This window comes from Mixophyes fleayi, chromosome 4 (assembly GCF_038048845.1).
Source record: "Mixophyes fleayi isolate aMixFle1 chromosome 4, aMixFle1.hap1, whole genome shotgun sequence".
Taxonomy (NCBI): Eukaryota; Metazoa; Chordata; class Amphibia; order Anura; family Limnodynastidae; genus Mixophyes; species Mixophyes fleayi.
In genome coordinates, this window is record NC_134405.1 from 63,984,501 (window position 1) to 64,056,589 (window position 72,089).

The following is a 72,089-nucleotide window of genomic DNA, read 5'->3' on the forward strand; positions in this document are numbered from 1 at the left end:
CTATTAATACTGTCCTACGATAGGAGGTGAATAAGAGGATACAATTTAGACATCTTTATAGGAGGTTATAGAAATGTATGCATCTCCGTTCTGCTTAGCCTACAGTTTACTCTAGCTCCAATTAGACAGCTAATAACCTATTCCCACATTCTTATGTAGATACTTATTTAATATCAATGGCTACAAGGAGTAGAGATTTATATTATGATTGCCTGTTGGTGAAAGATACTTAACCTGATTCTGGTGGGATAACCAGCTGATCATTGGGGCTTTCCTTATATAATATCAGGGCTATATCTCTGAATATAATTTCTAACAGATTATATAGGTACAGTCAGCAGTTTTAAAACACTTATATTTGCACATTTATCACTTTGTTCTATATTTCGCTAATTTTATATTGGTATTAATAAAAGTTAAGTTTTAATTTTGGATGTATTTCCTGCCAAAACGATTGTAAAAGGAGTATTGAAATGTGCACCTACGACAACCAGCTTCTTTTTTTTCTCTTTATTGTTCAAATTGATAAGTTTAAGGTGACACCCCCAAATATATAAATTATATTATATTATAACGGTATTTAATTATATGGGTATATTTTGATAGGGGTCATCAACTCCAAGCTATTTGGTGTGACGGTTTTCTCTCTCTTTTTTCAGCTAGGTGGAAAGTAACATCTGTATGTTGGGTGCACTACATAAATAGTAGGCGGCTTATTTGGAAGTACAGAGTAAACTACACTGGGGTTGTTGGAAGGAACAGGCTATGTACCTATCCTGGGCAGTACAGTAATGCTGATCTTGGAAGGACTAGTGTAGCGGTGTTAGATGTACAGAGTAAACAGCACTGGGGCTAGAAGTACTACACCAATGCTGTGTGTGCACTGGAAATAGGGAATTGGTGAAGTAGTGTAGCTATGCTGGAGGTAAAGAGCATTGGTGTTCAAGGGAGCAATGCAAAACAGGTACAAGGCAAAACAAGAGTCATCCACAATAAAAATACACAAGATTGAACCAATTAAACTCTTTAATATGGAGTCTTATAAATAAATTCTGTAAAATTATCAGCAATAGAATAACAGCTATAGCCATATTTCTGTGCATACAAAAATGCTGATGAACTGGCGAGAGTCTCCGACGTCTACATAGGTACCAATAACACCATATATCTGATCAGAAACCTAATCAAAGCCAATTATAGGTGCAGTAGATTGCATTGTAGGTGACAGTACTACTTTGGTTGCAATTTGGTGTCTACAAACTCTGCAGTCGGAGTATGGATTTAATATTGCACATCTGCCCTCTGGTGTTTGGTAACAGCATTGCAGGCATGTTTTGTTTCAGCAAATTGAAACAAATTCACAGTGGTTAAAAATTAGCATTACACCTCCATAATTCTCAAAGACATAAATTGGTCACAGTCATATAATTTGATCACATTGCTGCAATAGTCTTTAGTTTCTTAATTCGATAAGGAGGTTAAAAAAAGACCAAAAAAAACCCAAAACAATCTCTAGAGCAGTGTCTCCCATGTTCTTCCAATTCCCCTTGAAAATTGCATGCTTGAATCTTAATTTCCATCATCAACAAATGGGCAATCACATTTGTTTATTATAGTAATTTTCATGGGCTTAAACAAGATTAACTATGTTTTTGTGAGATTCTGAAGACGTACCATTAGTATTGTATTGTAATAGGTTTGCCCTGTTGATTAAATTTCATTTGTGTGTGCTAAAGTTCCTATATGGTTTTCAATAAATGTTATATATGGTGTATAGTATATTTCCAGTCTGTACATGGCTTTGTACAAATATGGTGTATATGAAGAGTCTTTAACTGGTACCTAAACCCTTCCATAAACCAGAGGTAGGCCACTTACTGTACGCTAGCTATTGTGGAACTACAAGTACCAGGCAGCCTGCCACAACAACTGGCAAGCCACATGTTGCCTACAAATAATCACACACCACTTACTGGCAGCTAAAATAAAATTGGATGTAATCAAAAATAGTTATTTCAAAATATATATTTAGATAAAGATATCACTGCATGACCCCTATTTATTGGAGTTGTAGAAAATTCTCCCCAAGGACATATACAAGGAATCCGGACCCTTTTCCTTAAAACCATTCTATAAACAGTGCTTCAAAACTTTTACTGCACCAGCAGGGGAGCTTCCAGAGAGGATATTATGGAGTCATTTCATTTATTGGTCATTAGAATACAGGTTTCTAAATTACATCTTCATTTAAGTGATAAAATTATTTCATCTATACTCCCTTCTTCCTCAACCCCATTATAGCAATAGTTATCTGCCCACCATAATCTGCAGCACTACATAGAATAATATGTATTCTCTATGAAGTGGATTACAAGTATCAGGAACGACTTCTCAAGAATCACCTGTACATTCATTTATTTCATGTCCTGTGTTTTAACGGTCTGAATTAAGAAAGATGGGCATGAAAATTGCGATTTCCCCCCCCGTAGGCAATAGAACATTGCCCCATCTTAATTCGTATAGATAATGGCACACTGTTTTACTAAACAGCAATGACGTACCTTATAATAGTACCCGTCACAGTGGAGGCAGCTATTTTGTAAGCTGGCACAATATTCACGGAGATGCAGCCTATCAATTCACAAGGACCCAGTGACATCACTCATGAGACACTTAATGGGTCAACGCTCAGTGATGTCACTAGTCCCCAGAGCATGAACAGGAAGAATATAGGCTCAGGCTGCAAGATGGCAGCCACCACTGTGTGTAAGCATCAGTCACGCTGACAGCAAAGCAGGTCCGCAGTTAAGGTTACAAACGGTATTTGTCCTTCAAAATTCTAAAATATCCATTGTATACTATTGTTCTCTAAATATATATTAATGCAAAAATGAGCAGACTTACTTTTTTTGGTCATACATTAGAGAAACGGTCACATCTTAGTTTAGACCTGTACACAGAATGGGTGTATATTATAAAACAGTGCGAGTACCTATTTACACATATAGTATTTAACATTTCTCCAGATTTGTCCGTCATCACAGTCTCATGAGCACATTTCTGAGCCAGCTATTTGGGTCATGGCGAGTGGGGGGGGGGGGGGGGGGGGAGTGATCGGGAAGGGGAGGGTAAATGGATAATCTATGTGGGGATGACGCCGGTGGCGAGGAGGATGATCAGCAGGATGATGAGTCCGACCACAACGGAGATTATAGCGATCATCTTTGCGTTCTTCCACCAATACTTTCGGGCAACTTTCTGCGATGTGGTCTTAAAGTGTTCAGACTGCGGGAGACAGAAATACAGGATACGTGTGAGGAAAGCACATACCAGCCAGGATAGAGAAACAAACAGATCACTGGTAGCTGCCACCAAGTTTTAGCTCACAGAATATAAAAAATATAAGATAAAGATTTGCAGACTTACACTGGCCTCTAGGTCCTCCGTTTTGTTTCTCAATTGGTCCAGATTCTCTCCTCGAGCCAAGATTCGCTCCACGTTTTGAGACATTATATTCTTCACGCCCTCCACCTCGCTCTGCAGGTCTCGTACACGGTCCGTGGCCACCGGGGCCGACGCCCCTCCCATCTCCTGAGGATGCCGAGACAAGACAGCATTAAGATCAACACAGATAATATAATTTCCATACATTCAAGTCCACTCAATCATGGCTCATAAGACACGCCAGTCAAGATACAGTTATAAAGTAATTAAACATAGAAAAATGTTCTTTTGTTCCACGTTATCAACTGTCCCGCAACCTTTTGAACCGCCTGGCCCTCCCCCTTGAATAAGTATTCAAGTGCCGACATCATGCGTGTACAAGAACACTATTGTGGCATGTACACTGCATTCAGAGAAAAGCTTCATCCTTAAGCAGAATATGTGTGCTCCTGGTCACGGAATTACAAGGCTAATGTAAAAGTGATACGTGCATGTAAAACGCGTGGAAACCGTGCTAAAAGACACATCAATGAAGCACAGCTAGGAATAACACATAATTACACAATACAAAGTTATACAACGAGCAGTCAACCACAGAGTTTACACAGAGAACATAGTACTGCAGATCCAGATATTGACACAACAGTGAGCATAAGTGATTATTAACACCTGCGTGAAGTAGACTTGTGCCCAGGAGCATGGGCTGCAGAAACAGGGCTGGGCAGACCAGCCTAGAAGTGCAACGGTAGGAAGGAAAACACAAGCATATATGTGAACGAGCCCGGAGGATTGATAGGCGGCTTCTATATTGGTGGAGCCCACAAAATGTATAGCTGCCAATTGTCTCCAGGACAGTGGCAGATTTTAACAGTGTGTCTCTGGAAAGGTTTCTATTTTTGATAGTGACCAACTATACAGAAACATTATTCTTATTGTATATATTTGATGCAACCATCAATTTGTATTATGCAGGCTTTAAATTTTATTTTTAATGTGATTGTTTTGCCTTTTTAATGATCAATAACCACAAGATGATGGGGATTGCATGCTGATACTGACCTTGCCCCCATCACTGACCTCTGGAGCTACTGCCACATGCAGTAGAACAACAAGGCTCTATAACCCTTGTACAGTACAGCAGGGGCACTGCCCGATGCCCACGTCACCCACCCTCTCGGTCAGTGATGGGTCTCTATCATGCAGCCCACCAGTACTGCACAGGAAGTTGGAGGTTAACTCAATAAAAGGGTATAGATTGCAGGGCTTGTAGTGTGGGAGGGGAAATAAAAAAAATGAGGAAGGAATAAACCGGTCGTTAAGAATGTGGAAACAAGTTCTGTGAAAAAAAAAAAAAAAGAAGCTAATTTGCATTGTCTTCTACAAGTATGTGAGTGATGACAAGTGATAAGCAGAGTGTGGAAAGTGTTATCGTTGTGTATTTCACAGCAGCTTACAGACAAACTAACAAACTCTTATTATTGCCTCACACAACATGGTGATAGCGCGAAGCACAGAATTATAAAGTCTTGCTGTCTATAAGAGTAGGGTAGGCTAACCTATGGCTTGCTAATCAAGCTAGCGAGACGTCACTACCCAATCACAGACTATACATACATATATCACATGTGAATGGTGTGCACACCAGAATCACTGCAAGGAGAACAGAGGAGGAAAGATCCCAGGTGACTCTGCAAATCTTCTGCGCACATACATTAGAATATCGCCTAAAAGGACACATTCCGTGGCCACGCAAAATATTGCGACGCACAATGGGTCAGAAGTCTCATGATGTTTATTACTGCAAACCAAACATGTGACAGTAATTTGGCACCTAGCTGGTGCTGTTTGATCATATATTATTATTATAATATTATATATCCATTAACCCACCCAAAAAAAACAACAATATGACAGTTTCCAGTCAATAAGTATCCATAAGAATACACACCCATGTATCTCAATCTAGGCTAATCACACATGTTGTAATACCACAGCCAATATCAGGCAATAGGCCCCATATCACAGTGTGCAGCCCTAAAACAACCCAAATGTCTAATAATGGCCAAAATCAATCATTGATAAATGCAGTAAGGAGAGGACGGCAATTGGCCTGTGTGCATCAGTCATCTGTCATCCCTACTAATAGTCTGCTATGAGGCCCGAATACTACATGGTGGATCCTCATCACTATTGGCCACGTAGGACATGGATCCTGTCACTTGTGGCCGATGTGACATCAACATGAACACAAACTGAACTGTAATAGGTCATTGTATAACAAGTGCATGCAGTAGGTCAGCAGAGGCTGGCGTGGCATGCTGGGACTTGTAGTTGTAGAACCATGTGCCTACCTCTTTACAATACAGTGCCTCTAGCAGTTCCTGCATACATGGACAGTATCAGCTATGCAGACAGACAGAGGCAGACAGACAGTCAGCTATGCAGACAAAATGGCTCTTTTCACAGAGTAACATTAGTACTCTACTTTACCCCCCTAATTTTTGGAATGCAATAACCTGGTCTGAATGAACAGGTGCTAGACTCGGGATATACAAACAATTCAAGTAATGCAATTAAATCACATATGAACATCTATTATATGTGATCCGTCACATGAGATTTTTTTTTAGTGGCGGTGTAGTTTTTCATAATTTTTTTTGCCATGTAATTAACATTCTATGCAACTTATGGAATTTTCATTTGTGTCAATGAATGCGATTCGTTACACACAACTGGAGGCGTTTAGATTACATTGCAGTATGCCAAGACTGCGTCAGACCATTGGATTAGAGTGCAACTAAATACTGCACTTGTAACAGGCCCCGTTGACAACAGTGTTACAGACATAAACCTATTAGTGTCATACAATTATTCACACAACAAATGTGCGTGTGTGACCAGATTACAGAAATTGGAAATAACCTGGTCAGAGCAGAAGCAAGATATCAGAAGTGAGATAGCATCACATTGGGGCAGAAATGCACTAATAATAAAAGTGACTCATTCTCTCCCCAGACACTGTCACATTAGGAAATCAGATGTGCAGCTAGTTCCATATGGATATCTGTGGATGGTCCCTTCGCTATATCAGCCAGGACACACCGTGAAATAACTTCTCTGACTATACATCCAGTCTACGTTCATTTATACTCACATGTATACAAGTGTATTCAGTGTACCCCCTAATCTGCATGTATGCTTTAAAACTCCCAGTATGAAGTTTTTTTTATCGGTTTATTATTTAGCAATAAATGTAAATGTTATTTTGTTAAATATAAGAGACTGCAGTACTTGAATCTATCTAATGCACCGTTTAGGGCAGGCTTACCGTGGGTATACAAAATGCAGTACACCATCAGTGATCCTTATGCCTCAATGCAGCTGCAGTTTACACAGCAGCAACTAAAAGGTCATTAGCCGGGAGTGTTTTATTAGTGTTTTGCAAAACGTGTAAACGCACTGTAAAAGAGCTAGGCTGAGACATAAAACGGAGACTATGCAGTGTAAAACCATAGACTACCTGAAGATGGGTAACACTGTGCTTTTAAATCACTATTTGCAAGCTGTTAGCATAGGTAAATCTCCTGTACACTGTGCTGGGCCACTGCAGACCTGTGTAGAGCACGTGGTCAGATAAGTGGTTTCATGCGGTCTGGCTGAATGATTTCAGCGTGGGTGTAGATTTAACCCAGGACACATCATCGACACGTGTGAGCCTGGGTAGGTTACATGAAGGATCAGGTTTGTGTGCACATATTGGATATAAGAATATAAATATTCCTCATACTTGCCAACTTTTCCTCGTTGGCTTCAGGGAGATCCCGGGGGAGTTGGGGTGTGTGGGGGAGGGGCTTGATGAATCGCATCATTTTGGCCCCACCCCTAAACAATTGTCACAATTTTGACCAATTACAGCTAAGATGATGCGATATATGCGCCATTAAGCCCCGCCCCTGCAACTTCTCTATTGCGGTGGCGAGAACCGGGAGGTTGCCCTACTCTCCCGGGAGGTCTCCCAGAAATGCAAGAGTCTCCCGGATATTCCAGGAGAGTAGGCAATTATGTGTTAAAGAAAAGCAGCTAATGAACCTCTAGAGACTGAAGTGTCTTTTACATTTCTGTCTCCATTACTGAAGTCATGTTGTCTTACCTTGTCAGTCTTTGATTAAATTTTGGTCTCCATGAAAATGGCCACCTCCATTGGCATAAATAAATGGACATAGGACACAATTTCTGAACTGTGTCATCATGCCACAGATGACGAAGCCAACCACGTCTTGTACTGGCTCAGCATCAGGGAGAATGCCAGACTCTTCAGGGAGTGAGGGAGATCACCCCTATTTCAGGGAGTCTCCCTGACATTCAGGGAGAGTTGGCAAGTATGATATTCCTTAACACTGATTCTGTTGCATCCAGCATCCTCTACATGAGGAAGTGTCTGAAATTTCTCTGTTACTGCTGTGGAATTCCCTGTAACAATACATTACCCGACTACAACTGGTTATGTCTGCACTGCCGATACTACAGATCTCTAACATGATTTTCCAGATTCCTGTAAGTCACAGCTGATGCGTGACATTTTAAACATTGCTATAGCGATCACTTTAAGAACTAATATTATACCAAGAGCTACAATTCACCTACTTCAGTTTAAACTGTTCCACTAGTCTGGATTGATTCGGACATCTGATCATATGTACTCTACCGTCACTTATAATTCAATTGAAACGACTGGATTTTAAGATCAGATTTTAAGGTCTATGGACGGCTAGGTTCAACTGTATCAGGGTTTAGTTTCGTTTTCTATACTCTTACAATAACATTTTTGAGCATGTTGCTTGGCCTGTGGAAATATTGAAAATACATTCCAAATAGTCTAATGGTACAGCGCCCCCCAGTGGCCGGTTTATCGTGAAAACAAATATAAAAAGGATTGCTCAGCACTTCCAAGCAGTCACCAAGGAACGCCCCATCTCTCAGACAGGGGGGTACAGAAAAATTATACAGCATTTATATAAAGGCAGTTGCTTTTAAAAATAACTTGCTTTTCTAAACCAACCTCTCTTCCTCTTTATGAAAGCACGGCTCACGACGTGTGTCATACCGAAGCTTTCTACTCAAAGTCGTCCGACAACAGCTATAAAGGTCAATGGATACATAACCTAAAATACATTTTTACTTTTCTGTAATATCTTGGTGTTTTGCTTGTGAACTCAATAACGTTTTGCTTCCTTTAAGAAAATATATATTGTACGTGTACAGAGAATTTGTAAACCTGGTTATTACTTTGCTCCGTAGTGAGAAACTCTCAGATAAATATCACATTATTAAATAAATATTAACTAGATAAAGGCAAGAGGAAGACATAAGTTAGATATAGCAGGATGTAGGATAATAGGGAAGGCAGGTATATGAGACCCGCAGGATATTTGTCCCAGCAAAGGCCTTTAAAAATATTAGTTTGAAGAGGGCATGACTATATATAGTCAGGGCATTTTCCTCAGTGGCTCCCACAGCTGAAATGAAAGCTCCTGTACACTATATTGTTTAGGTAAAAGCTGTCTAACTAGTACACCGGCTGATAGAGCACTGCAGTATTTGTGCACTGATGAAATTACAGACACTGGAATAATGGGCAGAACTCCATAGTAGATGTGGAAAAAGATTTATAGAAAAAAAATATTAAGCTTTAGTCAGTGGTATAGGGCTAAGCTCCTGGGCCCTGGTGCTGAGCCGGGGCCCCTATAACTCTCTCTAGCCTGCCCCAGTGTCTTTAGTCTTCTGTAGAAGCGAATGACAGGAGCAGTCTCCTTCCTTCAGTACAGCCTCTTGGGGAGAGAGAAGGATTTTACAATGTGAATTATCAGGAGAACATTGGTCAGTCAGTGATCAGGGCCTGATTAAGGCTTCAGGTTGCCCTAGGCCAGGGCTGACCAAACCTGTGGCTCTCCAGGGGGTAAATGTATCACGGTCCGGTTTTTTTCAAGTCGCCAGAACTCGGCGAGTTTACAGCTAAAATTTAAAGCGGCGCCTTTACAAGCCAGCGCCGCTTTAAATTTTAGCTGTAAACTCGCCGATTTCCAGCGACTTGAAAAAACCGGACCATGATACATTTACCCCCAACTGTTGTGAAATGACAAATCCCAGCATGCCCTGCCAGCTGTCTTCTGGCAAAGCATGCTGGGGCTTGCAGTTCCACAACACCTGCAGAGCCACAGGTAGCTCAGGCATGGGATAAGCCAATACGCTCGTAGGGCACCCTCACCTTCCACACCAGATCAATACGCAGTATGCACAAAAACTCATCCTTCATTTATAACCCAGCTTCATTCACACATAAACCCCCCTTCCCTATTCAACAAGAAATTAATTAAAAACTTTTTTGAAGAAAATGCCTTCAAAGCCGCGTAGTAAAATCATCATCGTTTATTTATATAGCGCCAACATATTCCGTAGCGCTTTACAATTGGGGACAAACACAGTAAACTAATAAACAAACTGGGTAACACAGACAAAGAGGTGAGAAGGCCCTGCTCGCAAGCTTACAATCTAAATATACCCCATAGTGACAGATTTCAGTTAAAAAAGTTTTTTATATCTCCTGCCAAGCATGTCTACTTTAAGTGCATAACATACACTCAGTTAACCAATCCCCATCGCCTCTTTGCAATCTTCAACTCACTACTCTGCCTGCCCCTCACCCCCCATCTCTCTCCTCCTTCCTCCCCCAATGCTCACAACTTCTTCAAAGTCAAATATTGACACTATCCATCAAGATATCTCCTCAGGAGACCTATCTCTACATTAGCCCCAATGCTTTATTTGCTGTTACCAAGGACCAAGACTTCACCCCCCTCCTGCCACCACCATGTCCTCCACTCCCTCATCCCCAAATCCTTGCCTGCACCCAGCTGATTACATCACCTTCCCCACTTCACTGGCTCTCTCCCTTCCATCTTCGGACATGTGCTGTTTTTATGTAGGATTTGTCTCTCTAATTATCCGGCACTATAGTTTTCTTGGGCCTTACATATAAACGATAATGATATGATATGGTGTTTTTTTACTAGTAATTTGATGTAGAACATTTTAATTGCGGCGATAAATTATTCCACAGCCACCATTCAAGAAAATCTGCAATTACAGAAGTGATGGAAGTCAGTACATATTTACGTATGATATGTGCTTCCTATATTAAGCTTTAATACATGTATTTTCATTTATTATATTTAGTTTCATTTTAAGCAAAAAATGTTTTATTAGAAGTATTCACCCTATCACCTGTGTGACAAGGATATATTTTGTGGACAATATCTCACCGATGTTGGTGTAGGCATGTGCTCTACATCATCAAGGTGATAAGGGCCAGGGACTGATGCGAGTGAGTTCTCTGTACAGCGCTGCGGAATTAGTGGCGCTATATAAATGGTGATGATGATGATCAGCAAGAAAATGCTTCCAATCAAGATACCACCTTCTTCTTCTTCAAGACAGTTCAACAAACATTTAGTAAATTTATTTGGCAGGATAAGAAACCTTAATTGGCTTCCCGGGGATTCCTGACCGTAGCGGATATTATCGGACTGTACAGGATTATAGATTGTTAGTGGGGGTTCCACCTATGTACCCTAAGTGTGTCCCCTTTCCGGGCTTCAAGCTGTTTCCTCCTGGTAAGAATAGATCGGTATTTAGAAAGTGAGGGCCCTCCTTAGTTGTCCTCTTGCGCTGCACAGATGCCCTGGTTGGTCAATATATAAGGAGTGTGACTACATGATAAGTGCCTAAAAAAAATGTTATCTTACTTGGACAAGATAGACTTATTATAATGTGAGTACTAAATATAGAATAAATAAGGCAGAGAACAGTTAAAGAACAATTGAAGACACTTTGAAATGAACATATAATCAGAGGCAGTGTATTACTTTGGCAAACGATATACATAAAAGGAATACTTATACTTAAAATAGTATATAAGCCCACCATACTCTCTATCACCCCCCTGCAACATGTTGTTTTGTTAGGAGGGAGGTGCTTCTCTAACTGGGCAGGCAGAGCATGACTGACAGCTTCAGAGTCTTGTTGTGCAGAAGTGCACAGTGCGGATTGATACACAGGGGCGGGGCCAGTGTTTTCACATGAATCAGGGTCAACTTTTTGGCCTGTATTTGGTCCTATCCTAAGATGTGGAATGTGTTTCAGCTGTCTGTAATGGTGTTTGGCAGTGATATTTTATTTTTTTAAACAGAGCTGCAGTGGATTGTAAGATAACTCTGAACACTGTGTTTTTCTTTATGGTTCATATCTGAAAATGAATATTTTGGGGTTTAATAGAGAAGAGAGGTTAAACATACAACAATTAGATGGCCCCTATGTTATAGACGTAAGAAATGGATGTTTGGTCTTCATGCTCAACAGGAGTAATAGTACATTTATGTCAAGACCTGGGATTCCCCCTCCTTATAATATGATAACATAAGATTATCATGATCAGGCAGACTTGGTTTGCCCTTTGTACCAGCAACCTGTCAGCTGTGTACTTGCTGTGTATACACAGTAAGAAGACACTCCTTGTCTCATGCCCAAGTGATGTCACTAGTCAGTAAAGTGATAGGATGCAGCTAGTGATTATTGCTTCAGCCTACAATATAACTGCCTCCAATGTGACTAAAGAGACATCGCTATGAACAGTTGACCACAACAAGTCAGTTATTCCAGCGTTGACTATTGTGACACCTTCAGCTTAATATCCAAAAAAGCGAGAAGGATCATGAGGCCCCGCTGTCTGTATTCATTATGAAAATCAATATAAAGGAAGCATTTACTTGGGAATCTTCTGTCCACCCTGAGCTCACCCCACTCTCCCTCTGCCACAGTCACTCCCGAGCCAGAATGAAGAGCACCTTTGGGGTTCACCATCGACCTCACCGTGAAATACAACAGTAATGGTATTTAAACTGCGCCAAACTAAAGGCGCTTTCACACTGATAGTCCAAAAATAATGCAAGCAAAAATGGACCTGTACACACACACTATGACAGATGGTCTCTTTGTATCAATTTCAGCGATGCTTTTAGAGTTCAGAAAGTTAACGCTCTGTAAAAAAAACAATAAGAGTTCCAGTAGATCGCTCGTTAAGTACACAGTACCCTCTACTGCAGTATATCTCACACAGGTTAGTTAACACCCTATTAAAGCAGCAATCACACATAGAAGATATTTTATTTATTTTCTTTAGCTAGCATCCTCTCCGCTCACTATCCCACGTGTCATGTGACTATGGTTGCCATGGTAGTCCATGATACTATGCAGAACTCTAAAGCATTAAGAGCAGCCTGAAGAAACAAACCAAGGAGAAATTATAAATACCACCATTCTTCTTCTAGCCCGCCACTGTGATTTATGTTAAAACACACGTCATTTTTTTTCCACGAGATTGACGATTTACAATGAAAGTAAAAGGTTTCGTCTACTAACTAGAAGGGCTTTTTTATGCCTCTGTGTAGGAACACTCAACTTTGATTAATTTAAAGTTAAAAAGATCCACTAAACCCAACATGCTTTTTTCCTTTAAAATAAATAAAAGTGCTTTAAGAAATGGTTATGTTTCAGATACTTGACAGAACAAAGACCTGTTCCAGATAAAAGTTGTGGAGATTAGCCGACAACTCTCCTGCTTGTAAATATGCTGAAAATATAACATGAAGTCACTCAGCCAAATACAGAAGCCTCGAGGGTGTAAGAAGATATAACAACACTACATACAAGTTCATATAATGTGAAAATAAAAGACAGATCTCTTTCTGTCTCGGACTTCAGGAATGATTTATCCAAAGACAATGACGCAGGTAACTTGGTCACACCCCCGGTATCCATTCATAACAAAGACTGCTCAGTAATAACAGCTTTGTTCACATGAAAATTCTGAATGAACAGCTGGGCAGGCAGCGCAGGGAGCAGGGAGCGGAGATAGATAGATAGATAGGAGACTGCTACATAGCAGCTATGGGATTAAATAATAGGGAAAGAGATGCAGTCAGGTCACCCCTATGGGCTGGTAAGTAGTGGTGGCAATAATGTCATCAGGAACAGTTAACAACATGGGGACAGTAAATAGTCTTCTGTCATCAAGTATAGTTCATTATTTCTTTTTATATATGCTCATAGTGCCTAAAAATCATTATACCGATGTCATTGTACCCAGACCGCAACATTTTTGATTCTGAATTTCTGCTATTTTAAGAAGCACTCATCTACCACTGCAGCATAACGGCACATTTGGTGGAATTGACCAGTAGTATCTATGTACCCAGACCGTATTCCTTCACTTTATTTAGGGAAATTTCCTTTATTAGCCCCTCCAATATGCTATAGCTAAGCAAAATGCTTCCATTTTTAATGACTATCACCCCTTAAGCACCTGATAATGTTCTCTTAAATAATGCACCCCCCAAAAAATGTTGGTGGATCATTTAGGAGAACATTATCAGGCGCATAGGGATTAGCATTGTTTATGCTATGATGGGAGGGTTGAGATCCACCTCCTTTTCCATTTTCCCTTACTTTGGCAGACACATATCATCATCACCATTTATTTATATAACGCCACTGATTCCGCAGAACTGTACAGAGAACTCACTCACATCAGTCCCTGCCCCATTGGAGCTTACAGTCTAAATTCCCTAACACACACACACACACAGACAGAAAGACTAGGGTCAAATTTTGATAGCAGCCAATTAACCTACCAGTATGTTTTTGGAGTGTGGGAGGAAACCCACGCAAACACAGGGAGAACATACAAACTCCACACAGTGCTGTGAGGCAGAAGTGCTAACCACTTAGCCACCTTGCTGCCCATATCCAAAATCAAGCACAGATTCCCAGCCCATTATTTGTATATGTCCCCCCCTTTAAGGGTTGGTGAACATTGAGCAGTATCGTCACCACCTGCCAACCTAAAGAGTAATCACAGTATAGGAGTGAAAGTGCCAGGGCACCAATTTGTAAATGTATTTTATTACCTGTCCAGATTGTCAGGCTGTTCAGTAACCTTATAATAGCACAATGTCATAGGTAACTTCTAATGCTATTAAACTGACCCTAGTCTCTCTCAGTCTGTGTGTATTCTGGAATTTAAGATCCAATGGAGCAGGGACTGATGGGAGCTCTCTGTACAGGGCTGCGGAATTGGTGGCGCTATATAAATAGCTGCTGCTGCTATACACAATAATTTACAGTACAGGCACAATATACCTCATAATACACACATCAGAAATCATGCATTATAAGCAATTCATTTCAACATATATTAGCATCACTTGTATATTACAAAGCTATAATGAATGACTATTTTAAACATTCTGTTTTTAATTCTAGTGGTAGAGGGTTGGCATTTCCACTATGTAGGGGGTACCTGTGACCCTAACTATCTACAAGGCCTCATATGGGTCCCGATTGTAACCTATACTGATAATATTTCTTGCAGACTGTACAATATGAATTGAAAGCAACAAGGATATAGGCAGCTTATCTTTAACTGCAAAACTGTTCATTATCAAACTGATTCAGCAGCGTGATGTAAAACACTGGCAGAAGAGCACAGACTGGAGTGGTGCATACAATGAGATAATTGGAGGATAGGAATGGTGTGCATGTACTATACACAGATTTGCAGCTACAAAATCTGTTTACCATCACAGAGTTGTAGTATCATATCTGACAATAAGGCAATTTCTGGCAGTGAAGGGGTAGCAAGACACCGCTTATCCTGTGTATAATTGCCAAACAACAATCCTGACGTCATTACAGGCACACACCTAATCTATGTCCTGGAACTTCTACAGCGCTTTAACTATTCCAGAGTGTTTAACTGCTGCACTTCCAGGTACATATGGCCTTTAATTTGGGGGGTGGGGGACAACTCTAGTCCATGACCAGCACCACAAACAGCAGTGACCAGATACTTCCTCTATAGATTCTCTCACTCCTCATATTGATGTACACTGAAGAAACTTGTAGAGAAAACTAAAGTTTGCTTCTAATGGTTTTGTGTTCCTTGAAAATGGAAATTTTTCTTATTCAATAAAAATATATATAGTTTTCATTAAACCAAGACACATCACCGAATTCACAGTGGGAACGCTTATATAATACCCTCTTGTATTTAGATTGGCCCAGTAAAGCTTTGGGCGTCAAGCTAGCAAAGTTGGGCACACAAGACACTGTTACAAACTTGAAGAAGTACAGTAGTTTCCCAAGGATTAAACCTTATTTTTTCCTTTTTATAAGTTTCCTGTATAAGAAGCTGGAGAAGTGGCCCAACAAGAAGCTAAAAACAACCTCCTTTTCTGCACACTCATTGTTACATCACTTAAAACTGGTTGTTCACAAATAGTGAGAATTTTAATATCATTGGAATATGTGCTCTGCCTTGTTTACCTGGATGCTCCTATCTGTAAAGGGAATAAAAAGTCCCACCCTTTGTTTTAAAATAAAGAGTGTGACACTTCCTTTAACAGTGTGCTTGTTCACAAACCCTCACAAGGAAGAAACTCAGTGTACACAAAACTAGCAACTACACTGGAATGTGTATGTAAAATGCATGAAATGATACACAAAGTATAGAGTAGACAAATATAGACAGCAACTAGAGAATGCATACAAAGCAACACACAGTGCATTGTGTACACCCTCACAGCACAGAACAATACTGCTGGGTGCACAATGCCCCTCTGTCTCTGTAATCTGCAGTAAACAGCTCCATCCAAAGTCCAATAAGCAGTCAGTTCCTGCTGACTCCTCCATGACACTGTCCTCACCCCCTGCTGTGGGACTACAAGTCCCAGCATGCGCTGGCAGCTCATGCCTATTTCCTAATTAGGCTGTGCCGGTCACCACAATGTATCAGCGCTGGTTCCGTCCGCATTTTCCATAATTGGTTTCATATTTCCCTCCCCTCATTTCCTCCCCCGCCCAATCTACTCTCCCACCCTAATACTGCCGGGGGCTCCCCCCCCCCCCCAAGTCATCAGACACAGACCCTCTGTGCGGACATAAACTTTTATAAGTAGTTACAGAGTCTTCAGATCAGACCCCTCCCAAATCTCCCTCACTCCCCCCTGGTACACAGCCTCCCTATGTCTCCAGCACCCCCCACCTGTCACACACAGGGGGGTGCTGGAGACTTGTACAGCTCCCACTCACCGGCCTCTTGTCCATGGCTGTCTCTGTCTCACACCAACACCCGCGGGGTCTCTCTGAGTTTCCAGCAGTCTCTTCTTGCCCTGGGTGAGTTATGAAACGAGCCCTTCCTGTTGTATCTCTCCTCCTCCCCTGTGGCTGTGGGGGAGTGGTGTGTGCACCTTCCCACAGGTACACCTAGGGACATTCCGGCTCACCAAAAATAAACATATGCCTTCATTATAGGAATGTAGTCACACAACATATGTTTTGCTTTTTGCATTGTGACCAACATTTTTTGTATTATATTAAAGAAAAAGGCATGTGGTGACGTCATTTCATATTATATGTACTGTAGGAAATGTCCCTGAGTAATACATATATTAGTATTATTATTATTATTAACCTTTATTTATAGGGCATCACATGAGATCACATCATATATGATGACTCTTGGAAGATGCTCCATTGGAATATTAGGAAAGCTTTGTGTTATTTGTAATACTTTTTTTTTTTTCAAATTTTCTTTTCTGACATTTTTTTTTTTTTTTTTTTAAAGAAAATGGAGCATGCACAATTTTGCAGCATTGGGAGGTGGTCTGAAGGTTCTTCCACTGCTTGTCTGCGCAAAAGATATGTACAGATTATAGGATCAATGACCACAATTCTCACGCAAATTCGGACTCCATGTGAAACACTGTGGCTCTGATGTAGAATTGGACTTATTTTGCGTAAAAAGACGTATGTTAACACAGAGCATCTTTCCCGCGCTCTCACCAATCAGCGAGTCTGCTCTGTATTAATTAGTGTGACAGTCATTCTTGTTGCAGCTCTGCAAGGATTTCTCCACCGTTCATGCATTTTGTTTTTTCATCCCAAAGGATTTAGGGGCACATTTATCAATATTCACATAAAGTGAAAAGTAGTTTTCAATCCTTATCGCAATGATAAGGATTGAACTATTTCTCACATTTATGTACAGCCCTGCACAGAAACAGCAGTTCCGAAAAACTGCTGTTTCTGTGATGTAAAAAATCATACTTACCCCCCTCTTCGGAAGCGCTGTCTCCGGGTCTTCTCCTCCTCCTTTTCATTCTTCAATTGCGCATGTCCAGTTCCAAGAACTGGACATGCGCACAAAGATCCCCTCTCTGTCTCTGCAACTATCGTTGCAGAGAGAGAGCGCTGAGTGACAGGGAGGGATCATGTGATCCCTCCACACATGCGCTGTCCAGCTCTGCTCTTCGGAGCAGAGCTGACCGCATTGGATTTCTTCAATTCTGATAATGTACGCCAGCTTCAGCAAGTTCCCGAAAAAAATATTTTTCCGGGACTTGTTAGATTGCGGCCTGGAGCAGTCACCATACTGTTGTATGGTGACTGTTCGCAAAAACGATAAGGAGTGCCTTTAACATATTTGAGTAGGAGACATCGTGGACTAATTTACACGGTAAGTGCACGATAGTGCACTACCGTTATTTCTTAAATATACCCGTTAAAGTGAAAAGACATGAGGACTCCCTCAAGAAATAGATGAGATATAAATGGGTATAAAAGCATCTGTGTCAGGGGATTTTTTTTTTGATTTTTTTTTTAATAAAGGACTTTTTAGCTATGTGTGTTTATTTATTTCACTGTGCTTTTTAAGGTTCCTTACAGGTTCCAACCTTGGGTATGCTGGCACTTATAGTTCTTGTAGGCCTCACAACCACGGCACCAGGGCTGTGGGAGGAGCCCTAGAGCTTTCGGCACTGGTCTGTTTTCACTAAAGGGTGGGCGCATTTTTTTTGTCAGCACAATTCCTTTAGCAAATTCAACCCATGCTAAACGAGCTAGGATAAATAAGAATGCTAAATAAGCCTTTACTATACTTGCCCTATGTTGAAATGTCTCCACCTTCCCCTGTCCTGGCTTGTAAGCATATAGAGTAGTGAGTGTAAGATAAGGGACTTACACTTACAGCATTTTTTGTGCGGATGTGACGTACACAACCCGACTTGCATCCAACTTTACAAGACCACGTGTGAGCAGATTCTGACTGAGCACACATCGGGACAATCTGTAAGGGTAACATAATAAATAACACAGATAACATGTATTTGTTCCCAAATGATCTACAATGAATAAAAACTGGGCTCTACACCAGAGGTAAGCAATATGTGGTTTTCCACCTGGTGTACAACTACTTCACCTGCTGTGGAATTACAAGTCCCAGCATGCCAGTGAGGTTTCTTTAACCTTGTGGACTGTGGTCTCTTTTTAAAAATTTGTTTTTGTTTTTTTTCACATCTCGTCTGACAGCATGGGACATCATCATCACCACCATTTATTTATATAGCGCCACTAATTCCGCAGCGCTGTACATAGAACTTGCTCACATCAGTCCCTGCCCCATTGGAGCTTACAGTCTAAATTCCCTAACACACACAGACAGATTAGGGTCAATTTTGTTAGCAGCCAATTAACCTACTAGTATGTTTTTGGAGTGTGGAAGGAAACTCACACAAACACGGGGAGAACATACAAACTCCACACAGATAAGGCCATGGTCAGGAATTGAACTCATGACCCCAGTGCTGTAAGACAGAAGTTCTAACCACTACGACACCGTGCTGATGGGACATTTGACTTGTTTTTATACATGCCCCATGCCTACTCCCTTTGTATCTCAGCTGAACATTGATGGCGTGCCTGCTAGATTTATGAAAGGATAGTTCAGTGCATTCCTGTGCCTGAGGATGAGGTATTTTTCCATACTGTGAGCTATTGTCTCTCTAGCCCATTGACTACTGACCTGGCCAGGGCTGGTGAGAGGCAGTTGGGCTCCAAAGCAGCAACTTCCTGACCTCCCTCCCCCCAAGCTAAAGCTGCTGCTGAGCTCACATTCTAGCTGGGGAAGGAGTAAGATGAAGCTGCTGATATTGATCCTCACAGCCTCCTGACTAATGGGCCAGTTAGTTTGTGGGGGCACCACGGTATATAATTAGGCACTACAGGACCCTTAAGCAGACCAGTGCCCTGGTACTTTGAACCCCTTAGTGCCCCTGGATCTGGCCTATTCCAGAATAATCCTGTGTCTGATTACTGTCCTGACCACCTTCTACCAGCCCGGCCTGTTTCTGGCCATCCTTGTAATACTTATAACCCAGACTTTCATCCCATTTTCTGACTACAAATCTCTGCTGCAGGTCTCGACCCTCGGCCTGTCTGCGATATAGTTGTGCCATGTCCCTGCCTTTGTCAGCTGCAGCCTAGAGGGGCAAACCTGAGGTCCGCGACCTGTGGGTGTATTGCCGCAGTCCATCACCTCCTTGTGGGGGCTCCTGGTGAAGACCATACACCCATTTAGACTCTGCACCTTGGGTTATTCAGTGCCGACTGCTAGTCGCACAGCGTTTCCACACCTGCTGTCTAGCTCATCACACAATGGGACAAGACATTTTATGAAGTGACTTTTACCTGCTCTTGTAGAAAAACAATGGACATGCACACTCCCTAATGTATATTTATAAAAGTGTTCTTTGTTATAAAATGGTTTTCAATGGTCTGAAAATGAGGCATGTTACTAGATGAACGGTCTGCAGGTGCAGGTAAACGACAATATTACTAACTCCTAGAATCTGGTAACAATAACCTTAAGGCATGAGTAGCAGTGCTTTTTGGCAGCCTCCTACCGCCGTGTACAGAAGGAACACTTTCATTTTAGCATGGGACTACATTTCTGTGTAAGTAGTGTATATGTTGTAGCTATGTTCTGGCACACCTAATATGTCACATACTAAACGCCTGTTACATGGGGTGTAATAGAAATTGTCACATGATGGTTGCTAAACTAGGCGGAAAAGACAAAAAGCTAAATAGAACACTGCCATGCCAGAGACACCTTTATAAGAGTTCCTTAGTTGTTTTAAATCAACAACACAGAGAAAAAATATTTCTTTGAAATTTTATTGTCATAACTTTAATAACAGACATTGCTTTATAGTCTATAAAAAGCATATGACACGTTTTCTATTACAGTGCACCTTTAATCCAGTGCTTTATACAGTATATGTGGTACAGAATTAAGTAATTATGATGGATTCTTCCATCTCTATAGTTCTAATATAGACCTGATTACTTATAATTTCTAGCTTGAGTTTAACCAATATATTTTAATATATGTGACATGCTTGTCATCATGGCTTGGATGGTCGTTAGTAAACAAGGGGGTAAATGTATCATACCCCGGTTTTTTCAACTCGCCGGGAATCGGCGAGTTGACAGCTAAGATTTAAAGCGGCGCTGGCTTGTAAAGGCAAGCGCTGCCTTTACAAGCCAGCCCCGCTTTAAATTTTAGCTGTCAACTCGCCGATTCCCGGCGAGTTGAAAAAACCAGGGTATGATACATTTACCCCAAGATCTTTTAAGGGTTTGCTAACTTTATTAAACATAAACTAATGCAGTCCTTTCTAAATTAATTGTGGGCAGCACGGTGGCTTAGTGGTTAGCACCTGTGGCTCACAGCACTGGGGTCCTGAGTTCAATTCCCAACCATGGCCTTTTCTGTGTGGAGTTTGTATGTTCTCCCTGTGTTTGTGTGGGTTTTCTATGCTCTGGTTTCTTTCCACACTCCAAAAACATACTAGTAGGTTAATTGACTGCTATCAAATTGCCCTTAGTCTCTCTCTGTGTGTGTATGTTAGGGGATTGTGATTGTAAGCACCAATGGAGCAGGGATTGATATGAAAGAGTTCTCTGTGCAGCACTGCAGAATTAGTGGTGCTATATAAATAGATGATGATAATGATAATTCATACTTGCCAACTTCTCCTCGTTGACTTCAGGGAGATCCCGTGGGGGCGAAGCTTGACGTATCGCATCATTTTGGCCCCACCCCTAAATGATTGTCACAATTTTAGCCAATTACAGCAAGGTGACACAATATTTGCATCATTAAGCCCCGCGCCCCCAACATCTATTACGGGGGCGAGAACCGGGAGTTTGCTCTGCTCTCCCGGGAGCCCTCCCAGAAATGCGGGAGTCTCCCGGACATTCTGGAAGAGTAGGCAACTATGCATTAAAAAAAAACAGCTAATGAATCTCTAGAGACTGAAGTGTCTTTTACATTTCTGTCTCCATTACTGAAGTCATGTTGTCTTACCTGTCACTCTTTTATTAAATCTTGGTCTCCATGAAAATGGCCACCTCCATAGGCATCAATACATGGACATAGGACACAATTTCTGAACTGTGCCATCATGCCACAGATGGAGAAGCCAACCACGTCTTGTACTGGCTCAGCATCAGGGAGAATGCCAGACTCTTCAGGGAGTGAGGGAGATCACCCCTATTTCAGGGAGTCTCCCTGACAATCAGGGACAGTTGGCAAGTATGAGGTAATTATTTACATCCTATGTGTGGTGATAGACCAACAGGATCTGCTGAGCTCTGGAGTTCAGGGTTCCAAAAAAAACTACAGATATTCTAAATAGAATTTTCACTATAGTGGACAATACAGAATGGTATATTAATAAATGATGATAATGAATACAGAATGGTAGATCAGAGACTATCAAAATCAGTTGAACATGTATATTATAAATTTACATTGTAATTGTTCTATCTGTTTACATAAATTATTTATTTTTAAAGATAGCTGGTATCTACAGTTATCTTAGTTAACCTGCTTGTTATCCTTATAAAATAAATTTATGATCTGCTCAGGATCTATAATATAGAAAGATTTGGGAAAGAAAATCATTGCTACCTACAGAAGATGCAAGAAAGGACAGTACCTATGTGGAAAGTATTTTTTATTAAGAGATGTAGTGGAGGGACCCTAAGTAAGTAATAACAATAGACTAGTGGCAGACTGCTAACATGATTTGAATCCAGTGTTAACTTTATTTGCAACTCATGTTATCTTCCAAATATCATGTTACGATTATAAACTCAGGGGTAACACTGTGAGATAAAGCCTAATAATAGTATACATTTAATCCAGTGTTTTCACATTAAGCATTTATTTCTCAATTAGAACTATACTATAATCAGAATTGTATTGAACAAGCACTTACTTCCTGAATAAACTACCACTGCCCTCTAGTGTTGGAGTTCTCATAAGAGGTGCAGCTGTCTTAGTTAACTGGCTACTGTATGCCCTATTTTGTAGGGGTTATCATTTTGTCCTGCCCTCCATGGGTTCACTGATGTCTGTGGTAAATTTTTGTGTACATATATGTTTTTGTTTTTTGTTTTTATTTTATTTTCAAAACCGTTACACAAACATCGAATAATGATAGATAAAGAAAACAGTTCATTGTTGTAATACAAGACCGTAGATAAGGCATCTAAACATATTAGAGAATTTTTACATTAGGTACACCAAAAAGTCAAAGGGGTATATTTACTAAACTGCAGGTTTGAAAAAAAATAGGAGATGTTGCTTATAGCAACCAATCAGATTCTAATTATCATTTACTTAGTACATTCTACAAAATGACAGCCAGAATCTAATTGGTTGCCATTGGCAACATCTTCACTTTTTCAAACCCGCAGTTTAGTAAATACCCCATAGAGTGGACAGGCAAGTGCAGGTAGTCAAGTTAAACTGTTTTTTTTGCTCTTATGTGGAAGGGTATTTAGGTGGTGGGTTAAAGGGAGGAAGAGGGGGTCGGAATAGTGTCTGAATCATGTCACATCTGGGACTGGGGAGTGATGACTATGGAACCACGGTGTCCACGCTGCGTGGTATTTGGGTACAGCATTATTTAGAAGGGCAGTAATGTATTACATGGAGAAGATATACCATATACAGTTAAGTAGTTCTGTTCGTGTGGGGAGGGTAGGTAGGGTAGGCTGTTTCCAAGCTTGAGCAATAAGCAATTTAGAAGCTTGTCTTATGTGAGCAAGTAAGCACTCAGTGGGTTTACTGAGAACGGGAAATGGTTGGTTAAGCAGCAGTACTAACGGTTCTTTAGGAATCCGCACTCAGTGATCTGGTGAACGACTTCCAGGGTGAGGTCTCAGAAGGCACGAATTATAGGGCAGCCCCACCAGACATGAAGAAAAGTACCTATGATTTTTTTGTTTTATTCCTCCACCACCAGAAATGTGTCAAAATTATGGTGTGTGTGTGTGTGTGTTGTGTGTGTGTGTGTGTTGTGACATATGGGTGCTACCGGCATTCAAGTGTCAAATTAGAAATCAGTGATGCCCTCATGCTGCAAACTAATCACTATATTGATTAAGACCTCAGAGGGCCCAATGCCAAGATACTGGTTTGCCCCCCCTTCAGGGACGGACTGCCAAGTTTCAGCCCGGGGGGCGCACAGGCGGCTGCATCACATGACACTCGATGTGGCCGCATCGAGTGTCGTGATGCGGCCACCTGTGCGGCGCTGGTAATATTAAGTGTATGTGGACGGCACCACGGGGCGGCCGGCCCAAACAGCTGTTAGACTGAGCGGCCCGGGGGGCGTATGCCCCTCTGCCCCCGGCCCAGCCCGCACCTTTTCCCCTTTCTTCCCCACTACAATTAAAAAAAAACAAAAAAGAATTTGTGAAAATTGGTTAGAGTAAATAGGGCCCCTCAGTAAAAAAACAAAAACAAGAAACCAAGAACATTAAAACAGGTTTAGGGTACACAGGGCTTCAGGCAGGAGCCTAGGTGGGTTACATAATGGATGCCTCAGCTCTGATTGAGGGACCAGCTTTACACTAATTATCAGATTGTGGGTGGAGGGCTGCTCTACACTAGCTACCATAATGAGGGTCTACTGTACACTAGATACGGAAATCTGCTTTACACTAGGCAACAATGCTATCATAACGATGTATGAAAAAAGACTATTTTGCATAAGTTTACAATATACATAAAGATACATATAGCTAAATAGGAGATGTGCTACACAGTGATTATGATAGAGCTTTTTTACCATTTGTTATTGAGTCTGCAGAATATCATTAAAATTTGAGATATTCCTGCTTCCAGCTTCACCATATAACTCAAAACACTGCAAAGTGCTTAGCATCCTCCTTAACTGGGAACTCGCAGCTCTTTGTACTTGTAATAATAATAATAATAATACTATACAGCTCCATCATCTCCCAGCTGGACCCCATCCTGGCTGTGCCCACGCACACCATACCTGTGCCAATGCTGAGTGCTTTTTATCAGATTGGAGATGCTGTGATCAGTGCTAGACCTCCATGTGGCCTGATTACACATGCCAGGCCTCAGCATTTTCTACGTAATAGCCTCAGACCCTCTTTCCTGGGGCTGTGTATGGCCCAATTATGTTGTGTACACATACGGGAATATTGTCACGGGCACTAGGAGTCTTGCCCAGGATTTCACCAGATGACTGGGCTTACCAGAGTCGTGAAGTTCACACAACGGTCCTCTGGTAGCGGGGTGACTAGCGGAACAGATATCACAGCAGATGGAGAGAGAATGCCAATAAATAATAGGAAAGTCAGTGACTTGCAGCAATCTTTGGTCAATGCATCAGCGACTAGCTGATATAGTGGAAAGGCAGATTTGAACACGGAGATCAGGATGGACGTGAGTAGATGCAGGGAGGTGCAGGGAAGTCAGTGGTCTGCGTACAGCAAGTTGTACCACTGCTTATGGTGAGAAGACTTGTCCAGGTGCAGGTAGGTAGCGGGGAAGTCAGTGGTCTGCGTACAGCAAGTTGTACCACTGCTTATGGTGAGAAGACTTGTCCAGGTGCAGGTAGGTAGCGGGGAAGTCAGTGGTCTGCGTATAGCAAGTTGTACCACTGCTTATGGTGAGAAGACTTGTCCAGGTGCAGGTAGGTAGCGGGGAAGTCAGTGGTCTGCGTATAGCAAGTTGTACCACTGCTTATGGTGAGAAGACTTGTCCAGGTGCAGGTAGGTAGCGGGGAAGTCAGTGGTCTGCGTATAGCAAGTTGTACCACTGCTTAATAGGTGAGGAGGTGTACAAGTGTAGATGAGTGGAAGCATACAAAGATAATAGGATGCAGACGCTGAGAGCACGGAGGAACTTGATCCCAATAGGTATGCAGCGTATCCAACAAAGTCTATATAACGGTATGTGTGGCGCTGCTTGGTAGAGACTTGCTCAGCACAGATATGCAGGCCAATAATGGATAGTCAATCACAGTTATGCATATAACGACTGAGTAGTACGGTTAATTCCAAACAGGTATGCAGCGTAACAATAACAGTCTATAGCAGGTATGGATACCGCTGCTGAGCGTGGAAACTTGTCCTAGCGGATATGCAGAGTAAACGGCGAAAGTCAATAACAGATAGGCATACCGCTATTCAGTAGAACAGTCTGTCCACAGGGAGATGCAGGAACTGCAGAGACGCTGGACGGCAGAGACGAGTGTAGGAACCACAGGTGAGTAGATCCGGTAATCAGAGTCCAGCTGAGGACACAGGCAGGAAACAGGAGACTGTAGCAGGTAAGGAAACCAGCAATGAGTAGCACAGGGAATCCACAGGAACTGAAGACACTAGTAGTACACAGGAGATAGTAGCGGGTATGGAAACCAGCGATGAGTAGATCAGGTATCAGCAGGAAACTGAAGACACTAGTAGAACACAGGGAACACCTTCAGAGACTCACAGGGAATGAGACTCCAAGATCAGGCAATGAGGTAATGCACACGGGTGCCTTAAATAGGGAGTTGCCTGATCAACCAATTTGGATTAAAAGCAACAGTCACAAGAGTTCTTGGGAGCTGCGCATGCGTAGTCCATTAGGATGGCGGACGGCCGCGGTTTAGAATAGGTGCCGGCAGGAAGGCTAGGGAGCCACGCACCAGCGCAGAGGCACTCACGATCCGGTGAGTTACAGTACCCCCCCTTTTAAAGGTGGGCACAGAACACAAGGAGCCGGGTTTGCCCGGATTCTGGGAATATAATTTTTTCAGGAGAGCTGGGGCGTTGAGATCATCAGCCCGGATCCAGGAACGCTCCTCTGGGCCAAAGCCCTTCCAGTGCACAAGGAAATGAAGAACTCCTCGCAAAATTTTTGAGTCTAATATATGAGTGATCTCAAACTCCTCCTCTTGATGAACTTGAACTGGCCGAGGTGCTGAAGGAGGAACAGAGAAACGGTTGATGATAAGAGGCTTGAGTAATGACACATGGAAGGCGTTGGAGATACGAAGGTTCTTGGGTAGTAGAAGTTTTAAGCAGACTGGATTTATCACTTGAATGATCCTATATGGACCAATGAAACGAGGAGCAAACTTCATAGATGGAACCTTCAAGCGAATATTTTTGGTAGAAAGCCATACACGATCTCCAATCTATAGTGGTGGAATAGCCTGCCTCTTTTTATCCGCAAAGGACTTGTATCTGGCAGATGTCTTTTTTAAACAGGTTTTGACCTGAGACCAGATATCTTTGAAGGTCTGACAAACAGTCTCCACAGCAGGAACTTGGGTGGGAGGGAGGGTAGGAAATTCCGGGAAAGACGGATGGTGACCGTAAACCACAAAGAATGGACTTTTTGAAGATGACTCGTGATACATGTTGTTATGGGCGAATTCAGCCCATGGGAGTAAATCTACCCAGTTGTCTTGGTTGGCTGAGGAGAACATCCTAATGAAAGTTTCAAGATCTTGATTGACTCTCTCGGTCTGTCCGTTTGATTGAGGATGGTAGGAAGATGAGAGTGATACCCGAATACCCAAGATCTTACAAAGGGCCCGCCAGAATCTGGAAACGAATTGCACTCCCCTATCTGAAACAATCTCAGAAGGACATCCATGAATTCGGAAAATCTCTTTGATGAAATGATCAGCCAGAGTAGATGAAGAAGGTAAACCGGTCAAAGGAACGAAATGTGCCATTTTCGAAAATCGATCCACCACTATCCAGATGGTATTACACTTTTTACTTGGAGGAAGATCGGTGACAAAGTCCATACTAATTTGGGTCCAAGGTTTGGAAGGAATGGGTAGTGGTTGTAGTAATCCCGCTGGTGTTCTGCGGGGAGTTTTAAACTGGGAACACAGCTCACAAGTGGCCACAAAGTCTTTGACATCTTTCCTCATAGAGGGCCACCAGTAGCTTCGAGAAAGGATTTCTAAAGTCTTGCGTTCACCCGAATGTCCAGAAAAACGTGAGGAATGGAACTAAGAAAATATTTTCCTCCTAAGAGATGGAGGCACGAGGGTTCTCCCAAATGGTAGCACCTTGGTAGACGAAGTGGTCAGAGACACACACTTGGGATCTAAAATAGAATGGTTAGGACAATCTTCAACGTCTGAGGACGTCACGAATGCCCGAGACAGGGCGTCTGCTTTTTTATTTTTGGCAGCAGGTTTGAAGGTCAAATAAGTTCAAAACGGGAAAAGAAAAGAGACCATCTTGCTTGATGGGGATTTAGACATTGAGCTGACTGTAGATATGACAGGTTTTTGTGATCCGTAAAAATAGTTACGGGATGACGAGCTCCCTCCAGTAGATATCTCCATTCCTCTAATGCTGCTTTTATGGCCAACAACTCCTTGTCCCCGATGGTATAATTCCTCTCCGTGGGTAGAAGACCTCGGGAATAAAAGGCACAAGGATGGAATTTTTGTTGCTCCGATCTTTGGGATAATATGGCCCTTAAGCCAACATTAGAGGCGTCTACCTCTAGGAAGAAGGGAAGCGTCACATCAGGCTGTCGAAGAACAGGAGCAGAAAAGAAGGACTCTTTGAGAGACTGAAAAGCTTGAAGGGCCTCGGAGGACCACAGTTTAGTGTTAGCCCCCTTGCGGGTCAGGGCCACTATAGGAGAGGCAATGGACGAAAACCCTTGAATGAAGCGTCTGTAATAATTCGCAAATCCTAAAAAGCGTTGGATTGCTCGGAGAGTAGTTGGCTGGGGCCAACGTAATACAGCGTTCACCTTTTCTGGATCCATCTTAAGACCGACTCCGGACACAATGTATCCCAGGAATGAAATCTGGGATAACTCGAATGCACATTTCTCTAGTTTGCAAAATAAAGAATTTCTTAGGAGTCTGGAAAGGACCTCTGCCACCTGTTGATGATGAGTGGGCAGATCCTGGGAAAAAATTAATATGTCGTCCAGATAGACGACAACACAGACATACGGCAAGTCCCGGAAGATCTCATTCACGAAACCCTGGAAGACAGCGGGGGCGTTACACAACCCGAAGGGCATAACAAGATATTCATAATGGCCATCCCTGGTGTTAAAAGATGTCTTCCATTCGTCTTCGGACTTGATCTGGATTAAATTATAGGCACCTCGAAGATCCAACTTGGTAAAGATCCGGGCTCCCTTAATGCGATCGAAAAGTTCAGTGATTAACGGAATAGGGTACCGATTTTTGATGGTAATGGCATTGAGTCCACGGAAATCTATACAGGGATGTAATGATCCATCTTTCTTCTTTACGAAAAAGAACCCCGCTCCAGCGGGAGAGGTAGAAGGTCGGATAAATCCTCGCTGGAGGTTCTCCTTAATGTACTCAGATGTTGCTTGAGTCTCAGGTAATGAAAGTGGATACACACGGCCCCTAGGAGGACTCTTGCCAGGTTGTAAGTCAATCGGACAATCCCATGCCCGATGGCTGCCTTAACCACTCCTCATTTCAAACTCGCTAGGACCAATAGTAGAGCGCGAGGGGGTGGATGCAATGTTAACAATTGAATTGAGGGAGTTTTTTTAAAAAAACGAGCGCTCGAACAGGAAAAAACGATCGCGGGATTTTCACCCGTCTCGCTAACATTTGAATATGCCTCTTTGATAGTAAACTATTCATAGTTTATAATAATTTTGTTTGTGTTGTACACTTTAATAATAAATTATTCTTAGTTTATATTATTTGTGTTTGTTGTGAACACTTGATTAATAATAAATAATTCATAGTTTATAATTATTTTGTTTATAATATTTTTTTTAATGTAGATTAATCTCTGTAGTACATACAATCTCTGTAGTACATACACATACATATAAAAGGTCAACTTGGCTCTTTGCAGTACCTATATGTATATTTTGGCTGTGACTGGTTGGTCACCACTGAACTAGAGGGATAGCCATCCAAAATGATAGATTTCCCCCCCCCCCCTATGTACTTTGTACACTTCTCCTGCATTTATTGGCCGTGCTGAGGATGGAATTCATGCTATGATGATAACTGTAGCGGGTAAACATGTATTATTACACAATCACATACTTTTTAAGTACCAGCCAGTACCCAGGTCAGATACACCCTCTTCTAAACCTCACCAATCAGGAAACTGTAACATTCTAGATTCCAGCGAGGCTTGGAACGCTGCCGGAAGCGCTGTGACAGACTGCGCATGCGCGGAGAGTAAGACACGGTGGTGCCTTAGTGGCACTTTTGGGAAAGAAGTTGAATCCTGGCAGCAATGGAGCGGCAAAGAGCTTCAGGTAACGGGAAAGGAGCAGCACATAGGGCGATGCACACAGAAGAGTCTCTGCACTACTCGCATGATTGCACATTATAACATGATATAAGATGGAAAGAAGTGAGGGGTAGATTTAATACATTTGTCTAACAACTTATACACAGGGGCAGGTACATTGGTGTTATACCCGGATCGATTCTGTCAGAGGTGAATAAATTAGGACTGTAAACTTCTATTACTGCAGTTTTTCTCTACACTTAATGATTCCCTGGAGAGGTGTAATCAATGGAGAGCTGAATCAGGAATGTGAGACCACTCGTAAGATCTGAATGAGGAGTAATACCTGGTGATGTGCATGGTGACGTGTACTGTATGGAGAGGGGAGTTTTATATAGGTGCATTGCATGAATAAGTACAGTGCATGCAAGTTGGCAGCGTGGAAATTAGTTCAAGTAGAGGGCTAGGAGCTGTGCTTGGCAGGGCTAGGAGCTGTGCTTGGCAGGGCTAGGACCTGTGCGTGCATGGAGCTTGGCAGGGCTGGGAGCTGTGCGTGCCTGGAGCTTGGCAGGGCTAGGAGCTGTGCGTGCCTGGAGCTTGGCAGGGCTAGGAGCTGTGCGTGCCTGGAGCTTGGCAGGGCTAGGAGCTGTGCGTGCCTGGAGCTTGGCAGGGCTAGGAGCTGTGCGTGCCTGGAGCTTGGCAGGGCTAGGAGCTGTGCGTGCCTGGAGCTGTGCAGGGCTAGGAGCTGTGCAGTGCTAGGAGCTGTGCGTGCCTGGAGCTGTGCATGGCTGGAGCTTGGCAGGGCTAGGAGCTGTGCGTGCCTGGAGCTGTGCATGGCTGGAGCTTGGCAGGGCTAGGAGCTGTGCGTGCCTGGAGCTGTGCATGGCTGGAGCTTGGCAGGGCTAGGAGCTGTGCATGGCTGGAGCTTGGCAGGGCTAGGAGCTGTGCATGGCTGGAGCTTGGCAGGGCTAGGAGCTGTGCATGACTGGAGCTGTGCATGGCTGGAGCTTGGCAGGCTAGGAGCTGTGCATGGCTGGAGCTTGGCAGGCTAGGAGCTGTGCTTGCCTGGAGCTTGGCAGGGCTAGGAGCTGTGCATGGCTGGAGCTTGGCAGGGCTAGGAGCTGTGCATGGCTGCGGCTTTTCAGGGCTAAGAGCTGTGCATGGCTGGAGCTTGGCAGGGCTAGGAGCTGTGCCTTGACCTTGGCAGGGCTAGAAGTTGTGCATGGCTGGAGCTTGGCAGGGCTAGAAGCTGTGCATGGCTGGAGCTTGGCAGGGCTAGAAGCTGTGCATGGCTGGAGCTTGGCAGGGCTAGAAGCTGTGCATGGCTGGAGCTTGGCAGGGCTAGAAGCTGTGCATGGCTGGAGCTTGGCAGGGCTAGGAGCTGTGCCTTGACCTTGGCAGGGCTAGAAGCTGTGCCTTGACCTTGGCAGGGCTAGAAGCTGTGCATGGCTGGAGCTGTGCAGGGCTAGGAGCTGTGCAGGGCTAGGAGCTGTGCAGGGCTAGGAGCTGTGCAGGGCTAGGAGCTGTGCAGGGCTAGGAGCTGTGCATGGCTAGGAGCTGTGCATGGCTGAGGCTTGGCAGGGCTAGGAGCTGTGCATGGCTGAAGCTTGGCAGGGCTAGGAGCTGCGCATGGCAGGGCTATGAGCTGAGCATGGAGCTTGGCAGTGACCCCACACTGTTCGTTCCTCCAGTATTGCTGCTAGGAGCTTGGCAGGCTAAGAACTCTGCATGGCTGGAGCTTGGCAGTGCTAGGAGCTGCGCATGGCTGGAGCTTGGCAGGGCTAGGAGCTGCGCATGGCTGGAGCTTGGCAGGGCTAGGAGCTGCGCATGGCTGGAGCTTGGCAGGGCTAGGAGCTGCGCATGGCTGGAGCTTGGCAGGGCTAGGAGCTGCGCATGGCTGGAGCTTGGCAGGGCTAGGAGCTGTGCATGGCTGAAGCTTGGCAGAGCTAGGAGCTGTGCATGGCTGGAGCTGTGCATGGCTGGAGCTGTGCATGGCTGGAGCTGTGCATGGCTGGAGCTTGGCAGGGCTAGAAGCTGTGCATGGCTGGAGCTTGGCAGGGCTAGAAGCTGTGCATGGCTGGAGCTTGGCAGGGCTAGGAGCTGTGCCTTGACCTTGGCAGGGCTAGGAGCTGTGCATGGCTGGAGCTTGGCAGGGCTAGGAGCTGTGCATGGCTAGGAGCTGTGCATGGCTAGGAGCTGTGCATGGCTAGGAGCTGTGCATGGCTAGGAGCTGTGCATGGCTAGGAGCTGTGCATGGCTGGAGCTGTGCATGGCTGAGGCTTGGCAGGGCTAGGAGCTGCGCATGGCTGAAGCTTGGCAGGGCTAGGAGCTGCGCATAGCTGCGCATGGCAGGGCTAGGAGCTGCGCATAGCTGCGCATGGCAGGGCTAGGAGCTGAGCATGGAGCTTGGCAGTGACCCCACACTGTTCGTTCCTCCAGTATTGCTGCTAGGAGCTTGGCAGGCTAGGAACTCTGCATGGCTGGAGCTTGGCAGGGCTAGGAGCTGCGCATGGCTGGAGCTTGGCAGGGCTAGGAGCTGCGCATGGCTGGAGCTTGGCAGGGCTAGGAGCTGCGCATGGCTGGAGCTTGGCAGGGCTAGGAGCTGCGCATGGCTGGAGCTTGGCAGGGCTAGGAGCTGCGCATGGCTGGAGCTTGGCAGGGCTAGGAGCTGTGCATGGCTGGAGCTTGGCAGGGCTAGGAGCTGTGCATGGCTGGAGCTTGGCAGGGCTAGGAGCTGTGCATGGCTGGAGCTTGGCAGGGCTAGGAGCTGTGCATGGCTGAAGCTTGGCAGGGCTAGGAGCTGTGCATGGCTGGAGCTTGGCAGGCTAGGAGCTGTGCATGGCTGAAGCTTGGCAGAGCTAGGAGCTGTGCATGGCTGGAGCTGTGCATGGCTGGAGCTGTGCATGGCTGGAGCTTGGCAGGGCTAGGAGCTGCGCATGGCTGGAGCTTGGCAGGGCTAGGAGCTGCGCATGGCTGGAGCTTGGCAGGGCTAGGAGCTGCGCATGGCTGGAGCTTGGCAGGGCTAGGAGCTTGGCAGGGCTAGGAGCTGCGCATGGCTGGAGCTTGGCATGACTGGAGCTTGGCAGGGCTAGGAGCTGCGCATGGCAGGGCTATGAGTTGAGCATGGAGCTTGGCAGTGACCCCACACTGTTCGTTCCTCCAGTATTGCTGCACTATAAGCGCTAGTGGGTCCATGCTTTAAAGGGATCTATACATTGTTCATGCGCAGTACGGGAAAGCGTGTTTTACATAAAAGATACACTTGCCGCTAACTTTACATAAGGCCCAATGTGTACACAAATGTCCTTGCAGGAAGGGGTATATTTTGCCTATCAGGCAATAAGCAAAGAGCAGAAATTATGCACAAGTAGGAATAACTACATCAATGAGGCCTGCAGGTTTTCCCTACATTGCTTGTTGGTAAATGTCCTTTCCTTAGAGACTCTCAGAACATGCTGATTTGAATCCTAATACTCCTGTTTGTGAAATAGTGTCATTTTCTCTTTGTTTAAATAAAGAGCAAGATGTTTGCACCCAACAAAAAGTTGTATGAAATTGTGGGAGGGGTTTGTTCATTTCTGTACATAAATTAATGTATTCATAATTAATGAGTATATTCCTGCCATACTCATTATCCTACCATTTGCCCTTTATTATTTATTATTATCTTTGACTTATAAGGCGCCACAAAGGGTCCGCAGCGCCGTACATTACATATACAGAAAAGAACCAAGACACAACATGATACAAAAATATATACAAACACAGGTGACAGGGTAAAGCAAATCAGATTATTTCCGGGACAGATAGTGAAAGGGATGGAAGAAATCAGCGACAAGAAGGCCGAAGCTTAAGAAAACAGGGACAACAGGGCTAGTGAAGCAGGCCAAGAGGTACAGAGGGTGAAGGAACAGTAGAAGGAGCACACAAGGAAAGAGGGCCCTGCTCATGAGAGCTAACATCCTAAAGCCTTTAGCTTTAGCTCAGAAACGCATGAGGTAGCAGGAACATAATGCAGTCTGTCTGTCTGACGCTTTATGTCACTTCCCTACACTGCCGTGGCTGCTGATATAAATTTGACATGAAACAAGCTTAGATTGTTGATAAGTTTGATCAGGGTGAAGCATAATTACTTGCAATGTGTCTAAAGATAAAGGATGCTCCCAATATGACTTGAACAACATGTGGCAGGACTACTGTTTAAAACTACAAGTCTCATGCCCTGCCAACCAAAAGCAGCTCCAGAGCCCTATTGCCCTGCGGATACTTTGTTCATAAAGTGAATAACTTTTAGATTTGGTAAAAAGCCTATTTCCCTTTTTTCCAGCCACCTTGCAATCAGAGGCCTCCCAAGTGAGACGGCGTAAAAATCACAATGCTGGTGCGGCAGAGCGACCAGCGGCACCGCGGCGGCAGACGCCAGGCAGTTTCATGAGCCGGGTGTTTGGTTTCCAGTGGTCGGACCTGTCTAGCTGGCACCGTTTTGTGAGCCTGATGAACAGACCCACTGACCCCGCTGGCCTCGGAGTGTTTCGCTTCCTATTTGGTGAGTTTAATTGTCATAGCTCTGTGCTTCAGAATGCTGGAACAGGTAGACCTAGGAGCTTGCACTCTTGTAATAATAAATCACTAGTACACTGTCTCTGTTCTTTCTCTCACTGCTTTCAACCCTGTTTAAATTAATTTCAGTTTCCTATCTGCTTTGAAAACAGGAATTTTCAGTTTGAGTTGAACATTTCCACGAGAATACATTCTAAGGATATCCTCTATCAGTGACTGGGTCACGCTCCTCAGTGCCCCATAGTATGTTGCCTGTTTTCCAACATTGTATAATAAAGTTTTTAGTTACATGCCTGGAACCACTAGAGCGTGGCTCATCTCTGTGGTACTATAAAACAGTTGCCCAGAGTCTGATTATCCTGTCAGCTACGGTTTCCCAGCAATTGCAGAGTAGCTGGTTGCCCACACAGTAGATCAAGGGTCATTCTCCTGTGTCCTATGGGGGAGTTAGTATCCTGTTTGATGGGAAGGGAATGTTGTGCAATGTTAACCTGACCTTTCATTTGTTTGCACACCCTGAGAGGACTTCACACATGCAAACATGAAAGTTGTGGGGGTTACCTGACCAAACAGATGTGATAGACTGGTCTAAAGTCATTCTGTTAGGACCCTCATGTCAATCTCTAAGGATACTGAGAGCTGTGTCATCCAGTTCCTGCGTAGGTCACCCACTATTGGGTGGAGAAAACCAGCTTCCCATTGTGTAAGCACATTGGTGTATTTTCTATAGAGCAATGTAAATGTGCAGGGGGTGCTTTTATTTGAAAGTTTGAACGGCTGCAGAGGGCTGAAATCTTAGAGGCAGGGGGTATTATGCATCATCACCACCATTTATTTATATAGCGCCACTAATTCCGTAGCGCTGTACAGAGAACTATGCAGCCACCGAAGCCCCAGTTTAACATGACTGTATGACACATTTTTCTGGGGGGCAAACTGTTAATTTACTGTATAGTTGGAGCGCAGATTTTGAATAATCTGTGTCTGTCATGGATACAGATGTACAAATCCTGACTATAATATTAGGTTGTAGGATGCACATTATTAGAGATCAGTTTGAAGGTATATTAGGACAGAACACTGGTGATGAATGTAGAAGAGGTTTTTATTTGATACACATGAACAACAAAACAAGTCTGAACAATATATTTTTATTGATGCACGTAATGTGCATTGTGTTTGTCCTTGTAAGGTGACGATATATATGGGCCATTTTATGCACTCTGTAGGTGTGCCAAAATATTTAGTGTACAATCTGCACCTTTAAATATAACCTCTCACAGCTCAACCAAGGAGGCTTACATGTGGATTTTTTAAATATTTTTCTTTTATTTATTGCACCCAAATAATAGCTGTAAAGGCTACCTTGCACACAATGCTTTTTGTCACATTTCAGCCTCCTTAGTTGTTTGGGATGAGAGAACATAGTTTTACCTGTGTTGATGACACTTTGTGCATAATTGTGAGTAAAAGTCTAAATGTTGTTTCATGATCTCAGATGTTTTGCTCAAAATATAATCCTAATGCCTCATATTTTTATTGCACTACATACTTTATGTGAGGAAATAACACAAGTATGCGCTCCTTAGACCATTGGTGCACAGCCTGGGGGTCAAGACCCCACTTTGTGTCCCAGAATCTGCTTTTGTGGCCCTCTGATGGTCAGAAATATACAATACAATACCAGGACTATGGCTCGCTGACAGGACTATGGCTCGCTGACAGGACTATGGCACGCTGACAGGACTATGGCTCGCTGACAGGACTATGGCTCGCTGACAGGACTATGGCTCGCTGACAGGACTATGGCACGCTGACAGGACTATGGCATGCTGACACCTGGCTATGAAATTTTGAACACCACTGGCTTATAGATGATATTGCACCTAAGTATTTGGGGCTGTGCATTTTTGTGCTGCGTATGTGTATCGTAAATAACTGCACTGACTTTAATTCAATATAAGGTAGAGATTGTAGATTTTTGGCGGGGAATAAAACCTATTACAGTTATTATGTAATGTCTATTATAAAAATAAGTAGAAATGAATGAAGTGTTCTCTGTGTACTACTATGCACTATGTCTGGGCTCTCTCCTCTAGGTCTGCTGATGGTTTTGGACATCCCCCAGGAGCGCGGACTCAGTTACCTGGACCACAAGTATCTGGATGAACTGGACGTTTGCCGATTCCCCCTTTTCAACTCCCTAAATCCGCTGCCTCTAGACTGGATGTACCTGACCTATGTGATCATGCTGCTGGGTGAGGGGCTTATAGTGACACTTTGTCATTACTCAAGTCATGTTCTTGTCTGACATCCCTTGTATTTCCATTCACTTCCTTTCATATGAATTGTTATTACAGTGTAAAATCAGTGCGCAACTTGTTTAAAGATAAAATATACCCCTTCTATGAGATTGTCTGTTCCTGTAAGTACTTTGTACGGGTTGTCTTCAGTAAGTCCAAGCTGACCACATGCCCAGCGCAGAAATAAGGCAGGCATCTTGTTCATGGACCGCCATGTCCGCTCACCCCCCTGTCTACTTAGTACCACATGCTAATTAATATCCATGCGTGCAGTATGTGAACGGAGAGGTAAACTGGCATTGGGATCAATGATCCCACATCCTGCACCGACAGTCAGCGCAGTCTGTCTGCATGCATTGTGCACTTCAAGCATTACATGTGGACAGACCCTTAACGCGGCGATTACCTAACAAGCTGTTGCTCCTGCGATTACCTAACAAGCTGTTGCTCCTGCGATTACCTAACAAGCTATTGCTCCTGCGCCTTCTAGAATTCTTTCTTTCCACTTGATATCTCGTTACTCGGCTCTGTTCTGCTCTTCTCTCCTTTGTTTTCTCCTTCCACCGTTTGTCTCCACAACTGAACAAAAGAGGGCAAAACGTGCATTTTTCCACGACCTATGATACATGACTCCATTCTGGCCAGGGTGTGGGTATAAGCTGCTGCACTCAGTCACAGCATCTCATATGCAGTAGTCCTTACTGTCACAATGTGCGTGTACATTTCATGTGTGTGGGTTCTAAAACTATATGCATACGTGCAGCATAACGCATTACCTGGCTGGAGTCTGCAATATAACTTCATTTACTGACCTGACACAGGCATATTTATATACTGTGAGGTAGCAATATGTTGCACAACCTTAATTATTGCTTAAAAACAAGCGGCATACTAAATTTACAGGTGCGGCAGCTCACTAAATGTAATATCTTACAGTATATGGTGCCTTTATTATCTTCCATTTGAATGGTTTGTTATGCTTCACACTGACCCTTATCATGGGTGTACAGAAGAGGAAACTAATATACAAAGGGACATGTATGAAAGCTGGGGCCCATGTGGCTATATAGAAAGAGGTGATGGAATTCATAGCACCAATAAGATGTGGTTATTCTAATGCAGCTTAGAAGATGAAAGCAAACATCTGATTGGTTGATATGGGTCACAGCACATGTAACCTGTGCAATGGTGTTTAACTATGTATTCACAGTTTAATATGGTTTCGGTCTGTCTCCTTTTACTGTCTGTATCTTCCTGTTTTACCTGTACTTTCTGGTATGGCCGTGCTCTCGCTCTGCAGTCACCTTGCTTGTCTTCCCTTCTAACAGGGAGTGTTGGTTATTTTACTTATATGAAACTGATCCTGATGGTATAGAAATACCGTATATGAAATAAATGGTGATGATGAAATGTTAGGTTGCTGTAACTTCTAGCAGTTCTGTTTCCCAATAAGATTCCCTTTCACAGTGTGATGGTAGCTAGCACCTGATGTTATCATTTGTTTTACATTTGCAGTAACATGAACTGATATTAAAAGCATGTCCTGTTTCTAATCATTCAGCACAGATCACTTTTTAATTGTGATGGGGGGGGGGGGGGGGGGGAGCAGAAAATGACCATTTTCACCCTATAAAAAGGAGCCACAGCACCAAGTATTTGGTTTTCTATCATGATACACATTTTAGCAGTGGTAAAACCTCTACACGTTTCTGTTGTGAAACTACAAGTTCCAGCATGCCTTGTCAGTTCTCCTACTTCCACAGATTACCTATACTCTACATAGATGTTGTTAGTACCCCCTATAGGCTGAAACCAACATAGCAGTTATTTCTGCAATACACAAGTACTATTTGATTCCAATCTAAGTGATTTTGCTGCAGTGTTGAGTAATATGTAGTCCTACACAGCATATTCCCTATCGCATCATTCCCACACCTCTTATTTTTGTGTCGTCCCTCCTTCAGGTGCTCTGGGTATAACCGTTGGATGCTTTTATCGCCTCAGCTGTCTGCTCTTCCTCCTGCCATATTGGTATGTCTTCTTCTTGGACAAGACCAGCTGGAATAACCATTCTTATCTCTATGGTCTGATTGGCTTCCAACTCACCTTGCTCAACGCCAATCGCTACTGGTAAGATGCGAGGGTCGCCCTCTGCTGTCCGGAGGACTTTTATCCTTATATCATGCTCTTTTTCAGAGCAACATTACATCACATAACTGGGTTCTCAGCCAGGAGGTTATAAATCACAGCCTAGAATCTCCCTTCCTCTTCCTAAGTGGAGATAATTAATTCCTATAATTGATTAGGCATTGAGGCACTGGAATGGATAATAATTGTGACATATGAAAATATAATTGCTCACTATGTGAGTCAGTTATACATGTTATTACTGGTTCTGGGGAGTCAGACCTGTGTTCTTCATGGCAGGTTCGATCAAAACATGAATAAATGATAAATGGATATAATAAGTATCTACACACATTTATTTATACCTAAATGTTTTACTGAAAATTATATTAGATTTTCTTGATGGTCACATAAACCCTATGTATACATTTGCTTTAGTCTCTAATATCAAGGGGATGCCAGTGATGTATTTTCATTATGACTTTTTGCCACTTTCTTTTAATTCTATTTTAAGCGTAAAATATGTTTTTTGTTTGTTTTTTTTGTGTAATTTTCCCATTCTTATTTTTTGTCTTGCAGGTCTATTGATGGCCTGTGGAGTCCTCGAAAGCGCAATGCACATGTCCCACTTTGGAATTACACTCTACTCCGTACCCAGGTAATGTCAACATATAAATCTGTATTAAAGGAGAACTCCACCCAAAACTTAAACTGTAGTGTTGGGCGGAGTTCAGTATGTACATATAATGTAATGTTTTATTCACCTGACTCATAAGGGACCCTGACGCCTTCACTAGTACATTGCTGCCTAATTGCAGGGCAGTGGATTGTTAATGCCCCCATGGTGTACCTCTCAGTCATGTACACGGGGGGAGTTGGAGCCTCTGCAAATGAGCCGAGTATCCACAGAGCAGTGCTTTACTGTTATAGGTCGCCCAAAGGTGCAAAGCTCACATATAGCCATGAGGCTTCGTCAGTGAAGGCGGCTCCTCCCCCTCCCCATAGCAGATCCATCCCCTGCACCTCTGCTGTTATGCAATTACCTGTGTCCTCTAATGCACCCACTTCTTCCCATCCTACAGATCTTCATCGTGTATTTTATCGCTGGCATCAAGAAGCTGGATGCAGACTGGGTGGAAGGGTACTCCATGGGCTCTCTGTCACGCCACTGGCTGTTTGATCCATTCAAGTAAGGTTCAGGCGGAATGACTCATCTGTTTTATAGGTTACCCAAGCCCTTTTCTGCCAATTGTTTCCTTGTGGGTGTGCGGCCGATCCTCCACCCACGCGGGGGGTACAGGAGTAGATCTGCCCCCTTACAATGAATCAACCCATTTACACAAACCTCATGTGTGTTTATAAAAACACAGATTAAGTCTGCATGTGTGACAAAGCCCTAAGTATTTACTGGTTCCCTTGTTTTATGTTGTTTTTCACTGGGGATCATAGAGGGAAAGGGTTTACCATCCATTTAATATTCTGTCTCTGCTGCCTTTCCCCACAAAGAGAGGAGCAAAGCTCAGTCGCCTATAAAATGTTTACATACTTATTGTAGTGGCTACCTTCCAATAGCATTGACATAGGTTATAACTCTGATTTCCCATTACATAAGGATGATGTACTATAAAGCAGTAACTCTATATAATGAGCATAGTAAAATGAGTAACAGAAGTGAAAGCAGTTGCTTCAGATCAGCACGCGTGTAAAAGATATTGTTATATTATATAAACCTATCTCTGTGCATTGTGTCGTGGGTTACCTATAGTATATATTACCTATAGTATATATTGCCTATAGTATATATTGCCTATAGTATATATTACCTATAGTCTTGATACAATTACAGTTGTGTGGGATTGTTATTAGAATGTTGGTGTAGGAGCAGAGTGGATTCCAAAGTGTGGAAAGGGTGTGAGTAAGGACAAGATATCCTAGGAAGAGTATATCCATATTGAGTGTATTATAATTTGCTCCTATTGTTGTTAGTAGTAACTATAATTAGACATATGCCATATTTTCCTATTGATGCATATATTTAAAGCTATATGCACGCTTTTCTGAATCCGGAGTTGTAAGAGGACAAATCTTACTTTTACAAGACTGCGTCTTAAAAAGAAAACCAAAACACTGCATTTTAGATTATATTGCGTTTACAGATGTGCATCACTCCTAACACGAGAATGTAACCCGTCATAACGCATGCAAATGTATTGTAATGAGCATATTTACAAAGTACACGTTTTTATACATGTGAGAATGGACTCTTAGTCCCTCTGTTGGCAGCATGGGCCTCTTCTCCCAGAAAGATATAACAGTACTCTCAGCTCCTTCCAGTTGTATCCAGTAAGAGAGCCCGCATCCCTGGCACGTCTTGTAAAGTAAATATTTGTCATGCATATACTGTAAACAAGCAGATGGTATTACTGTCACATGTTTAATGTCAATTTGAAGATCTCTCAATTAATTTTTTTCTTAAAGGGTGAAATTCTAGGACAACTTAACTGTAAAAACTGTTGATATAGATGTTACAAATCTTATATTGAGCACTGTACAGAGGCTATGTAATCACTCTCATCAGTTCCTGCCCCATTGGAGCTTATAGTATAAATTCCCTACCGCACACACAGGCTGGGTTCCATTCTGTCAGAAGCCAGTTAACCTGCCTGTGAGAGGAAACTTCAGCACTCGGAAGAAACCCACACAGAACATACAAACCCCACATAGAAATGGTCCTGATGGGAATATAACTTTTGATCCCAGCGCTGTGAGACAGCAATGCTAACCACTGCGCTGCCCATATGAAAGCTACTAATAACATTCACAAATAAAAGTTTACATACCTTGACAGAACTTGAGATATATCATTTTGGACTTGCATTTGCCAAGTTGCTGAGTGTACGCTACTGTTCTGGTATCAGCCATTTTCGGTAAAGGAGGCAGACTACGGTGTCCTTCCATGGGAAAACTGACAGGAAGTCCACTGTGTGTAGCAAAATAAATTCCTCCCGATTACAAGACACCTCGGATAGTGTTTTATTTATCATTTTTGATCATTTACACATATATCTGTAAATGGTAATAGCAGCTGTTTAAAATTGGTTGATTTGGCCCAAAAGCTATAGTGTGCATACCCTGGAACAAATATATGTATTCTATTGTATACTTGAGTACAGGTAATTATTTCAGAGATTTCACTTTCCAAATAACCATTGGCATAGACCACAATTGCATCTGTGTGTCCTATGAGAGTCCAATACTCCATTATATGAAGTTTTAAACAGATCTTTTACTTTGAACTGAAATCTGAGTCATAAAATACTCAAATTTATAAAGCCCACTTAAAGAAGACCATTGTATTGGAGTTCAGACATAAGTTCTATTTTATGTACACTTTTTTTTTGTTGAATAGCATTATAAAAAAAACGATCCTGCTTCTGATCTGCTGAGCAACATGGTATCACACTAACCTGTATAGTTCCACAGTACACCAGGAGGACAGCAGGTGGTGCTGCGTAGTTACTACTGACATGAAACATTAGCAGCATGGGATATATACACTGATCAGCCACAACATTAAAACCACTGACAAGTTAAGTGATTAACATTGATTATCTTGTTACATTGGCACCTGTCAAGGAGTGATATATATTAGGCAGCAAATGAGCAGTCAGTTCTTGAAGTTGATGTGTTGGAAACAGGACAAATAGGCAAACATAAGGGATTAATTGTGGTCGCTAGACGACTGGATCAGAGCATCTCCACGGGTCATGGGCGCCCAAGGCTCATTGATGTGCGTGGGGAGTGAAGGCTAGCCTGTCTGGTCCAATCCCACAGAAGAGCTACTGTAGCACAAAATGCTAAAAAACTTAATGCTGGCTGTGATAGGAAGGTGTCAGAACACACAGAGCATCGCAGCTCGCCGCAGACTGGTCAGAGTGCCCATGCAGACTCCTGTCCACCAGAACTGGACCATGGAGCAATGGAAGAAGTTGGCCTGGTTTGATGAATCATGTTTTCTTTTAAATCATATGGATAGCCATGTGTGTGCATGCGTGAGTTGTTTACCTGAGGAGGAGATGGCACCAGGATACACTATGGGAAGAAGGCAAGCCGACGGAGGCAGTGTGATGCTCTGGGCAATGTTCTGCTGGGAAACCTTGGATCCTGGCATTCATGTGGATGTTACTTTGACACGTACCACCTACCTAAACATTGCTGCAAAGTATACCCCTTCATGGTAATGGTATTCCCTGATGGCAGTGGCCTCTTTCAGCAGGATAATGCACCCTGCCAAACTGCAGACATTGTTCAGGAATGGTTTGAGGAACATGACAAAGAGTTCAAGGTGATGACTTGGCCTCCAAATTCCCCAGATCCAATCGAGTATCTGCAGGAAAAACAAGTCTGCGTCATGGAGGCCCCACCTCACAACTTAAAGGCTCTGCTGCCAAACTCTCGGTGCCAGATACCATAATACACCTTCATAGACCTTGTGTAGTCCATGCCTCAACAGGTCAGAGCTGTTTTGGCGAGATGAGGGGAACCTACACAATTTTAGGCAGATGATTTTAATATTTTGGCTGATCGGTGTATGTATCAATGTATTTATATGTCGTCGCATACATAGTGCACAACAATAATATGTGTGTGTGTGTGTATGTGTATAATGTCAATAGAAATAGAAAGTTAAATGTTAAAACAACATGGAAGGGATGCCTGTGAAGGAAGAGCTTACAGTCCATTTAGGTATTTGGAGACATGAACAGACAGGTTAATATGCAGCGCTGCTCACAGGATGCAGTAGAACTTTGTAGCCCATAATGGAAGCTGGGTCAGTTGTTTACATGGATAGATGGACAGACCAGCACCATGGCACATTGAGTTATTCCATAGCACTGCAGTATTACACACAGTTCCTGATAACAGACTTGTAGACACAGTGCATCTTTCTCCTAGGCTGGTTATGTCGGAGGAGATGACGAGCCTTCTTGTTGTGCACTGGGGGGGTCTGATCCTGGACCTGACGGCTGGATACCTTCTCTTCTTTGATGTCACACGCCCGATGGCTTTGTTTTTTGTCTCTTATTTCCACTGCATGAACTCGCAGCTCTTCAGTATTGGTGAGTGTGTGCACTGTACATGTACCCCGCTCTTCACATACCAGGGGATAGGCAAATCCAGTCTACATCCCAATCTACAGTACCTCAGTCACCAGTCTCATTGTCTTTGTTCTTTATCATACTACTAGTTTATCTGCATATCTCCTTCAATGCCAAACCCACTTCCCTTATATTACCTCAGTCCCTGACTGTACCGAATCCTTTAAAAAAAAACGTTTTGTATGTTCTCCCCTCTGCTGATCTCCTCCGTACAGGAATGTTCTCATACACCATGTTGGCCACCAGCCCTGTGTTCTGTTATCCTGATTGGCCACGGCGACTCGTGTCCAAGCTGCCTCGCTGCTTGCACTGGGCGTTGCCCCACACGAAGCCCCCGCAGAGAAGCCCAGAGTGCGTTTACCCAGGACAAAAGGGGAAGAGCGCTGCACAGCCAAGACTGCGGCATAAACTAGGAGCCATCTTCACTGTCATATATATCATAGAACAGCTGTTCCTCCCCTATTCACACTTCATTACACAGGTGAGAGCAAACTATTTATTAATCGGAATAAAATTATTTACTGTTTTGTAACATATTTAGTAAAATGTCTGTGCAATTGTGTGTGTTTTGTTAATGTCCGTGTTTATTCAGGGCTACAATAACTGGACGAATGGCCTGTATGGTTACTCCTGGGATATGATGGTCCATTCACGCTCACACCAGCATGTGAAGGTTACCTACAGAGATGGAATCACTGGAGAGATTGGATATCTGAACCCGGGGGTGAGTGTCTGTTTGCTCTGCCCAGTGTGCCGGAATGAGCTTCAGTACTTTATTGTACACACATCTGGCTGTATTCTGTTATGCTTTAAAAATCCTTTCACTGGCTTCCACTTGCTTCCAGCATTCAGTTCAAGATGCTTATCCTCAAAGACAAAGTCCTCACTAACTCCTTCCCTCCATACATCTCTTGTACATCTCCCGCACTGTTCCCCACCTATGGAATTCCATGCGTCGCCTCGAGACTCTCACCCCAAACTTCAATTCAAACACCCCCTCAAACCCCACCTCTTCATGCTCTCCTACTCTCCCCCCTCCTAGACCTTCTTGTCCACTCTCTCTGTCCTCCGTCCACCCCTTCCACTTGTGTACTATGTGCACATACGGTCTCTAAACACCCCCTACCTCTAGAATGTAAGCTCATGGGTAGTGTCCTCTCTACCTATTGTCTCATGATTGTCCACCTTGTATGACCCTGATGTCATGTCTTAAGCTGAATCTTCTGCTGTTTGTTCTCACACGCATGGAATTCATACCGCTATCCGTGCTAGATCAAGACTATCCATGTGTGTGTTATTACGCTTAATTGTATTCCTGTACCTGTTGTGTTTATTTTATTCATGTATGTCATATCTGTAAGATGATGGTCCAGCGCAGAGGAATCTGTAGCGCCCTATAAATAAACAGACACTGATAATGATAAATGTAATATTTTGCGCCGATTCACTGACTGTCATATGGTTTACAATGATCTACTGTGATTCATAAACTTCCTCTGCACTCTGTCCATGAAGGAGAGACTATAATAGGACTATATTTGGCACCCGCCTCAACATTTACATTTTTATCCACGCAGAGCTCTGTTTCGGCTAAATTATGGATAGTTTGAAAAGAAATTTGGGAGTTGTTGATCTGGGTATAGGAAAGCGATAGTCAGAATGTATGGTGTCATTCACAACCTAAATTGCATGTTTGGGACTGCACTACTTCTTATAGCACATCCCCTGTACCCTACATGACCATCTATTTACATAAACATGCCCCTGTCAGGTATTCACCCAGACCCGGCGCTGGAAGGACCACGCCGACATGCTGAAACAGTATGCCACCTGCCTACAGGGCCTGCTGGGAGCATATAACATCTCTGAACCTGAAATATACTTTGATGTATGGGTGTCCATCAACGATCGCTTCCAGCAGAGGTGAGTAGGGTTTTGTGGGCATAAAGGGGTTAGTACAACATGTAGAGCACGCATCCTGATTGGCTGCCTTCCTGTCAGGCTTTATGACCCCACGGTGGACATTGTGAAAGCCGAATGGTCACCTTTCCGCAAAACACCCTGGGTTCAGCCCTTGTTGGTTGACCTGTCACCCTGGCGATCTAAGTTCCAGGAGGTTGAAAAGTCTCTGGACAATCAGACAGATGTGGTCTTTATTGCAGACTTCCCAGGTAAGAATCAAGGCGTTGGTGTCTATGCTTCATTTCTAGAGTTATACATCTAGAATGACCTTTATGAACATCTCTTTTGACATATATATATATATATATATATATATATATATATATATATATATATATATATATATATATATATATATATATATCTATCTATCTTTCGCCCTAGGCCTTCATTTGGAGAATTTTGTGAGTGAGGACTTGGGCAACACCAGCATTCAGGTACTGCAGGGGGAAGTCCATGTGGAGATTGTGAAAGACACCAAAAACGTCACACTGAGAGAGGGCGAACGCATGCAGGTAATATAAATATGTTTCACCTGTAAAGTGCACCCATCACGTCCCAATAGTTAGGCAAGTTCAGAATTGAAACTCGTCACATTTTCCTTTTGAGATGATAAAATATATATATATATTTAATCTGTAAACCCATTTGCCTTCTGCCATAGCCAGTGCATTTCTCTACTACACGCCCAGAGCTCCTGCTCTGTCCACCATAGACACGATCACTTTTACAGCTGCAGCAAAGCTACCTGTGAGGGAGTCGGTCCTTCAGTGAGAAACGTTACAGGACAGCAGGTACTGAATAGTAGGAGGTTTTCAAGGACTGACAGCACGTTTATTAACATTCTAAAAGGTGGAGATGTTGCCTATAGCAACCAATAAGATTGTCGCTATCACTCATCTAGTACATTCTAGAAAATGATAGCTAGAATCTGATTGGTTGCTACGGGCAACAGCTCCACTTTTCCTTTTTAGAAGTTTTAGTAAATCCACCACTCAGTTTTATTAACAATGGATGGAAATATTCTAGAGAGAGTAAAAAAAGAAGAGGAGAATATAAAGGTGAACTCAGTGTTTCCAGTAAACGTTTTACTGATCTATTCTCCATGACTTGAGTAATATGTGCAATACACAACTTTCCCCCTACATCACTGCCACTTTGATGTTTGGCGAGTCCCATGGTGGCGGATACATTTGTGACTGCTATGTTAGCCATATGCACAGTGATATCACATTCGATAGCAGATAATTAGCCACATGTGCAGCATGCATAGCCCATAATATTCTTATAATTCACAGGATCATTATCAGCATGTTTGTTGTAAGCAAATAGTTCTGTTTTTTCTTTATCCAAAGAGGACTAAGCAGGGGGATATCCTAAATCATGGAGTTATGTTAGGTATAGGGATCGCTACACTGCCACCACTGCCTGCAACAGTATAATGCTGACGCTCTCCTTGTGGGAGTAGACTATGTGCATTCTATAGAACTTTGTAATGGTTTGCAGGGAAGACAGGTGGCCTCCCTAAACACCAACGCTCTTTGCCTTAGACGGGCCAGTAGGTCATGTGAAGTGAGTAGGTGCTCTAAGAAACTTACTAGCCGGGGTTACATTAGTGTGTATAGACGGAGGTGTTCTGGTGCAGATTTGGCACACACTTGGGCATGAACGTGTGATGTAAATACAACCAAGATGAAACCTTACCTGCGCTCCCTTACATGGAGAATAAATATATGAAGATGCAGCCAAATGAAGAGAATACGAAACCTCCCTAATCCTATAGCAATGGTCAAAAAGCGAAAACTACTAGGTGTAAAAGAGCTGTGGAAGTAGCCGGGGGACATGAAGTAGTTAAATAGTTAACCTTAATAAGCAGTACTGTACATTTATTCACATCATAAGATGTTCGTGTCAAAGTAAACACAAAATATATGAGTTACCGAGACTGTCTATAAGTTCCACCCAGAACTGTGAAAAATGCATAACTAGTAGGTAAATTGCATGCAGAAGGAGAGTAAGCTTCACATATACCGGATGGTAGTAGGAAGGCAAAAAAACAAAGTGTAAAAAAAATTAATAATAATGACAAAAATACATAAAAGAGATAATGCTATAGGCACAGATCATAATGAATGCCAGAAGTGTTTATAAGGTATAGTAGAAGCCAGATGTAAATTAGCCCCTGACCTCTCATTAGAGGAGCAGCAGTGTCACCGACCGCTGCACTCTCTTCATAGCCGCTTACACCTGGACAAAGCAAGTGGAACAAACCTGACACCGCAGTCACAAGTCTACAAGGAGACACTCGGCATCTATTACATCGAGAAATGGAGAGGAGTCTCTGAGCCACCCGAAGCACCAACTCACGTCCACTCCAGTGAGGTAAAGACTGCTCCCTTCAGATGACCCCGCGGAGACGGCTGCATCTGTAAGTTCTGTTTATACTTGGTCACAGACTGTCACCACATCCGTTGATGGATCATATGAAGGACTAATTTACATCTGGTTTCTACTATACCTTATACGGTGTGTGCCAAGACACTTCTGCCATTCATTTATGAACTGTACCTATAGCACCATCGCTATGAACATTTATTTTTATTTATCTCTATTATTATTATTATCATTATTTTATTTTTGTTGTGCTTTGTTTTTTGTTCTGGTTTTTGCCTCACTACTACCATCCTGTATATGGGAAGCTCCTTCAGCATGCAGTTTACCTTCTTGTTGTGCATTTTTCACAGTTCTTGGAGTTTTCTCTCTTGATGAATGTGTGATGTGACCGGGTTTGTCTCAATGATCAAGAAACTTCATTACGTTGCATTGTGGATATATTGTCCAAGATAAGGGTCAGATAATAGCTCTTGTGGTATCATGGCGTTGGCTCTTCAGTTGCTCTGTCTTCTGTCTCTTCAGCTGCCGGCAGGGGAGTACCACAAAGTATTTACCATGTCACCGGGCCCCTCGTGTTACATGTACCTTTATGTGAACACTACGGCTGTGACCCTGGAGCAGAACCTCACCCGCCTGCAGGAGCTGAAGGAGAAGGTGGAAAATGGGAGTGGTGAGTGCTATTGTCTACAGAGAGCTGACTGTGGTATTGAAGGTCTCTTAGACATAGACCCTCGCTGTTACCCAGGGTATGTAGGAGTGTCCAGCCTTCCCCAAAGAGGAGTGAGGATCAGTGGCAGGTGGCTTCTGATTGGATGACCACTGGAGATTATCTTCTTAGTGCGTCAGATCCCTTCTCTTCTTCAGTTCTGTAATAGAGATCCCCAGGAGAGTGTCACTTTAATATGTGAATGTAATCTCCTGTAGGACATGACCTCTGCTTGCTCTGGTGTTGACTTGATCCATGGATTGCAGCAATGTTTCCTCTTTGCTTTCCAGAAACCTCTCTGTCTCCAGAGTTACAGCCCCTTATCTCCGGGACAGTGGAAGACATTAACGTTACAGACCCTCTGGTGCTCACCTACTTACGCAGGCAAAAGCGGATAGAGGAGGCTGAACGCAGGCGAAATGCGACAGCTTTACAGAGGTTTGAGAGATTCTTCAATAAGAAGTATTTTCTTCTGAGGCGCAGGTGGGTGTCTGGGATGTCTTGTTAATTTAAACATTTTGATTTAAATGAGTCCTTGTAACACTTGTATGCAAGTCTTGCCATACAACTTTTTTTTTTAGGATTTCCTGACATCCTGCTATACCAAATAGCTTTGTTTTTTTTCCACTGAATAACTTTGCAGGAAACAGTAATGTTTTTCAATATTTGCACGCACTGCACTTCATAAATACTGTGAAGGTTAAAGTGCATTTGTTAGCGGATGCTGTGGAGGCAGACATTTGTTCATGCTGAACCAACGTTCATAAGAATGGAGCCTTTCACTAGGAAACAACGACCTAGTTGAGCGTGCAGTTTATCAGGTCTCTTGAAATCAGTGATATCACTGGTACCTACTGAATTGCTAAGTCTAATTATCAGGGATATTGGTTCTGCTTGCAAACTGATGCACTTTAAAGAGGATTTTTACTAGTGTAAAAATATGTATTTTTAACTATACACTCCTTTGTAAGGCTGGGTACACACTACAGGTTTTTCACCCAATTATCAGGCCAATCACATGATAAATGACCGTTCGGCCCAATATCACATTAGAGTGTACTCTCCCACGTTCAACCGTTATTGTTCCAAAGCACATAGTATCATCTGATTTGATTTTATAAATGGACTAAAAATATTGTTGAACGATGTCGTTCCAGTTCTGTAGTGCGTATGCACTCATGACTAGCATAGATCGTGCAGTCATAATTTTTTCAGCCGATGGTTCTGACCGATAAGAGAACAGATCTGAAGGTAAAATGTGAACAGTGTGTACACATGAATCGGCATCCCTGATCGGGACGATAAGTCGTTGGTAAAGTCATTAACGAGATTGCATGGGGAGAAATTTTCTGTAGTGTATACCCAGCCTAAGTCTTCCATCTATGCAGTGTGGTCCTGCAGTCATAAGTAAATCCACATGGTCCGTTTAAAACCATTTACATGTAGGGTCATTGGTTCCTAGATCTCCAGCATACACCTCTACCTGTGATAAGATCCCATTAACCCTGTAGCTCACAGATCACAAGGAATGAATGCTACCTTGTGCCATCATCTTGCCAAGGTGAGCACACAGAAGTAGGGTTTGGGCTAGCTTTGTAACTATAATGTAACACTACCTCCTGTAAGGCAGTGTGAAGGAGGAATTGTGTGATCCGACACACGCAGATTTAGTTACACAAAAACAAGTTAGTCTCCTTAATACTATTCTTTGGGATGTATAGTTGTTTCTGATTCTCCCTGTGTGAGGCCAGCCCACGTATTTTACTGTTGGAGCAGAGCTTTGTTATAAATCGCAGGGGTATTATATGGAGCAGATACAGGAGGCACAAAAGGAAATATAAAATGTTCCGTAGGCCCAATAATTCAGGTTTCATGTTGCCAGGCTGAGAATTACAGCAACTTCCTATTGTCATTGTGTTGGGGGCGGGTACCCTATAGTCAGCTGCGCTAACGCAGACTAAACTAACTAATATTCCCAGGCCGGGAGGAATGTAGTATTTATATTTTCTCATTTGCCTGAACAAATGAAAGGTGCAGATAAAACTGGTAGCTATCTAGTTGTGTTCAAAGTCCAGGGGTCATTATTTTGCCTCGGCAGTACCCTATGTAAATCGCTCACTTTCAGCAGATCACTCAGGTCTCTTAGGGATTTTTATTTAAAAAAAAAAAAAAAAAAAAAAAAAAAGTACAGTAATATGGGTGTAAGTTGTAAGGATGAAAACTGCAGTTCTGATCATTAATATAGAAGATGGATTTATAGGAGTTTCTGATAAGCTGTTTACATATGTAGTTATACATGTTTTTAGAACTGCAGATGACTGAATAATATGTGGGGAAGAATTGTCTCTATGCACACTAGACTATCCACTTTTAGAATTGGAACATGTAGGTCTTTTTTTTTTTTTTTAATTATATAAAGTCCCTGTGTATCTATTTTGGATGTGGTGTATTTGAGTATATGAAACATTAGCAAATGTAAAATGACAGTTCCTGTATCTTCTGCTGTGGGTTTGTGTTGTATTCTATATGAGCTGTGGAATCGTACTGCCTTATACCTGTGGAGGGAGCATTTCTTAAGACTTCCTCGTCTAGAATCTAATAGCTCAAATAACACACAAAATATTTAGAAAGAGTTGTGTAACCTTTTCAGTTTGATGAGCAACGACAACTCTTTGCGTGGTCCTTAGAAATCTCCTCTGATTGCTGCATGGCATGCGCTCACAAACCTGTGGTGAGGACTCGGGTTTGTTTTTTAAATAGGGCAGTCACCCAAACTCACTCCCGATTTTCTGCCCATTAATTGACACACCTTGTTCTAATTATTCCCTTACCTGAACTGATCATACAAGAGGTTCACATACTTTCTCTATCAAAGAAATATTGGTTCAATTTGATCAATAAATTAAAAAGTATATACTTTTTTGGGTTATTGATTTAGTGGCCTCTATTTATCTAATGTTACGACTTAGAGGAAGATGTGAACACTTGAATTTGAAAGCTGCTGGGGTCAGCACGATACTTGGGGTGAGACCAGCTCATTTGTACAGCACTGCTTACACCTTTTGATGGCAGAATGTTTTTTAAATGCCGCTAATGTTCCATATACTCACAGGGCTGCTCTGCTTGTTTTCTTTCTTCCTGAGCAAGGGACATTAAAATGAAGCAGAAATAATAGACATGGCTTGGGCTGGGTACACATTACAGGTTTTTCATTAGATTATTAGGGTAATTGCACGATAAGTGACCATTTGGCCCTGTATCGCATTAGTGTGTACACTCCCATGGTCAACAATTATCATTCCACTGGATTAAAAAAAAAAAAAAAAAATCTGAACGATAATGTTCCAATTCTGTGTCTATGCATTCATGACTGTCAGTGTATGGAAGTATGTAACTAGGTCTATGGATGGTTAAGTCTGTGCATATACTACGGATTTGACTCTCAGGATAAGGTTCTATTTAATAGACATAGGATGTGTCCAAAAAAAAACAACGCAGATTTGTGAGCGGTCGTATTTCCAGTTGTGTTCCGAGAAAGCAATAACCACTACAGCTGTATATCTGTTTAGGGTGGTACAAAAAAAAGCTAACAAAGTACATTTACCAAGTGTTTAAAAATCACCAAAGAAATGGGTGAGACATGTTTTACACCATTCCCCTTTTTTGGTCAGGACTGGTGTGGTTTGAAACAAGGAAGAGATGTTTACTACTAGTAGATTGTCATTCTCAGAGTCTGGGATTGTATACACCATTTAAGGTCAATATCTTGACTTGTAAAGTTGCCTATGACATGTAACAACTGGCATTATCAAGCCCAATCAAAAAGCAATAGAGTTGGTTGAGACTTGGCTCTGATATGATAATAAAACAATACTCCACCTTGTGTACACCATCTGAGTGGAGCAGGAGTTACGATGTGCAGTCAGTGCACCACTGCAGCAGACAGGTCAGTGAAAATGATACATATTTGCTGTTGTGGTTGAGTTTTGCAGCAAGTTCCTCCCTGTTATATTTTGTTTTAAATTCCGAACATAAGAGTTGGAAGATAAGATTTTGATTTGACATTCAATAGACTAAGTTTCAGGATTACCTCTTTGGTTATGAATTTTCTAGGTCCTGAGTAATCACTCTAGAAACCCCCTTTACAGAATGATTATGAACATCTTTTGCTGGTTGAGAGGCTAACAACTTATGATGGAATGTTCTGTATTAGTGCGCACACATTACCCGTTCTCACACCAATAGCTAGAGTAGTTTAGTAAATTTGTGTGTGTTCCAGGTCATTAGTTTATGGTCAGATCTGTCCTATACCTGTCTAATTTGGTTATGTAGTGTTTTAACAAGCCACCATGTTGCACAAACCCATTGGTCTTAGCTTGGTGACAGTGCCCTCATTCAAAGGAGCATGTCATTTACACAGTGGCATTGTTGAAGTGTAGTTTCTCATAAAGAACCATTACAACCTACAAAACAGCCACCTACACTGAACATAAACAAAATACTGATGATGTCTGGGTTGAAGCCTTTGTATGTTACATGTTTTTTTCTTTCTTGCTTTAGTTTCCTAATGACAGCCATTGCTCTGCGGAATCTCGTAATTGGCCGTCCATCACTGGAACAACTTTCACAGGAAGTAGCTTTTGCCAACATCAAATATGATGAGCCAAAGGATGAGGAAGATAAGAAACAAGATCACTCCCCACGAGAGCCAGAACCTTTAGACTTGTGACCAAGCAGGAGTACAGGACAGTAGTTGCTGTGGGTGTCTTTTTTGTACATAATGTGACTTTTATACTGCTGATTAAGCACATCAGCTTGATGCTATACCTAAAATAAAAGCTTAAACCTCTGTCTATTTAGTGAGGTGGCTAATGACTACTAATGCTAGATATTTGATAATACCATAGTTAGAAACCTGTTGCTCTTATGTGGAAGGGTGCACACTACCATATTACACACAAGTCATGGTGCTGTAACCATTTACATGGAAACTGAGTGCATTATATAGCTCATCCTGCAATACATCTGATGACTTGAGGTTTCAGTTACTTACATGGTAGAAGAGGCCATAACATCTTAACTAGCTACAAAACCAAGTAATACAGTATCTTGACAAGCCCTTTACCATTGTTCCCACAGTATTAAAGACATGACACAATTCAAGGGAGCACCTAATTCTTTATTCATGAAATTGTGTGATTGTTTTTACCAGACACATGGAATCATTAAAAATTGAAGTAGGAGGATAGTGTAACCTATTACTTGTCAGAGAGTCCCCTACAGGGCAGCTTGTAAACAACCAGTTTCTCTGTACAACACTGGTTATAGTGTGCTTACACCTGTAGGGGGCACTCCAACTGAATGAGTCTTACACACAGACACAAGCCAGGATCTCTGCATAGTGCAGCCAAGGTTTTTCTGTACAACACCTTAGCATGCCAGAGGTTACTGGGAGGTGTGGAGTCCTCAGAACTCAAACAGCATTACGTGTATTCAAAAATAAAAAAATAAAATAAGTGTTACCTGTGGCACAAGCTACTCTGTACTTACGCCTGTGCCTGGCTACACAATAAATAAAGCAGTTACATATCCATTTTCAAGTAAGAACCTTTGCTCTCAGTCTGCTGCCAGTTGTGTCAACTCTGCAGTGGGCTAGTTTCTCTGTAGCCACACCAGCCAGCTGCAGAGGGAAAAATAAATAGAGCAGACGTGACACCAGCTTGCAGAATAAAATAAGATGTAATACTAGGCAGGGAGGTTTGTGCATTGTGGCTGAGTGAAAGGGGGAGAGTATCTTTATAAAAGGAGAGTCATCTACAGGCACCAGGAGACAATCTTGTTACAACTAAGAGGCCACTTCAATTTTTTTGACCAGCTGTGTACTGCATTGACCACTACTGGGAGTCGTGCATGATTTCAGCAAAGTGCAGTGTTCAATGCCTAGGGAACCATTAATGTACATGCATAAGGACATGTTTGTTAATGAGGTTAATTAAAAGCTGTAAAGGAACAGTATCAGTATGTAGGACTTTACACCCAGATCCCTTAAGAGCTAGGACAGGGGTGGAGGGAAATAAGGGCACTGGCCTCTCTAGATCCACCCAGTAGATAGAAAGCCAGTGGGATGATATACTTTGTCATGGAGATACAACACTTAAGGCTACCAGAAGAAAAAAAGCCTAGTCTGCTAGAAGCACCAATAGTAAACATTAGATTGACAGCAAGGAAGGGATGTAGTGACATTACAGCTCATACATGGTCCCGGAGACTACAGTGAACCAATAGGATGACAGGAAAGGTTAGAAGGGGCCTTTTCCTCCCTTAAGAGACTGCAGGCTTCTCTGTATATAACGCCAGCAGGTCAAAGGAGGAAAAGCCTAACAATCAATACTCCAGTTTTTTGGGCACTTCCCAGGGGAAGCTGTCCCTACCAAAATGGCCATAGGCTGCAGTCCTCTGATAAATTGGCTTCTTCAGATCCAGATCCCTGGAATATACAAGTTTGCTTGTTAATATACAGTATGAGGAATGTACTTTTGTATGTAAATAAGACTCAGCTATGGGAGAACCTGCCCCATTGGTTCTGCACAGGGCACTTACCCTGTGGCCATCCAAGACTATACTCACCACTTCATTGCCTAGCACCAGGGTCCATCACTGGCCTGAAACCCCTTTTTCCATCTTCTCAGATCTTACAGTGTTCAGCACACACTGCAGGACAAGCCCTCTGACTAGCCATTACCTCAGCAAGGTTATGACACCACCCTCCCTCTACCTTGGTAAACAAAGCAACTCATCGCCAACTTTACCTGACAATTACACCAGGACGGAGGTCAAAGTTCTTCTTTACTATGGTCAGCAACTCCCTCTCACTCTTCTGTGAGGTCCCATAATGGAAGATGGAGATAGACAGAGGGTGGGCAACACCAATTGCATAAGAAACCTGTATAAGAGATTGACATCTGCAGTGTGAACATAACAGGCATGCAGACAAACATTTGATTTGGTGCTCTTTAGTTTAGAAAGCGTATTCTACAAGTTTTCTACACACCTGGACCAGGACCCGACGGCAAAGGCCAGACTTAACCAGGGATTTTGCCACCCAACGAGCAGCATAGGCAGCAGATCTGTCCACCTTTGTGTAGTCTTTACCAGAGAAGGCTCCACCACCATGGGCGCCCCATCCTCCATAGGTATCTACAATAATCTTACGTCCAGTCAAGCCGGCATCTCCCTAAAATGGAGTCAGGATTTAGGTGTGCCTGTTCAATGCCTTCCCAGAACTGTATTACTTGTTACATATTACTACAGTGCATGCTAGAATACCAGAAGGACACAACCTAAGGAAATAAATCAATGTAGCAGAGTATGTTAAACACAGCTCACCTGTGGGCCCCCGATTACAAAACGCCCACTAGGCTGCAGATGGTAGATGGTGTCGTCATCCAGGTATTTGGCAGGTACCACAGCCTTGACAATTTTATCCTTCAGTGCATCACGCATCTCATCAAGACAGATGACCTCATCATGTTGTACAGACACTACAATTGTGTGCACTCTTATTGGGATTACAGCCCCGCGGTCCTGCATGTACTGGACAGTCACCTGGCAATGAAGGGAAGTTGGTTAATGTAATTACCCAGATTTTATTTACTAACTTGATCTCTATCAAGTGCCCCGCTTATGTCAAACTAAATCTACCCTCCTCACCTGTGTTTTAGAGTCAGGGCGAAGCCATGGCAGGGTCCCATTACGGCGAAGTTCTGCCATCTTGGCATTCAATTTGTGTGCTAGGACAATTGTCAGAGGCATACACTCCTCGGTTTCATCAGTAGCATAGCCAAACATTAAACCCTGTTAAATAAAGAAAAAAGCATATATTAAGTCACAGAAAAAAGTTTGGTGGGGGCGACCGTTCTATAGGCTCGCTAGTAATGCCAGCTTTTCCTTACCTGATCCCCAGCTCCCACATCTTCCTCATTTCTATCCAGGTGGACACCCTGGGCGATGTCTGGGGACTGCTGCTCAAGGGCAACCAACACATTGCAAGTCTTGTAGTCAAAGCCTTAAAAGATACCCAAAGAGTTAAGTTCAGAAACATGAATAATCTTAATCTGCTACTCTCAAGTCCACTATACTCACCTTTGGAGGAATCATCATAGCCAATATGTTTGATTGTGTCTCGCACAACTTTCTGGTAGTCTACCGCTGCCCTAGAAGTGATCTCGCCAGCGAGAAGGATCATGCCAGTCTTTGCCACAGTTTCTGTAGATTAACATTATGTAGTCAAGCCATGTAGCCATAAACACTTGCCAATTATACAGTGAACAAGTCTCATTACTGCTTACCACAGGCAACTTTAGCATCTGGGTCTTGCTTCAGATGGGCATCAAGGACTGCATCACTTATTTGGTCACAGATTTTGTCTGGAGGAAGAGTAGTTAGATTAGGCCAGTGAAGAACACAAACCAATACTATATTCTCCTCCATAGAAGGAAGTAGACTGCAATGTGCTATTCACTTAATACAGTGAGTGCAGATTGAGCTTTAACCCTTTTGATCATCAGCAAATACAAAAAAAAAAAAAAAAAAACATTGACCTTTCAGTGTGCTGCTTCCCAAGATTCAGAATGGGCTGGGAAAGAAAGCTCATCTATAAAAAGAAGGTCACAACTGTTTCTCTCCTACAGAGCAAGGAGTCCGGTTACAGATCTGTAGTGACACTGATACAATGCCAACCCGTAAACCCAGCATGATTTCTGTTCAAGTCATTAGTGGGCTCAACGTGTAACCAGGCAGAACTCTTTCAATCAGCACTAAACCACCGGTTGCGTACAGTAGGCATGTTCCTATAATACTATTACAGATTGCCGCAATACATCGGGAGACCTGTGCATGCTTTATACAGTGATATTTACATTTTCTTTTTCTGCATTACACAGCTAGCATGCATCACACTTTCACGTTTACTTTCCAGGGAAACTCCCAAACAATGCCAGGAATACATTCATAATAGCGTTAGAGCTCCAGATTGAAGATACATGAGTGAAGAGGAGACCACACATGAGCACTTCAATCACTCATTTTTAGATATGCAGGCAGCAGAGCCTGTTAGAGCTAAGCAGTGAGCCTAAGAGCACTCCACTTTTCTACTGCAATAAACCACACAAGTAATAATTGTTAAAAGCACCCATGTGACACCATCATTACTCTTAATGACAAATACAGTATGTAGTAGAAAGCCTTTAGGCAAATATGCAACTACAGTACAGGAATACTTCAGGGACAGCTGTCCCAAAGCCATATGTCAGGCATGAAACCAAATCTACCCTACACATGAGAAGCTCATCCATTGGGCAATCCCTTCCTACACCCACTGAAGTCACAGCACTGCCTTTAGCAACTGGTGTTGCCATCACATCTGCTTCATGAAACCATACATGCACCACTGGTTGCATTTAAGAGTCTACTAAATACCACACAAGTTATTCTTAACCAGTTTTACTGTCTGGATAGGTTTGCTCCTTCATGCCCTTAATTTAAGGTCTTTGCTGCTGAAGAATCCAGCCAACCCACTTAAGATTAGCGTGGTCTGGAGCCCCAGTAACCAAACACTGTCAGGAGGCCAGAAGATCTCTACTTATAAAAAGTTAAAGTAATGCATGGTCACTTTCCCCAGCACCAACATAAAGTACTTATTGAGCTTACCATATGCTAAAGCATGATCAGTATATTAAAATAGTACTAGTCAAGCAACAGTGCAGCTCCTGGTATGGAGCTCAAATATTGCATTCAATTCAGTATTGCCTATATGCCTTAGCAAGGTAGTATTGTCAAGAGCACAACTAAAGGCATATAAAAGCCTTCAGGATCACATTAGCCTTCTCCATGTACTGAAAAAAAAATATGATGAACACCTGAAAGTCCATCTCCAATAGACCCGTATACCCCATCATTAACACTCCTAAAACATACTATAGATTAACTGCTGACAAAATGGACAGTAGGGAATTCCGATTGCCAGCTTTAATGGGCCAGGGACTGATTTGGATGACATCCTCTCTGCATGGCGAAGCACTGACAATCGGCAAGTCTATGGAGCACATTAAATGTATAATACACTATGTTGAAGGGTCAGAGTACAAGGTGTTGGTTACAATTAACAAGCTCTACTCCCTACACACGTTGGTATAAGAATCTAAAAGCCCCATTAATGACCTACACAGGTAGATGAATGGCTCCCGACACTGATTAAAACCCCAGTGATATGCAGACATGGCCTCCAGCAGCCGCATGCCCTGTGCCAGGGTAGATCATGGGTTCTCCCAGTGCCAGCACCCTGGCAGACAGGCGGGGATGGCCAGGCCACGTGTTCCGGCCGCATTGCAGATGCGCGCCCCTCCGGCCGCGCGTTCCCGAGAGGAGAGGGGCGCCTGACATACTGCTCTTCTACTCACCTCCCACCCCCATCACCCCCACAATATACACAGTAAGAGAGATACAGGCACGATGGAGCCGCCATACTGACGTACCCGCCTGTCACATCACACCCACTCTCAAACACTCACCGGGGTGTCCTTCCCCGACGGACTCGGAGGTAAACAGAAAGCTGCCCTCGTCGATGAGAGAGTCATGGAAACCGTTAAGCATCTGTCCGTTCATGGCGGCTGATAATCCGGGGCTCTTACAATTCACCACCTATAGTTGTCACTGACCGGTTGGAATGCAAGAATGGCGCCAGGTGCGGCGTTTTTATAGGTTACCAGCGCTGACGTCACAGATCCCGCGCGGCACCGCTCGGCCAATTCCTCAGCCCACTCCGATCGCGACGTCACTGCTGAGGAGAGTGGGCCGAGCCGAAAGAAAACAGACCGTACCACCGAGCAAAATGGTGGGGACCATTAAACACTCCGTAAATAACATGCCTTTTGCGAGATTTTGAATTCACTACCTAATATTGCATATCCTACAACATTGGTATACATGGAAAATCGCGTATAATTGTGGTGGAAGTAAATTAATCAGTTGCCATGGTTTGGTACAGTCCAAGTATATAGAGAGGTGTGGAGGGAGGAGCTAAGCACAGAGGCGAAAAGGGGAGAGACGTGAGGATCTCTTGATCAACATCTCTCTCTTAATAACGTCTGTGCGTAACTGCACTATCGAGCCTTATATTCTCTTTTTTATGTTTCGTCTACAGGAATATGCAACATTCAAGTAAATTCAATATATATATATATATATATATATATATATATATATATATATATAACTTTGGCTGTATTATAATGTGTTGAAGCATGACACTTGTAAATTACTTCTCACATGTCTTATAGCAGCTTTTTTTTTTCAATGTAGGTGAGTTTTACTGTGTGTGTGATTTGTTTCTACACTGACCAGCAAGCAGGATAGAGGTAAAGAGAAAGTAGGTTTTTAGTCCATAAAACCGTTTGTGTGGAATTTAATTATCTATTTACTGTGCATCATGTTTTCCTAAGCTGCAAACCAGTCTTGGCTTACATTCATAAAAAAGGCATCTTCTGTAAGTAAGCAGGAGGTAAGGGAGGGGATTTAGAGTTAGACACAAGTACATTTCCCTAGCGTAATTTTACTTATCATATAAGATTTGTTACAATACTCCTGTACAACTTCCAGTAGTAGTTGAGCTCCATGTTTCCGGCACTGTGAAGTAATAATCAGGGGACTTTACGTACAAGTGTTGTATAGTAAGGACCTGCAGAGGCAAGTTAAGCATGCCCCTTGCAGATGCGTCCTATTTTCGGTAATGCATACCTTTGAAACATGTTACTTACAAAGTGTAAGTTATGCGTCTACATAAGAGGGGTGTGAGTTTCAAGTTAATGATGATCGTCACATATTTCAGATGCATCTATATGCTAGATTTAAGGTTGCACGTATAATAGCATACACGTTACTCAAAATACAAACATGGACATGTAAGTGTGTACACGTGTCTTTGCATAAACAGAAATGGGCAATCACCCCTAAGATATTTGTGTCAGTTTGTGCAAATAAATCTCTAGCTCTCTGGTCTCTCCGGTGAGACATGTAGGGGGGAATTCAATTAGTCGTGATGTTCTGGGGAACATTCTTACTGTTACAATGGTAAAATCTCCGCTCAGAGGTAGCGTTGAAATATCAGTGGAGATTTTCTGTAAAAATCCTGCTAATTGAATTCCCCCTCTTATATCATGCATGGGCAGCACGGTGGCTCAGTGGTTAGCACTTCTGCTTTACAGCACTGGGGTCATGAGTTCAAATCCCAACCTTGACCTTATCTGTGAGGAGTTTGTATGTTCTCCCCGTATTTGCATGGGTTTCCTCTGGGTGCTCCAGTTTCCTCCCACACTCCAAAAACATACTAGTAGGTTAATTGGCTGCTATAAAATTAACCCCAGTCTGTGTGTGTGTGTGTGTGTCTGTTAAGGAATTTAGACTGTAAGCCCCAATGGGGCAGGAACTGATGTGAGTGAGTTCTCTGTACAGCGCTGCGGAATTAGTGATGATGATGAATTGGTGATGATGATGTCTCTACACAAAGTCATATACATGCAGTATGCATTAATAAAATTTCTCAAGTACAAATTTGATGCATTTTAGAAATAGAGTTGTAGTTACAGCATAATTGTCAGTAAAGTGCTAATTGAATAAAGGCTTAGATCCTTTCATAAGTATAACACAATCTGCAGTGGTAGTTTATGCTGCTAAATGATCACAATTCTCTCTATGTTGTGTATAGCTCTCTATATAGTTTTTCCTATACCATTTCCAATTTTCTAGAACTTTTTTTTTTTTTATACAAGGGAGGATCACTGAATAAACAAAAGGCATACAGCGCTGAAGGGGGATTAAAAAAAAAGTTTCTATCAATTGATTGGAACATCAAGTGATAAATTGAAAGTTAATATCCAAGGCAATAGTACAAGAAATCCCTTTAATCATAAGAACACACATAAAAACCTGTAAGTCGGATGCAATGATCCATAAAATAAAACAAAACAAATTCCACTTAATTAATTAATGCATTGATAACGATACTGCAGACTTACTGATGTTGGTAAATAGGTTGGACGTAATCCATGTGTCCAATTATGTCCCACACTGTGTCGGTGATGATAACCCTGATTATGGATTAAAGGTAAGGGAGGATCACTGTATATATTGCAAGACTGGGGCATGTTTCATCAACCAATCAACCTAGTGTAGCTAAGATTTGCACCCTCTGCTCTGCACCATAGCATCTTTATTGTAAGACCCCTAATGGTCCCCCGGGTCTGTTGTCAGTGAGTTTTAGGGTGGTCTATGATAGTAACTATACTATTCTCAGACTCTTTTAGCATTTACGAGTTATATGCGTTCTGCAGAACTTTGACCTTTTTTCCTATCCATTTGTGGAATCTAGTATGAATAGTGTATATATTCCAGGAGTACTAGACTCAGTTAGCCGTGAAATGTCTCTGAAACGTCAGTAAGACACTTTCACGGCGGAGATTTGACAGAAATCTCCACTCACGCGTGATGTTCGCGCGCCACATCGCCACCAATTGAATCTCCCCCTCGGACCATGTTCTTCCTAACGGGATTACTCTGGATTATTAGATTATGATTTATACTGTCTTCTGCAAGCACTTGGCGAGTGACATGATGCTCTCTAGGCATTTAATGGGACAGTGTGGTTTAAAAATATTTATTGTGCATCAGAGGTTGTTTACATATCTTTATGTTTTTCCCTGATAGTCTGCAGAATCAGTTTGTGCTGGTTAGTTGTGCTCTGCTTGTCTCAGTGCAGAATTCGCTGCGTTCTGCAGATCTCTGAATAAGCCTGTTTCGTAAAAGGTGTATGATTGCTCCCTCCTCCTTTCTCTGCAGATTTTTCTTCTGCAGAATCTGTGCTGATGAAACAAAGAGCTAGCACGTGGAACCCGAGCATAGAGAAAGAGCAGAGAGCCATGACACTGCATATAACATAAAGCACTGCATGCTTGCACGCAACTTTTGTAACACTGCATGTAGACATATTATAATAGCAATATTTATGGATGCATATACTACAGAGGTATCACACTACAAATCTACATGCATAATACTGTGAAAACCTTATATATAATAATATACATAATTCATTGTATTAATAACTGACATAGTAACATAATATATAGAAAGATAAATGTTTAACTTTGCAAACATAATATATAGAAAGATAAATGTTTAACTTTGCACACATACACACTATATTATACATAAACTATATAGCTGTTGCTGTTTCTGTGCTAATATACTGTACATGTTGTCATTTATGTGTTAACTGCAGTGATAGTAACACACGGGCTATACAGCAGCCGCGACGCTGTCAAAGAAGCGGACGCTTCTTTGACAGCGCTGCGGCTGCTGTATAGTACAGTGCCGCTATATAGGGCACTTTTTTAGCAGAGGGGTGGGGTTTCTGGAGACCCAGAAACCCCCCCCCCCCTCCTGCATGCGCCACAGCATAACAGTACTGGGGGAAAGAGGATAAGGCTGCGACTAAGGTACAAAAGTGCGGCGTAATTCCTGTTCATCAGTGGGCATGGTGTAAAATAGCCAGGGTCCGCTCTGGTATTGTGCCAGCAGAGCAGTAGCATATACGTACTAAATGGTGGCTTTTCCATGCAAAATTAGCTAAGAAGCAATAGGGGGCGATTCAGTTCAGGCCCATTAGTCTAGGATTAACGCGGTATTCGTACTGTTATCTTCAATACAGTGATTTTTACTCGCAGCACAGATAGGTGCGATCAAAAATCAGCATTAGTGTGGTAATTTAAATGGTAATACTGCACACTTTTACCATACTAATGGTAATAGTGCTCAGGCCACACACTAATAATGCAGCTGAATTGAATAGGCTCCATAGACTGAGCAAACCTGGAGATGCACACATCTTCTCACTACAGCTAAGGAACTATAAGATTGTCTGTACACCAGTAGGCATACATGGCTGGTTTTCTGGGCTGGAATTGGAATACGGCTAAGAGATCACATAGTGGTTTCAATGTTGTCATATTGGCAAGCTTAATTATATATATATATATATATATATATATATATATATATATATATATATATATATATATACACACATAGCACCAGCATACTCCACAGGGCTTCACAATTGTGAACAAACACAGTAATAAAACAAAACTGGATAGTAAAAGGCAGACAAAGATGTGTATTAGTCACAGTCATTACTCAAAATATTTATACTCTACATCGCAAGTGAGAGATTAGCCTTATGTTCCTCTCTATATATTTGTCCCCCTTGATTGCATAATTGGAAAAAAAAATGTAAGTTATCAGAAAACCTCACGGAAAAATCAATGTCCAGAGGTTGTTGACATCCATAGAGGGATATGTTTGTTTACGTCCTATATCTACCAAGGGTGCACAGGTTTTAAAACAAAAGAAAATGAAAGAAAACAGAGAGCTAAAAATGTTTCCTGAACTCACCCTACGTAAGATTGCGATGCAGCTAATACCATATACAATATGGGATATACGGAGCGCGGGCTTATTGCCATACAGCTGGTACCATATACAATATGGGATATACCGAGCGCGGGCTTATTGCCATGCAGCTGGTACCAGATACAATATAGGATATACCGAGTGCGGGCTTATTGCCATGCAGCTGGTACCAGATACAATATGGGATATACCGAGCGCGGGCTCATTGCCATGCAGCTGGTACCAGATACAATATGGGATATACCGAGCGCAGGCTTGTTTTTTCTCTGGTTTTGTTTCAAAATATTGCCTTATTGTCATAGCAGCTGTCCATCAAGCCTATTTAAGGCACATTTGGGTGTGGCTCACAAGTCAGCCTTTGCTAAATGTAAACCCCTATGCCTGCGAGATGACTGCATCTGATTTTAACTGCAGTTTAATGGTGTTTAAAGCATATACCTCAGTGTAGGACCTGCATATAATGAGGTGCCCTTGACGCTGCGATGCAGGCTTAAATGTTTTGATTAAAATATGAACTAATACCTCATGTTTTCATTTTGCCAGACACACACAGATATGCAGTTAAGGATAAACGCTGACAACTGTCTTGTATGTTTTGTATACATATATGGGCATTTATATTGCCATGCAGCTGGTACTATATATAATATGGGTTATACAGAGTGCGGGCTTATTTTTTCTCTGGTTTTGTTTCACCTACATAAGATGAACTCATGCAGGATATACATAAAACTCTACACAACAATACAATATTATCATACTATGGAAATAGGTAATATCTGCTTATGTCTATACGTACATATACTCAATATTGGCAAGTCTATAAATTTATTCTAAGTAACCCCTTATGTCTATTATATTATAATATTTTGTTTGAAATGATTTTTTGTTGTTAAATCAAACATACTGATATACAGAAAAAAAAACTATCTTACATATTCATTACCTATACAAATAAAACAACATTAAACCTAAAATACATGTAGCTCCCGGATGGAGCTTCTCCGGGGGTTTGGTTTTTAGTCATGCACTGATCATAATCTGGTGCCTCCACCCACATCTTCTCATGTGGCTCTCAGCAGGTAGTAGGAGTTATACAAATGTAAATAACGTGAAAAACTGCCTGCCACGGGAATGTAATGGGGGGATGTAGCAATGATGAAAATTAAAGAATTCAGTAAGGCTGTGGGGCATGAATGAATAGACAAACTTGGATCACAATGCTAGGTAAACTAAAACACATTTCACTAAATTATATTCTAACACAAACACTGGGCCTGATTCATCAAGGAACGTATCTGCAGATTTTAAGCGTATCGTACGCAAAATTGCTCTGCACATGCCCGGAACTGGGACATATGCCAGTAAACTTAGCCATGTCCGCTCCGTCTTCGAACGCAAAGGACACTTACTGCAGCCTGCAATTGCGGGGAGAGAATGTGGCGGGGAAGCGGCAGTTGGCCGTAGTCAATATACAGTAAGGGCATGCCAAACTCGAGCGCATGCAGCCACGCCGAAATCATGCTCTGATTGTCTGAAAGCTATTCTGCTGTGTCTCTTACTCCATCTGGCTGAAGACTGCAAGCAGCTAGGGGGCCCTTCTGGCCAAGAAGAAATGAAGACTGCAAGCAACAAGGGGGATTTTTTGCCCAAGAAGAACAGAAGACATTTGCAAGCAGGAATTTGGATTTACAAATACTCTGGGACATTCAAGCAGGGACTTTGGATACAAATTTATATGGACATGTTTTTCAAGCTTTTTTGGATTAAAAGATGCTGACGAAAGAAGAAGAAATCTGATTGGTGAGTATTTTGGGGTTTTCTTATTTTTAATAAATGTATGTGGTATGAATGAGGGTGTTTAGTGTTGCGAAGCCTGACCTTCCCATCACTGTACGGGGAGAAGTGGCTCCTTCCACCATTTGCAGCACGCCCTCTGCATATGCTGGAAGGATCACCCACAGTCCAGTTACAGATTTGGCTAATGAAGGTGTGAATGTTGTACACCGGGAGGAGGATATTGATGTAGCTGGCGCTGAGGAGGAACTTGACGAGGAGGATGCTGATGTGGTTATCTTAAATGAGGCACCAGGAGGGGAAACAGTTGTTGTCCATGGGATGAAAAAACCCATCGTCATGCCTGGGCAGAAGACCAAAAAATCCACCTCTTCGGTCTGGAGTTATTTCTATCCCAATCCAGACAACAAATGTATGGCCATATGTACCTTATGTAAAGCTCAAATAAGCAGGGGTAAGGATCTTGGCCACCTAGGGACATCCTCCCTTATACGTCACCTGAAGAACCTTCATAATTCAGTGTTTAGTTCAGGACCTGTGGCTAGGACCGTCAGCAGTCCAGGGACACCTAAATCCCTTGGTCCTGTTGTATCCACACCAGCAACATTCTCCTCGTCAATTTCCTCCACGATCTCGATCAGAGATAGTCCTGCAGTCCAGAAATATTAGTACCAGAGATTAAACTATGTTCACTGTTCCTGAAGTCCAGAAATATTAGTACCAGAGATTAAACTACATTCACTGTTCCTGCAGTCCAGAAATATTAGTACCAGACATTAAACTATGTTCACTATTCCTGCAGTCCAGAAATATTAGTACCAGAGATTAAACTACGTTCACTGTTCCTGCAGTCCAGAAATATTAGTACCAGAGATTAAACTACGTTCACTGTTCCTGCAGTCCAGAAATATTAGTACCAGAGATTAAACTACGTTCACTGTTCCTGCAGTCCAGAAATATTAGTACCAGAGATTAAACTACGTTCACTGTTCCTGATTGGTTTGTTAAAGTGCGAATGTCCTATTTCAACAACATCAGGGTGGGTGGGAGGGCCCAAGGACAATTCCATCTTGCACCTCTATCAAACTCTTGCAAACTGCCACCCTGTCTGCCACTGCAGTGCCACTCTTAGATGGACCACGTGTTTGTGTCGCTTAGCTTAGACATCCAGCTACCTCGGTGCAACCTTTTGGACTAAAAACAATATTGTGAGGTGTGAGGTGTTCAGAATAGACTGGAAATTAGTGGAAATGAATGTTATTGAGGTTAATAATAGTGTAGGAGTGAAAAAAAATAAAAAAAATATGGATTTTAGCACTTTTTATGCTTTTTTTAAAAAAAAAAAAAATAAAGAACCCAAAATCAGAACCAAGACCTTTAGTGGGGTGTTTTGGCAAAACCAATCAGAACCCAAAACCTATAGCTAATCAGAACCGAAAACACCAAAAGTGGCCGGTGCACACCCCTAATATTTACTAAATTGTGGGTTTGAAAAAGTGGAGTTGTTGTCTATAGCAACCAATCAGATTCTATTTATCATTTATTTAGTACATTCTACAAAATGACAGCTAGAATGTGATTGGTTGCTATAGACAACATTGTCACTTTTTCAAACCCGCAGTTTAATAATTTAGTAAATATACTACTAGGAGTACATATGTGCAATTTCTTTAGCTGTGTTCCAAATGGAGTGCAACTCCAGAACATCGCCAGAGAAGTAGTGCAACATCTAAATCCACTGGTCCGCACAGTCAGCAGTCTCGTAACAGTGTAAGTATGTCAAATAATCTGCTGTAACTTACACAGATTCTGAGTTCTATTTATAAAAGTCAAAAGGGTACAGCCAGGGTTTACGTTGGTGATTGCTTTATCAAGGACTGCGGCAGTACGAGTACATCTCCTTATGGTGAGAACACAAAATCATAGAAAATACTTTATTCTTTGAATAAAACAAAATATATATATGATTTTTTTTATAATTTTATATGGTGGTAATCGTAAAAACGATTGCCACTATGCCGACATGGACAAGCCCTACAAAAAAAATCTGAAATGCTGCAAAACCGAATGAAAAATAGACTTACCTTCAAGAACACTTAACCTTAGGGGTCCCGACATTACCGCTTTAAATTTCTAGTGACAGACCTCGCAATGACGTCAGCCTGCAGTGCCAAACACTTCTTCAATCAGAATCACTTGCTGTCAGCATGCTGATTCAATAGGAGATCTCCAGCGTCGTCTTGAAGGTAAGTCTGTTTATATTCCATTCAGTTTTGCAGCAATTCCGATTTTTTTGGAGAGCACTTCCCCATGTCGGCATGTCACTCTCTTGTCCTGATTTGGTTCTGCTGTTATCTGGATTCTGACCTCTGACTTGCTTCTGACCTACCCTCTGGATCATCCTTGTGTACTGCACTATCGTTTTGTATTAGACCCAGCCTGTACGACCATTCCTGTTCTCTTCCGCCTCACTGATAACTAACTTGGAGAACCGCAACCTGCGCACCTCATGCAGCCAAGTCCATACCTCCTTGCGGGGGTCCCTGGTGAATAACGGGGGTGCGTTAGACTCCGCACCACCCTGTTTAGTTGCACCAATATCAGTCATAGGCACCCACAAGAGTCATTATCATGACCGTATACTCTGGCCATGAGTACACAGGATGAGCCTTCGGCCCGCAATCTTTTGCACTTGGCCCAATGTGTGGACCAGCAAGACGCCAATCAGGCCCAACTTCTACAGTGCATCCAGGGTGTGGTCTCTCGTCTGGACACCCTTCAAGGGTCATTACCCGCACGCTCCATGGTCCCTTCCCGAATATAGATTTCTACTGCAGCTTCTGCCTCCACCAGCTTCACCATTTCCACAAGCTCCTGAGGGTTGCGTATACCGCCTCCAGAGAAATATGACGGAGACCCAAACAAGTGCCGCAGATTCCTTAATCAGTGTGCCATTCAGTTTGAACTTGCACCAGAAAACTTATCCTCAGACAGAATTACGGTGGCCTGTATAATCTCCCTCCTTTCAGGCCAAGCCATTGCCTGGGAATCTCCATTATGGGAACGTGATGACCAGTTGCTCCAGAATTCGGTGTCCTTTATTGAAAGCTTCCGCAAGCTGTTTGATGAGCCTGGTTGTGTGTTCTCTGCGTCCACTGGTCTCTTAAACCTTCGTCAAGGAACTCTCACTGCTGGTCAGTATGTGGTCCAATTCCGGACTCTAGCATCTGAGCTTGTTGGAATGATGAGGCTCTTATCGCTACCTTCTGGCAAGGATTGAATGACAGGATAAAGGATGACCTTTCGTCACGGGATCTGCCTTCTAGATTGGTTGACTTTGTGTATCAAAGTGGATATTCACCACCGAGAATGCACACAGGAGCAGGATCATGGTCGCCAATCGTTTATGCATCTTGCACCTCATTTGCAATCTTCTGCGCTCCCCACGGAAGAACCTATGCAAATTGGTCATTCACGACTATCTCCTGAAGAACGAGATAGACGCCTGAAGAATCGGCTATGTCTCTACTGTGAAGAGCCTGGACGCCTCTCTGTATGCCCCAGGAGACCGGGAAACGCCACCTCTAAGGCAATTGCAGGGAGGTCAACCTAGGATCCCAGTCCTCCTCTCCCTGTTCTCAGAAGGAATCTGAATTTCTCATGCTTATTATTCTATTTTCATCTGATGGTCCTCAACCTCTGTCTGGAGGCTATGAAGTTCCCCGCAGATCCCGAGGGGAACTTCATATCCTCCAGTTCGGTCTCGCAGCTTCTTTTGGGTGCTACACCTTTGCCTCAGCCACTGACGCTCACTGCAGAAGATGGAAATCGAGTCTCTAATGGCTGCATCACAGTTCCTGTTCGGCTGATGGTAGGAGCTCTCCATTCAGAATTTATTAAATTTCTGGTTCTCCCGCAATCCATTAACCATATTATTTTGGGTCTACCCTGGCTGAGGACACATTCTCCTCAATTCGATTGGCATCATGCTCAGGGTACCTCCTGGGATTATTCTTGTAAATCACGTTGGTTAACACCTGTCACTGGCGGTAATCCGGTCATTTCCTGACTGCCTACTTCCTCTTCTGATCTTCCCAAGGTCTACTCTGAATTCCTCAATGTTTTTAGCAAAGTGTCTGTGGAATCACTTCCTCCTCACCGTCCTTGGGACTGTTCCATTGATCTGGTGCCGGGCAAGGTATTTCCTTTATCTGTACCTGGGACTCAGGCTATGTCCGAATATGTCTCTGAGAATCTCAAACGAGGATTTATTCGCAAATTATCTTCTCCCGCTGGTGCAGGTTTCTATTTTGTAAAGAAGAAAGATGTGCCCCTCAGACAATGCATCGACTATCGCAAACTCAATGCCATCACGGTCAAAAACCGGTATCCTCTTCCCCTCATCCCTGAGCTGTTCGATCGTATCCGTGGAGCTGAAATCTTCACAAAATTGGACCTTAGAGGCGCCTACAACCCAATCAGGATTAGGAAAGGAGATGAATGGAAGACGGCGTTCAACACCAGATATGGCCACTATAAGTACCTTGTAATGCCCTTTGGGCTATGTAACGCTCCAGCCGTATTCCAAGAATTTATCAACGAGGTCTTCCGAGATCTATTGTATCAGTTTGTGGTGGTCTATTTAGACAATATTTTGATATTTTCCCAGGATCTTCCTTTCCACCATGCCCATGTGGAAGAAGTGCTTCTTCGCTTACGGGAGAATCCCTTATATTGCAAATTAGAAGTGCCTTTTTGATCAATCCCAGGTACCCTTTTCCGGATACATTGTGTCCGGATCTGGTCTCCAAATGGACCCAGATAAAGTGAAGACCATCCTTGACTGACTCCAGCCGGCAGGGTTAAAAGCTACTCAATGCTTCATCGGCTTCACAAATTACTACCGGCAATTTATTCAGGGATTTTCTACCCTTATTACTCCCATTACCTCACTTACACGTAAGGGTGGTCAAGTCAAATCTTGGTATAATAAAGCAGTTCTTGCATTTAAGGCTATCAAAGAACTTTTTCCTCAGCTCCTATCTTGACTCAGCTGACCTACATAAACCCTTCTTTTTGGAGGTTGACGACTCTTCAGTAGGCGTGGGAGCTGTCCTGTCCCAAAAGAATTCCTCCAGTACCATCAGACCCTGTGGCTTTTTCTCCAAAAATGTTCCTTCACTGAATCCAATTACAGTATTGGAGACAAGGAACTCCTAGCTATTAAACTCGCATTGGAAGTATGGCGCTACTTACTGGAGTGATCATAAATCCGCTCAATGTTTAAATTTCCGGCAGGCTCGTTGGTCTCAATTCTTTAGTCGTTTCCAGATCATTCTGACTTTCCTGCCAGGTTCCAAGAATTTCAGGGCTGATGCTCTCTCACAGTCCTTCGATCCCTCTGACTCTAATACTTCCAAGCCCGCCAAACCCATTATTAATCCTGAGAAGATTTTAACATTGACTAAGTCCTCCATCAAAACTCCTCCGGTCGGATGATCCTTTGTTGATGTCCATTTGCGCAGCAAATTGCTGAATTGGGCACATAGTTCCAAAATTGCA

General features: G+C 42.7%; 3 protein-coding genes across 3 annotated transcripts; 1 reads left to right on the plus strand and 2 right to left on the minus strand.

The window, feature by feature from the left end:
- Window positions 1-1,008: 1,008 nt before the first annotated feature.
- Window positions 1,009-16,774, minus strand: VAMP8 (vesicle associated membrane protein 8). The gene is made up of 3 exons (XM_075207306.1): window positions 16,648-16,774; window positions 3,427-3,591; window positions 1,009-3,285 (listed from the first exon to the last, which is right to left on the minus strand). The coding sequence occupies exons 1-3, from the start codon at window positions 16,660-16,662 to the stop codon at window positions 3,142-3,144; spliced, it is 324 nt and encodes a 107-aa protein (XP_075063407.1). The 5' UTR covers window positions 16,663-16,774; the 3' UTR covers window positions 1,009-3,141.
- A 13,129-nt stretch (window positions 16,775-29,903) lies between these two features.
- GGCX (gamma-glutamyl carboxylase) lies at window positions 29,904-54,063 on the plus strand. The gene is made up of 15 exons (XM_075207307.1): window positions 29,904-30,022; window positions 34,325-34,543; window positions 36,657-36,815; window positions 38,825-38,990; window positions 39,567-39,645; window positions 40,070-40,176; window positions 43,944-44,107; window positions 44,362-44,627; window positions 44,739-44,870; window positions 45,918-46,069; window positions 46,148-46,317; window positions 46,493-46,623; window positions 49,025-49,172; window positions 49,499-49,691; window positions 53,769-54,063. The coding sequence occupies exons 1-15, from the start codon at window positions 30,001-30,003 to the stop codon at window positions 53,935-53,937; spliced, it is 2,277 nt and encodes a 758-aa protein (XP_075063408.1). The 5' UTR covers window positions 29,904-30,000; the 3' UTR covers window positions 53,938-54,063.
- Window positions 54,064-54,366: 303 nt separating this feature from the next.
- Window positions 54,367-59,942, minus strand: MAT2A (methionine adenosyltransferase 2A). Its single transcript, XM_075207308.1, has 9 exons — window positions 59,777-59,942; window positions 57,557-57,634; window positions 57,351-57,473; window positions 57,161-57,273; window positions 56,919-57,062; window positions 56,595-56,813; window positions 56,260-56,442; window positions 56,018-56,151; window positions 54,367-55,695 (listed from the first exon to the last, which is right to left on the minus strand). The coding sequence occupies exons 1-9, from the start codon at window positions 59,868-59,870 to the stop codon at window positions 55,593-55,595; spliced, it is 1,191 nt and encodes a 396-aa protein (XP_075063409.1). The 5' UTR covers window positions 59,871-59,942; the 3' UTR covers window positions 54,367-55,592.
- Window positions 59,943-72,089: the final 12,147 nt, after the last annotated feature.

Coding starts and splice junctions, on each gene's coding strand:
- VAMP8 (XM_075207306.1), bottom strand. Junction 3,286..3,426: donor CGGAGGACCTAGAGGCCAGT/GTAAGTCTGCAA, acceptor TGTCTCCCGCAG/TCTGAACACTTTAAGACCAC.
- GGCX (XM_075207307.1), top strand. CDS start 30,001: ATGGAGCGGCAAAGAGCTTCAG. Junction 44,628..44,738: donor ATTCACACTTCATTACACAG/GTGAGAGCAAAC, acceptor GTGTTTATTCAG/GGCTACAATAACTGGACGAA. Junction 49,173..49,498: donor GAAGGTGGAAAATGGGAGTG/GTGAGTGCTATT, acceptor TTTGCTTTCCAG/AAACCTCTCTGTCTCCAGAG.
- MAT2A (XM_075207308.1), bottom strand. CDS start 59,870: ATGAACGGACAGATGCTTAACGGTTTCCATGACTCTCTCATCGACGAG. Junction 56,814..56,918: donor GCCCTGACTCTAAAACACAG/GTGAGGAGGGTA, acceptor CTTCATTGCCAG/GTGACTGTCCAGTACATGCA. Junction 56,443..56,594: donor TTGTAATCGGGGGCCCACAG/GTGAGCTGTGTT, acceptor ACTCCATTTTAG/GGAGATGCCGGCTTGACTGG.